Source organism: Engystomops pustulosus, chromosome 6 (genome assembly GCF_040894005.1).
Source record: "Engystomops pustulosus chromosome 6, aEngPut4.maternal, whole genome shotgun sequence".
Lineage (NCBI taxonomy): Eukaryota > Metazoa > Chordata > Amphibia > Anura > Leptodactylidae > Engystomops > Engystomops pustulosus.
In genome coordinates, this window is record NC_092416.1 from 143,376,208 (window position 1) to 143,448,296 (window position 72,089).

A 72,089-nucleotide genomic window follows, 5' to 3' on the forward strand; every position below is an offset into this window, starting at 1 on the left:
TTTACAGCTCACTTCAAAGATGATTTTCTGGATGATGGCACCACACTGGATCATGAAAGAAACAAAACCTAGATGGTGTTACGCTGCTTGACAATGTTCTGGAAGTGGTTTATTAGATCAATGGCTGATGACAGGTTCCCTTTAACACTGCAGTACCGCTCACATGGCTAAAAAGTTTCCTTCTATGATTCTAAATCCTTCTATGTAACTTAACAGGTTCCCTTTAATGAAGAAAAAGCAATATATGAGTGGGGCCACAGTGGAAACAGTATAGGCAATGAAGTGTTCTTGAGATTACTGTGTCCCCTTCTCGTTGCTGATAAGAAAGAGTCAAATGGTGGACCCTTGGTAGTTAAGAAAGCCCCTTTAATTAATTAGTTGTAATTTAAGAGGAATCAGATCTTTATGGATCCATGGATCATTTTTGGTGGCACATGTAGCCCTTGTAGAGCTATATTGCTAATCTGAAGGCACTTGCTCTACTGCCATGTGGTGCCTGTGTGAAGCTTTTTCTAAAATTAATGTTATAACATGCCAATATAGGCTTTTTAATTTCCCCTGGGGCAGATTCCTTAGACTATTCCTATATGGTAAAACTTTATGGACAAGAATAGAATTTGTTCCATGCCTCTTGGAGGAAAATGCATTGAAATCACAGATGTGGAGTAATATAAATCACAAATATGACTGGTCCTTTCTTTAGTAAAGGTCACATGAGACCTTAAGGATCAGCAGATGCCAGGCATCACCAGTCTAACTTCTTACTGTAAAATCATTTACAATCACATTGCATCATCTTCCAAGAAAAGATGCTCAATGGAGTCTTATAGGCAATGGACTATTAGCAGATGCTGATAGAACTGAATGACTGGGACCAGTTAAAGGATAAATTCAGGACAGTTCCTGGAAGTCAGAGACGTCTTATAACTATGACACATGAAGCTGCAAGTAACGTCACAGGATGATTTGTTGGGTAAAGTCACTCTATATCTGCCTGGACATTACTACAATATTTATGTGGTACTTTGAGTCAAAGTCAAGTTGCCTCCTCTGATGGTTCCTCCTGGAACATTTATTGCACTGGCACAACACCCTGCCCTCAATTTGGATCCAATCAGAATGAAGGGTGCGGTGAAGAATTAACATATGAAAGGCAGAGGAGGGTGCCATGGGTGGTGCTAAAGGAACGACAAGCGCTAGGGGCATGGGGAGTGGAAAGACAATGAGACTAGGAGAGATAGAAATATAGAAACAGACAGCCAAGCGGAGTGAGGCAGCAGAGACCAGGGAGATCGGGGTAACTGGATAACAGAGTGACAACCAAAAGGAAGAAATTGCAATAGTGCACCAGGAAAAAAGATTTTCATCCCTGCATTAAAAGAGACAGAGAATAGAAAGAGGAGTGCTCTGCAGCAGAGCATGGGATAGACAGACTGCAGCACTGAGAAGAGAGGAGATATAGAGTCTGCAGCAGAGAGGGGGGCAGAGCAGGGAAGGGAGGGAGAAAGAGAGATTGCAGTGGAGGAAGAAGAAAGAGTAGAAGAGGAGACTGCCAGGGATTAGAATACAGGGACTGCAGATTTCCCCAGCCACCGTGTAGACACCTCCAGACTATTCCAGGAGACTGCTGTCCATCAAGTTGGTGCTGCAATTTAGTGTCCCCGATCCATGCAACAAGAAGAACAGCAGAGACACCATACGAGTGTGGTCTGGATCTACTAAGCCACAAAAACCCCTGGGACTTGAATATCTGAGATTGGCGAAAGAGCCCAAGAGAATACAGGCAGCAGGTACATGTCTTGATCTGAGGGACAACTACAAGAGCAGAAGTGACAAGCAGACCCAATATGAGGAGAAGTCTATGACCAGCCAAGAGAGAAGACCGCTCCATACTGCATATCTCAGCAGGTGATATCTCCTACAACATCACTTCTACAACCATCTATAACACAGATCCAACTCAGGCTGAATCATTTCATCACAAAGTACTGTGGGAACCTCTCTTGACAACATGACAGAAATAACAGAAATCGACCCCCAGAATTCAGAGCCAAGGCCACCGGTGACCAGCACCAGCGGAGGGTGTGGACTGCCGGAGAGCAAGGTATCCTTGAAAAGATCCGTTCATTCACCAACCATTCAAAAGCACTCCTACATCCCATTCTACAACTTTCTTAGTGCTTGCTCATATAATAAAATGTATTGAGTGCTATTGTTTTCCACTGTGCCACAGAGGGAAGAATCAAACCCATATTGCAGTCAATCAATGTAAAGATGTTATTCTGAAATGGGCTCTCAGGAAGGATTACCAGGGCAGCTTCCATAAATCCCACTTATGCATTATTAGCACAAGTATTCATCTAATCTCTGATCTCAAATGTATCTGCCTTCTGGCTTGCTTGGAATCATTCTAATCTCACTCATACCATCACATAGTGATAGACCTGGATCACTTTAGTCTCTGTGTCTCATGGTTACTTTAACGTCTCCAGGAGAGCTACTTAGGCAGCTTCTTGACCTACTTTATCCGTTTGCCGACTACATGCATTTCACATCATCTCTGATGTAGTAAATTACAGTTTGTACAGTGGCTGCTTCTCGCATGAATATCTAATTATGTCTCGCATCGTAATCCAGTTATGTATGCCTCCATTGTGGGCAAAGTTGCCTTGTCTGTAATTTTCATCATGTACGTCTGTATCGGCAGCGTTCTGACACATCACTTACCACCTGATTGGAATATTGCGTTCATTACGGCCCCTCTGCCAAATGACGCAATGTTGCTGACTTAACCTTATGCGTACCATAATCATACCTGCCTGTCTTTGTTACTCTCAGTGTATTATTATCTGTCATCACCATCTGCATTTACTAAGCTTTTTAACATTGGAGACTTGACACTTCTAGTTACAAAAATCTGATGTAAATACTTTTGTGTAAAAACTACAAAAGTGCTTAAGGAATGATACCTTTATTGGCTAACCAGAAAAATTATATTTGGTGCAAGCTTTCAGGGAATGGATACAAATGAAGTACATCAACAATTTTCTCAACATACTTTTAGTTACAGGATTATTACACCATTATATATATATATTCAGCTTCTTTCCAATCACCCAATCCCGGAAGAATATTGTGCAAAAATATTTTAATGGAAAGTTAACCCTTTCCAACATCTGGAGCATGCCTTGCATGTTCATTAGTTTGGATTTAATCAGCCCCAATTGTGCCAAAATTTATCTTGGTATCCCTCCATCAATACAGACACCTGCGTTACCAGTCACCACAAGGATGACCCATGGATGCATTGCTTCTAAACCAAGCACACTTACATTCTAGCATGTACATCCTAACACAGGATCTGTTTTTTTTTACTTCTTATAGCTCAGTTTTTGTGAAAAATGTTTTTTTTAAATGTCTGTTTTCTGTTTTGTCAAAGGAGCTTCATTGCTCCTTTTGGCTTCATTGCTTGCTAATTATTCACACCTCCATTGGGTGTTTCTGCCCTTTCTCCTCTCTCTCAATGGAAACACCATGAAGGCGTGAATAATTTAATGACGGAGCCTGAAGGGGCTCCTGTGATGAAAACAAGAGCCCCTGAGGCTCATTTTCATAATTTAAAAAAATGTTTTTCTCAAAAACTAAGCTATTAGAAGCAAAAAGAAGAATGGATCATGTTCTAGGAGGCCCATGCCATCATGTAAGTGTGCTTGGTTTAGAAGCCCTGCATCCAAGTGGTAGATTTCCTTTAAGTCTTCTGTTCAAGATCTCATTGTTACAATAATTAGACCCAAAGCCAGATTATCTTTTTTTAACCCACAGTGTTTTTGAACATTTATATACAATTTAATGAATACAAGTTCTAAAAAAGCTGAAGAGTAAGTGCCTGAAGAGTAGGCAATATTTATGGACCACTTTCTCCAAGCAGTGACTGGAACAGTTTTCTAAATTGTAGTAATTTAATTTTGTTGATTGAAAGTATCCAAACCCTTAAGATTATGCACCTACAAGATCTGATTACAAGATTACTTAAATTTGACGTAACCCTCCGACCCAGAAAATCTCTACAATAGGTCATTCCTTTTGTTACAGGAGGGACATGGGGGTCATTTATAAGGGCTTCTATGCCAGAAAACTGCCTGAAACATCAGAAGACCTAAGCCTCTTGATGTATCTGGAAGTGCCAGTGGGGCGGTCCATCAGGGGGGTAACTACAGGGGTCGCAGTGTCCGGGGGCCACAGCATCTGGTGTATTGTGTGTGTATATGCTGTATATGTGTTTGATGTTTATATACTGTATGTGTGTATATGCTGTATGTTTGTATATGGTATTGTATGTATGTGTGTATTTTTTTTGTATGTGTGTGCTTATGTAATGTGTATATGTTCTGTATTTGTGTCTATATGTGAGGTCTATATGTTCTATATGTGTGTGCATATGTGATGTGTATGTGCTGTATGTTTGTGTATCTGATGCTTGGGTGTATTTGGTACTGTGTGTACTGTATGTATATGTGTTTATACTGTATGTATATATATATGGTGTGCATATACTGTGTGTGATTGTAACTCATGTGTGAGTATACAATTATATACACATACACAAAGGGTAAGGGGGCCCCATTCAGAAGTCTTCTAGAGGGCCCTCCCTCTTTTAGTTACGCCCCCTGGCTTCCATCATATGATAAATCTTCCCTATGGTGTTTATTACAATTAAAATATGGATATTTGCACTATTTCTGTTATTAAAAATTCCAAAAGATTTAATCAGCAAATAAATGTAGTAATACATTATTACAAAGAATAATATTATCAGTAATGCACCTTTGCAAGAACCAAATAATATTGCCATACCATAACCATCATTATTATCACATAATGACTGAATAATACCACCATACAGATACCGAATAAAATTCCAAATAAATATGACGTGTAAAAACATAAACAACGACCAATTCTGTACAGATCCTCTGAAGATGATACAACTATCTTTCAATTTGGCGCTCACAATAGTGTGTAGCCTTTATAACGCCCCTTTATACTATAAAAGGGTTTTAAAAGCTTAAAGTTTTGTAATGATTCTGCTCCATCATGTACGATAGGGGCGTAACTCCTAAACAAGGGGCTTCATATGAAAACTTAGAATGGAGGTCCTACTACAACATGACACTTTCAGCAGCACATTTCAAATGGCTAAAAAATTCACAATAATGTTGCAGTACATAGTACATGATATCTTAGACCAGGAATAATAAAACAAAGTTCCATAGTAAAATTTTGTATTGATAAGTTAAATTCTGCATGCCATGTTATAACTTTTTATGACGCGAGTTAAATTGGATTGGTACCCTACTAGTAAGGCCAATGATGCACAGATTTTTATATTGACTCCTCCCAACTGTGATATATTGCTTTAGTTTGCTATCCACATCTCCATACTGTGCCCATAAAATTATCACAGTCACGTATAGTATAGTGTACACTGGATAAGTATGTCCTTCATTTTGCTCCTAATTATTATATCCCCCAAACTTTTATTGTAGGTTTATTTGAAATTTGAAACGGCACCATTTTGGGGTACGTTTGTTGTTAAACTTTTCTTAGAGCTTAATTGAACAGAAATCAGTAAAAACATGGAAATATTTTCTTTTACAATAATGTATTGATATATGAATACAATGTATTGATATTTTTCCTTGGTTTTTATTACTTCTTTAAAGGGAATCAATCAATAACAAAAAAAAGTCTGCAAGTACTCACTTCCACTCCTCTTGACCTCCACCTTGATCCCGGCGCTGTCCATCGCTAGTCTTGACACGCTGGGATCACCTAGGAAATAAATTTATAATTAGCAGCCTGGAGCTCCGGGATGAGATGTCTGGCACTCTTGACTGCTAATTATGCACGCCCCTGCCACGCATTACGTCACCTTGCTCTCCCATGTTCCCAGCATGGGAGAGGGAGGTGGTGAGGGCGTGCTTAAATAGCAGCCTGGAGCGCTGGAGCATGCTCCATTCCGCTAATTAAAAGTTTATAGATGTTCAGGGTGAAGGTGAAAGGAGGTGAATATTTGCAGCCTTTTTTGTTTTTTTTATTGATTTCCTTTAAACAAAATCTTTTTTTTTTTACAGTTTTAATTAGTGCCACTTGAACATGTGATTATTTTTACTTTTGTACTGCAGTATTATACAGGGTGAGTCAAAAGTCTCAGGACCCCCTTTTATTTTAGAAACGAAAGGGAATATTACATAACTGAATACCCCACCAAGTAATGTGTGATTAGGGCAATATTTTAGCCTTTGTCCATGAAAATGGCTGCCATCTTAAAAAAAACAATAACATTCTCCAAACATTCTTATGTGGGTTCATATCGATCCAGAGCCTTCATCTCTGTCTTCATTACCATGGACAATGAATAAAATAGCTGTGCATCGCAGGGAACTTTCCCTGTTATTGTTGCAGTGTTCTGTGTTTTTTGGTATGCTACGTAAATAAATTTCCATCGGAAAAACTTGCCTTTGGTCCAACATGGTGGCTTTCAAGAAGGCAGCCAAAAAAAGTCTTAAAGGACATCTACCACCAGGATGAAAGACTGTATGTAAATGAGCCTGAGGGGCTCCAGGTTCCTTTAACACCTATGGAGCATACAGTCCTTTATCCTGGTGGTAGATGCCCTTTAAAAATAGACCAACTTATCTGTTGCTTGTTGGGGTTATTGAGATATACCATTTTCCCTTTACTTTTGGAAATAATGGTTTTCTGAGACTTTTGATTCACCCTGTACACTCAGTAATACTGGCAAACTATTGGACCCTGCCTCTGAACAACTAATCCTGGAACCCTAGGGTGTACGGAGCCTCAGAGTGATGAGTGATAGTTTGGGGGTTTATATTAGGGTTAATTCAAGTTATGTCCCCTATTTCCTACCATTCACTTTCAATAACGTTTCCCCACTCCCTTCCCATCCCCTCTGTGTGTACAATGCCACTGGCTGGATGTAAAGTAGGACAAAACAAATAACTGCAGGAATAGTCCCTTTTGATCGCCTCAACAACTGTATTAGATCATTTGTATGTGTGTTGACATTCTCTCCAGTGATACGATACATAGCCGGTGCTGTTTTATTGCCATCTTTAAGCAAACACCAATGACTAAGCTGAGCTGACGTCATCGTCTTTGTGTATAGATAACCGTAAATAGTCCAAAAGTGACTAATATCACTTAAATTATACATATCAAAAAGCACAGTGACACAATAAATTTGGCGTAATCAGAACAGTCAGAATACATTTGACCATGACTCTAGTCCATGCAGACAAGCTATTTTTACGCTGATGAATATGAGCATTTTAATGCTTTCACATAATTGTGTGTGGGAGGTGCAACAGAATTATCAGTGGAATTGTATCCTGCAATATACTTTTACTTAGCCCTCTAGCGAAATGTACCACTCAAATCTGTAATGATATGATATAGGATGAGAATAATGTTTCTCTGTAAACAGTGCTACACCTGTCAACAGGTTGGGGCAGATTTACTTATCCGGTCGCCATGCCGCGTTGCGTTGTCCGACGAGGATTCGGGTCTGCTGCGATTCACTAAGGTCGTGCGTCCAATTTCCTGCATGTGTCGCTTCTGTGCTGAGATCCGCCAGAGTTCACCTTCTTCTTCCTGGTGCATCTTGCAACACAATCCGTTTTTTTTTAATTCCGCAGTTTGTCCGAATCCATTGGGTTGTCCGACGGCACCCCCCCCGATTTCTGTCGCATGCAAGCCAGCGCCAATACACCACAATCCGATTGCGTGTGCCAAAAACCTGGAGCAATTTGGCGCAAAATGGAAATATTCGGGAAACCCGACGGAATCGCGGTCTGCGGTCCCTTAGTAAATGAGCCCCGTTGCATTTGACATTGCAGCTTAGCTACATTAACTTTGATTGGGTTGTCCCGAATTAAAAGTTTAACGCCCATTCGAAAGATGGGGGGCGTTAACATTCTACAAAGGTAGGGGTCTGACAGCCGGAACCTACGTTGATTATGAGATGAGGGTCCTGTTCTCCCATGGTGGAGTGTCAGGTTGAGCATGCGTCCTGCCACGCCATTTATTCTCTATTGGAGTGTTACAGAGAGCCATAAAGAGAGAAATATTTTAGAAGTGTGTGTTTTTCTACTGCTACTCCATCAACCGGTCTAAGGAGGTGGGGATATTATTTTTCCTTTAATCCATCAATGATTCTTGTGATAGTGGGGGTCTGACTGCTGAGGATAGGGTATGACATTTTAACTTGGCTCAACCCATCAATATAAATCCATCAGTGGATTGTGATCTGTGGGGGTCTGACTGCTTAGGCAAGGGGACAACTTTTGGGACAACACTTTAAAAGGCCACTCCATCAATAATACACAGGGGTGCAACAGCCATGTGTCCAGTTGAGCCTCTTGTCTCAGGCAGCACCATCTGCAGCAAGATGGGGCATCATCAGGGTACCAGTCACCTTCTACAAAGCAGAACTTGACTCTTAGAAATAGCGTTTCTTCAGCCCACATGTCTGCATGGGTGGGGGACACTGCATAAAGAACCCATCTACTAAAAAAATGTACACTATGTATAACTACTGAATGGGGTAGACTCGAGGGAGCGCCATTCTGTAGCTCGCCTCAGGCATCAGAAAGTTCAGGTTCACCCCTGATGGTACACCATTAATAGAACCATGACTCTAGTGACCGGCATGGGTTAGAATGCTAGCCATAGGGATATTATTTAGATTTGGGACAACCCCTTTCATTGTCTGTCTATTAAATTATTCTTATGATAGATGGGGGTCTGACTGATGAGGATAGGGGGATAACATTTATATTTAGGACAACCCCTTCAATGGACCTGAATGAAGCTCATCCTGGAAGAAGTTGTAATGTTTTTATAATCCTGCTGAAAGTATTTAATGGCTACGTTAGTTCTGTGAGGTCCCAGAGGTGTTTGGTAGAAGAATTGTGAATGTAGCTCTGGGCTTGAACTGTAGGAAGGCAAATATTGAAATGTAATGTTTTTTTTAAACTTATGTAGATTATATCTAAATATGATTACATGCGATCAGGCTTATAGGCATAGCAGCTGCTATAAAAGCCAGCAGCTAAGGCGTGCCATCTCCTCTCAGAGGTGAGTTGCACTTGGTGATACTGTAACTGTAGTTAATTTAAAGTTAGGAGTAGAACTTACAATGCAGAGGAGTGTGCAGAGCAATGGAAAGAAAGAAGGTATCATCGATCAAAGTAAACATAAGCCTCTCTCCCATAACTTGATCCCTTGGAGTCTGACCATTGGCGCCTCCACTGTTGAAGCCATGCCCAACCAGGAAGTTCTTCCCATTTTACCCTAGAGGTGGGAAATTTAACTTATGAGAAATGTTAAATGTCAGATTTGCTGAAGGATGTGTTGGCATAATTTAAGGCAATATATATCAAACACTACATGAAGTCTTGAGATGTCAGTCTATTTTCTACACCACCATCTACTGGAATTAGACTGCAGAAATTCACAGTCACATGTGAAATCTGACGTACATCATTTTGCCATTCAAACCCCTACCTTGGGAAGTGAGCAATGTAATAATGCAAAATTATTATGAAATACAACATGAAAAGTTGTAAAAAATGTCAAGGTTTTAATAATGAAAGAGAAGAGATAGTGGCTCTTGTTAGAGCAACGCAACCCATTTACTGTTATATAATAGCAGAGACACATAAATGGTGAATAGGTTTATCCAAGGAGAAGGAAGAACTTGCCTTCGATTGTTAGGGAGACTTATTGGAGTGGTGAAAAAAAGAATAGGAGGGAAATGTTTGGGAGAAGAGGAGGCAGATCAGCGGTGTTGCTTCACTGCTTAAAGAGGTATTCCCATGAAGACAAGTTTCTTAAATATACTCAGGATAACAAAGTAACACATTCTATAATTCATTGTTATTAACAAAAATACAGCATTTCACAGATATAATTCCAGCCTGTCTCTATCAGTCCTGGTGTACACAATTTAAGTTGCCTCGGGATCCGACCGTAAATCAGAAGTCTAGGGTCGGGCAGGGCAGATTGTTCTCCTGTCTGACACTGCAGTGCCTTCTGCCCCTCCCTCCCTTGTATTACAAGACAAGCTCACACAGAGAGACTTCCTGCCAGCAAACAACAGTGTGAGGAGACTAACTCTACAAGCTACAGGCAGATAAGAGCTTTATCCAGGGGAGGGGGCACAGCAGAGCTGACAGTGTATTTTATGGCTATGTCAGAGAATGCCATTGTGTGTTATATCCATCTCATATATCTCATCATCTCTCATCTCTTATCTGTCTCATCCCTCTTTCTATGTGTCCAATACTAGTGAATGTTCAGTAGCTAAATGAAAGTGTATCTAAACCTGGACCATAATAATCTAAGCACATTATCAGCACACAGCATCTCACAACACTAGAAGGATCATGAAGTGTCTGGTTAGAGAGTTCCCACCCACACTCTGGAATTATACACTGACCATCAATTAACATATATTTTTGGTAAAGTAAAAGATACATGTTATTTCCTTCCATCACATAAATTTGTAGGGAACATCTTCAACATGAAACATATTCTCTGTGGACTAGTTGCAGACTCCTGGCAGTTCTTCACCATAGATATGTATAAATTTGTGGGATAAATCACTGATGTCTACTGATGAAGAAAGGGACAGTTACACATTGCCTTTAGCTAATTTTTTTCAAAGAACCCAAGAGCTCAGTGGAGCAGAAATGTCTGACAAAGGAGGGTATAATATTGGAGATAACATCTGTGCCCTGTCATCTGCCAGCAGGAATGTGGATGACTAACTGTAATAGCAGTTACAGAAGCAGTGCAGGCCCCACTATCTGCCCAGTGGTAGTATCAGCGGGGCACTATTGTCTGCCTGGTGGATGACTCTCTAAAGATAGCCTTGTTTTGGTCTGGAGGGCTCCATCATCATCATCTGCTTTCCTGATCTTTCCTGCTCTGGCAGAACCATTCTTTTATTATAATCCTACACAATGCAATTTCAGTGATATAGTTATAAAAATTGTGTGAATCGGTCTGGGGCTGCTCCGGCTTACATCACCTGAGCGCCTCGGCTTACAACTTATTCGCTTCCCCATTACTATTTCAGTCCCGCATTGGTCCCTGGAAGAATTATGGGGGAGTGAATAAATTAAAAGCTGAGGCGCTCCAGTAACATAAGCCAGAGGCGCCACAGACTGATTAGCATAATTTTATAACTTTATTTTGCCACAAGGTTATAAAAAAGAAGTTCTGAGAAAAATGATTCATCAGGAGCTTGTAAGTAGGACTAGTCTAACATCAGTATACCTGATGGTAGATGTCCTTTAAAGGGGACCTGTCACCAGGAGACCCCACAGTGCATAGTACATACACTGCCAAAGAGTTTTTGTATAAAAAATAGGTTTTACAGAAAAAAGGATATATTATATAGCACCTCTCAATACCATGTAACCTGTGACTAGGCCATTCGTCCCCTGGGAGTGGCTATAGAGGAGCGGATCCCCTCCCCCTTGGGAAACCGCTCCTCTGTGTGTCCTTTGCACATATTTAAAAACGCCCCTGCTGTATCCCCCTGCTGACATCATCAAGCGATGTTCCGCCCGTTGTCATCAACTTGTACCATACTCCTAGCAAGTGTAGAGTAGCACATGGGTAGATGAATGCTTTGACCGTGTGGCCGGCTCCGCTTCATTTGCACATGTCTAAGCGCACATACTGCCAGCGAGAGTTGATGACAGTGGGCATAACAGCGCTTGATGACGTCTGCAGGGGGGCAACTGCATGGGTTGGTTTCCTGAGGGTGGGGGGGGGACCTGCTCCTCTATAGCCACTCCCAGGGGACGAATGGACTAGTCACCACTCACGTGGCATTGAAAGGTGCTATATAACATATCTTTTTTTCTGTAAAACCTATTTTTGTATACAAAAACTCTTTGGCAGTTTATATAGTATGTTCTATGGGGACTGGGGAGGTGCTAAAAATTGGCCTCCTGGTGACAGGTTCCCGTTAAGGTGTGTTATCATCCCAATTTTCTACTTGGAGCCACCGGCTGACATACTATAAGCACCAATGCAGCTATGGCAGTGCATGGAGAAATAGACTCCTCCCTTTTCACTCTGCTTATGCATTAGGGGACCTCCAGAAATACAAAGTCAGCCCCTATGTATACTCCGCCTTAGCTGCGGCTCCTTTTAAAAAGAATATATGACTACTTTGCAGCCCCCTCATGGTTATTTTATATAAAGCCCCCCTCACCCCTATGGATTAATTAGATACAGACCCTCTCACCCACATGGATTCCTTACATACAGCCTTATGTGGGCCCCCAGCAGCTCTGGCCCCGGCACTTGCTCAGTGCTGGCCCTGGTCCTGCTTGTCGGCCATGTTTCTTGAAACTCTGTCCCCTGTGCCCACGTGGCTAAGGTTACCCGGAGTAAAGGATTGTGCAGGTATAAATCCCTGTACTGCATAGCACTCAGCAGTATCTGTGTTATTGGTCATCATGCAGCAGGATTGGAGGCAGGGAGGATGATGGGGGGCCTCCTCCTTCTGCTCAATGGTGGGGGCTCTGGGGCTTGCAGCCTGGGTGCCCTCCCTTTAATTCAGCACTGAGTCCAGCCAATGAGACCACAAACAATCATGAGAACATGATTGTTGTTAAAGCCTGAGGCTGCATTTACACTGCATTTACATCCCATGAACATTATTATAATGATAATTTATATAGTGTTTACAGATCATGAAGAATGAGAGCCCTGCCCACAGCCTATAATCTATGAATATTGTATTTACATTGTGTTATCATTGTGTTTACGTTGTGCTTATGTAAATATTTAGTAAATTTTATGTTAACCCATATAATGTGTAAACAAACTATTAATGCATTGTAAATGCGATGTGTGAACGTAGTCTAACACTACTGTGCCCATACTTAGGTTTGCGGATGGCTTTGTCATGTGTACAAATATGGATCAGAAACAGAAACAGGCACATACATAAGTGTTTGTACTGTTTGTAGACTCCATAGACTTATAGAGGGAATATAAAGAGAACATATAGCACTGGTACATATGATTTACCATACATGCCATATGTGAAATATAAATATATGTGTTTATTCATCAAATTATTGATTATTATAGCATTGAATAGCATCAAATAGCTGCAATATTATCATGTGCAATAGTAAGCCCTTTCCATATGAAGAAGTCATGGGTGGTCTTCTATACAGGATCCCCTGTGCCGAGTAAAAGTGGAGAATTGCCATGTATCATTGGTGCCTAGTGGACCAGTTCTGTCTATGTACTGTATTACACTGACAGCCTTGTACTTGAATGGCTGTCATGTAACACTTGAGCCACATACTATCGGGAATGGAGTATAAAAAAATGGGTAAATGTCCACCAGATCTTTAATTTCTGCACAGAACACAAAAACCATAGCTCAGGGTTGTAAATGTGCAGCATGTGTGAACAGTTGTCAATTTCCTTTCCCCTCTCGGCAGAAAGAATGGCTTCCACCTCTAAGCAATTCAGGATCATACAGAATAACCTTGGTTGTGATGTCTAAGAATAAAATCTACACATTTCCCTTAGGTTACGTTTGTACAGTTACTGTTTGGTGAACTGACTCACTCACTTAGGATCTTCAGATGATATATCTATCAATGTGGATACCACTTGCAGTGCTGCCATTTTCCCACTTGGACTATGTCCGGGTTTAAGGCCTCTGCACACAATTTATATATTTTTGAAGATGCTGCTCTCATTTTTTGTTTTCTTCATCAATGTGAATATTTAGATATATAAATAGATATATATATAGAGAGAGATATATATGCATGGTATAACGCCAAGTCCTGGACGGTGGAATGTCTTGCAACATACATATCGGATCAAAAACTCAAATTATACATGTGTATCAAATTTTTTATGTAGAAACTACATTCAGCATAACCCAGGAACAACTACGTGGATGTAGTAGTTTTCTGTTCTCGTTGGGGGCTGGTATAACGTGAGTACCTGGCCTCTCACACATTGGAGAGCTTGATTAACTTAAAGCTTGACTGTCTTTTCAGAAGATTTTTTATATTGTATGGGTGGAGTGTTGTGATAATTTTTCTAATATACCTCAATAAGAAATTCCACTTCGTTTGTACAATGTTCCCCTTAGTAACAATGTTACTTCAGTGTTGTTATGGAAAATCTGTCTAGAGACTTTTCTCTCTCGTCTCTCTTCCTCACACAGCTGTGAGTGAGTGTTAACCCTCCTTGCTCTCTTGCTGGCTGTAGTACGCTATAAGCAATATATTCAAAGTTAAAGGGTTAATCCTCACCGCCAGATTAGATGTGAGCTGATGCATCCACCCTAGACACACACTGTACAGATCTCTATGGGAAAGAGTAGCTTTATTTTTTTTCCCACTAACTAAGCTGAATTCGTTAGTGTATTATAAAAATGTTCCCCACATTCCGCCACACACAGTATTAAAAATTATCTCAAATGACGGTAAAGTCTCCATCCCTCGGCAGATAGGGATTTTTCTTGTCGCCTACAAAGTTTTCAAATATCAAATTCTCTACATGTGATATTTGCGCAAAGTGCGCAAATTTGGTAACATTGGAAAATTTTGTGGAAAAATATGGAATACGTCTGTTTTCAGATTTTGGCTCTGATGAGTATGAAAATATGCCTTTTTTCAAGGTTTTTGCACACATTTCCATTTTTGCCAATTACAGTCAAATCAATGTAATTTTTCCTGGGGAAACCGAATCTGCAACACAAAATGGGGGTTCCCATTTAATATTTTAAAGTTGCCCCCTAAACCACCACCAGGGGAAGGGAGTAGCAGGCCAAGTTTGGTATCATTGGATAGATTTGAAAAATGTTTTTACACATATACTTTTAGTTTTTTGATCCAATGTGGCACATTTACTTACCCGATCCCGCAGAGTTCACAGTGCACTGTGCCGCGATTCACTAAGATCGCGCGCCCGATATCCTGCATGTGTCGCTTCCCCGCTCAGGCCTGCCGGAGTTCACCTTCTTATTCCTGCTACATGTAAGTGCATTGTCTTGCGACACAATTTGAAAGTTAAATCCTGTGCCCAGTCTGAATCAGTCGGATCGTCCCCCAATTTGTGTCGCATGGAAGCCAGCGCAGCTGTGCCAAAAAACGATCACGTGCGGCAAAATCCCAACACCCGACCAGACCTTATTTGTTACATCCTGTATACATATGTTTGTGTATTTTACTGCTGAACGTATATATATAAGTCCATGTTATCAATCAAATTGGACATTCTCCAGGGATCCCGTACATCAGAGGACACTGCAAAGGTTAAATTCTGCCCCCAGAATTCACATCAGTAATTTACTGATGATAGAGATTCAAAACTTTGTTTCTGCTGCAGGTTTTTATCGCAGCAGACAAGATTTATATAAATCCCATCCACTATGCGGCTAATTTATGTCACTGTGGGTTGGCTGCAGAGAATTCTGCTGTGGGTAACCTATCCACGGAATGATTAATGGGTTATTGGTGCGGGTGTGACAACCTCAGCACTGCTGAAGCAGGCACCGTCAGTAGGTCGGGTGCTGCACCTCCACCAATAAACTATTACAGACTGATCCAGTGGATGTGTCCTTAGAATTGTTCTCATGGAAAACCACTTCAAACTTGTCAATATTGTGAAATATAATTAAATATTTGGCATACTATGCTTCAATCCTATAAGTGTCCAGATGTATCCAAACAACATCATGCCCAATTATTACTTGTTCACCGATCAACTTATAATAATAATAATATTTATATAGTGCCATCAAATTCTGTAGCGTTTTACTAATCATAGGGGACATATACAAATATAATATTACATTACAGTCATATGGTGCAATAGGAGTCAAAGAATTTAAAGTTTGCTCTGCCCAGGGCCGGATTAAAGGAGGGGCTCCTGGGGCTCTAGCCCCGGGGCCCCCACCACTTTCACTTTTTAAGGGGCCTCCACCAGTTTCCAACAGTCAGTTGATCACTACATGCTGCTGCCAAAACAGTGCATCAGCAATCTCCCCCAGCGATGGCAGCTGTGCCTTCAGTGGCCGGCGGCTGCCTGAAGAGTGAGGAAGAGCATCATGGGATCACTGGAAGGGAAGGTGAGGGTAAGTATGAAGTTTATTATTTTGTGGCCATTTTCTACAGGGGACTGGCAGCTAAACAAAAACATTGTTTGAAGGGCCCCCACCAGTTTGTGCCCAGGGGCCCCCACCACCCTTAATCCGGCCCTGGCTCTGCCTATACATCCCTTATTTCCTATGTGATACTAGAATTGGGGCAATATTTGCCCTATGACTGTTATACTGATAGTCTATCAGGTATACAATTATTACTGGCAAAGGACGAGACCGATAGAAAAGGTCATTTAGGACTGCTCAATGTACAGCATTTTTTTCGGAGTAGTTTTTGTGGAAGCATGTTATATATGGTTGTTTTTCAACCCAAAACAAGCGGTTTATTAAAATGGAATTGGAAATCTAAAGAATGTATATTTTTTCATCCTGCCTGCTTAAGCTCAAAGGTTAACTGAAAAAATTCTGTAGATGAAACCAATCTCAGAGCGCCAAGGCAAAGGAAAGGTTAAGGTTAAGAAAAAAACTGCTTAAGAATGGCGTCATGTCACCTGTGATAAATGACTGCCTGCGTTTAAGAAGCTGTGCGTTTGCTGACAACGCAGTCCGCCACAGAGGGGGGAGGGAACGCTCCTGATGAGGTTGGTATAAATTTGAAGCCATGGAATGTTATCTTTTAGGAAGTACATAGCTGAAAAATACCATGGCAGTGCAGAGAAGTCTTGGCACCGTTCCGGAGGCTAAACAGAAGGGCAGAATTGGCAGGAGTGCTGTAGACATCAGGAGGATTCCCGAGTTGCTATGGGACAACAACTCCCAAGGGGGCACGCTGGAAATTGTAGTTAAACAGTTAATAAATATAGATTCGCCTGGGACTGAAATGTTGCTGAAATTTCTCAGCAAGTTCTGCAATGTTTTACTGCAAAAGCAGATCTTCTAAGGTCTCATTCAGACACTGCAGAAAACTTTTGCAGCAGAAACTGCAAATGACTTGATCTTCAGTGCAGAATTAAAATGTATACCATGTAAAACTACTTGCAGACCAATGCCTCCCTTTTTTCAAAGCTGATTTACATAATAATTAATTTATCTACATAGCGCACACAGATTACGCAGGGCTTGCCAAATCGGCTCACAATCTAATCAACCTACCAGTATGTTTTGGAGTGTGGGAGGAAACCGGAGAAACCCAAGCAAACATGGAGAGAAAATACAAACTTTTAGGAAATGTTAAGCCTGGGACTTGAACCCAGGTCCCCAGCAATGCAAGGCAGTAATGCTAACCACTAAGCCACCGTTCTGCATCACACTGGCATCCGTTTATTTATCGATTGTGTCCGTGAAAATTGGTTCTGACTAGGACATGCCCTACTTCTTAACAGATTAATAGTATATCGACACCAAACAAACAATAGGGGCACCGTCCCTTTAAACCGCTGGTAGACCTTCACAGCTTGGATTAGAGACAGACACATCAAGTTAATACTGTGCTGCTCAGCAGCAATGGAAATAGAAATCATCTCATGAGCATAAGCGTATACAGCATGAATAAAACTGCAGCACTCACCGATTAAAAGTCCATAATCTTTATTCCAAAGTCCTTCATAGAAATCGGTAGCCGATCAGGTAGAGCACCACGCACTGTGTCGTGGTGCTTTCCCGCTGCTCCTACTCACCTAATTAGCTGCCTTTTTCTATGAATGGCATTTGAAAAAATATTATAGACTTTTAATGGGTGAGTACTTCAGTTTTCTTCATATTTTCTTTCATATGCTTATGCTCATGAGACTAATGTTATAGTCTGTTAAAATAATGCTCCTGACCACTAATCCATTAAAAAGTATTTCATTTAGTGCGGCGTCCAGTGCATCTGGCCTTAGTTGGCTGTAAACACACCTACTCGGCTTGTGGAAACAGATCCGTGTTTAGGTCATGTCCCACAGATTGAGCAAGTATGAAGTATGATATATGATTCAAGAAGTGCAACAACAGTGCTGTTACAGTTGAGAGTCCTTGCATCATAGTGAAATATAATGTACGGAATCCCTTCTGCTGGCCAAACAGCTCCGCAGACACTGTAACAATTACAGTGCAGTGCCGACAACTATTACACAGTGCTGCTTTTCGGCTGCCAGACAGGGATTCCTTGCATCTTAGTTCACTATAATGCTAGGACTCGCATCCACTGTACTGTGCTCAGTCTATGGGATCGGACCTGCACATGGGTCAATTTTCACGAGCCGAGCATGTTCACGTTCCTTACAAACCAGAGGCAAAACCGACAATTTGATATAGTTTTTCTCAATGCAGAAACACTTAAGATTTTCTCCACACCTTTGAGAGGAACGTGAGGGAACACAAAAGCACAAGAGACTCAAGTGTAGATAAATGGCAAGGAGCTAAATAGAAGAGGTAAATTGCTCACCTTCGTAAGGAAGAAACAGGCATGTAGGTAGATTCTTTGTTGTCTAGAGGAGGAGCGACTGGTAGTGGGAATAAGGTTTCCGGAATTAAACGTCCATGTGTCATTTACATCAAGGAGTTTCATTTACTTGCAAGCAAAAGATATCCACTGCGGTTGCGCATACTCACGGTTATCAAATATTTATTTATTTTTTGTTTTTTCAATCAATGGGTACATACCATTTGATAACAGTGAGAATGCGCTACCGCAGTGGATATCTTTTACCTGCAAACGTAAGATTTCAGGCAACTTAAAAAAAATTCAGCAGTAAAAGATGTATTTCTGATGCCTTTTTTGGTTTTGTTGGAGTAATCCAATATTCAGGCAGAGAGTAATTTATTAAAACCATCAATTGGCCAATAACATAGACACAAGCAAAGGCTCGAGAACCTGCACGAAAAAGTGCAACGAAAACTGCTGAATTTTTTACCCTCAAATAACCATCCCCTTTGATGATGCCTTCAGTTTCTGTCTATTGGGATCAAAAGTTGTAACTGTAAAATCCTATTTGCTTTAGTGCTACTGTAATGCACATGCATTGCTGAAACCGTAAATCTGCAGACGTTCTGCATGTGTGAACGAGTGCCAACTACTTCTTAAGCCTGCTAGTAATAATTTCCTGTGCTGGACAGCTGTAATGTACTGCAAACAGCATAAAGCAGTAGGGTAGGAGGTGTTATAAATACTCTATAAAATGGAAAAAACCCCTTTGGTTGCGAGGCATGACTTACCTCAGCACCTGTGCAATTTTGAGTCAGAGCTGAGCAATACTCTGCAGGGACATGTCACAATAATTGCACGTTGCACATGAAGACCACTGCAAACATGCTAATTAGCACCCAGTGTGACATGTAATTACACAGGCAGAGCCCACGCTCTGTCATACCCACAAGCCCCCTATAGAGAAGGAAGGTAATAAGGCACTCGCAAGGAGAAATGTATGCACTTGTTCATACTTCACCCTTCACCCACTCTGTGCCACAAATGAATATTTATTTACATCTAATGTAAATTTTGCTGTAGGTCAGATGCCGCCTTCCCGTATATACACAGACAGTGTAATCAGAAATCTGTAGGTGACATTCCTTCATCTTCACTATTACATTCTATTGTACTCCCCCCCCCCTCCTAAAAACTGCAGCAATTACACAAAGTCTTAATATTCCATAAAACAACCAAGCACAGAGTTCACCAATACAGTAGTTAAAAAGGTTTATTAACATTGTCAGTTTTATATTCTATTTAGAAACAGCGCCACTCTGGTTTAAAGGTTGTATCTGGTATTGCTGTTTATTGCCATTAAGGTGAAATTTGCAATCCAAAACACACCCCATGGACACCGCATGGACCCTTCGGCCACGGTCACACGTACTGCTAGGCGTCCGTTCATAACGCGACACTAGCGCACAGGGGGGGGTCCTTGGCCCGAACACACATGCGTTTCCAGAGGAACGCATGTGCCAAGGACCTCCCCATGTGCGCTAGCGTCGCGTTATGAACGGACGCCTAGCGGTACGGGTGACCGCGGCCTTCTTCTAAGACTAGTTGCAGAAGAATATGTTCAGCCCATGGAAACAGACCCATATGCCGGTCCAATCCCACAGACTGAACACATTGCACAGGAAGGGAATCCTTGCATAATATGGAAATATGATAAAGTATGATGGTTGCCCATTCACCTTGTGGATCTGAAATTTTCATTCAGTTCAGCAATAGAAGGAGATTTAGAAGAAAACTACTATCTTTTGCCTGTCCGCAATCCTTCTCCACATCCATGAATAGATAATAGGTGCCTTTTCTCTATCCACTATAATCCTTCTATGTCCATTTAAAGGAAACCTAACACCACGGATCTACATATTACTGCTTCAAAGCCGTAGCTACTGCGCATGCGCAGAACTCAGACTTCGCGGACGAGGGCGCACAGTTTCTCGTAGCTGCGCGCCACAGATATCTGGTAGGAGGATCAAAGAGGCTACTGGGGTGTGGAGTAGCCGCACTGTGTAGCCTCAGCTCTAGCTACTCCACTCCCCAGTAGCCGCTTTAGAAAATTAGCATTTTAGGGCAATAAAAGTTATAAAATGATACAAGGGACATGAGGATTAGCCCTTAAAAGGGCTATCCTCAAGTACAATAGAGGCACCTACCACCTGATCTACCTTTATAGTTAGATATGTTGTGGTAGGTTTCCTTTAAAGAATGTTCAATATATATTTTTGTTTTCACAAGACCCAGTTGCTTAAATCTCCGACCCTGTATCCTGTGCCTGCGCTGTAGCACTATCCTTCCTCCATCCTAAGATAAATGACTGCTCAGCCTGAGGTCACACTTGGCATAAACCCAACATCCACAGAGCCAAAAACCATTGGCGGTTGGGTTGGAGTGGTCTTGATAAGGGGCTATTCTTTTTAACAATGGCTCCTGTTTAACGAACAGAATAGCTGCAACATAGGCAGACAGCGGGGTCTCATATCAGCAGACATGTCAAGCCATGAAGCTTCCTAATGAGTGAGCACTTAAGCCTCTAATTCTGTCTACTTTCTTTTTTTGTCTTGTGGAATTCAGCTCCTTTTGTAAAACACAGCAAGACTCATCCAAATTAAACTTGGCCCAAGAGGTGGTGGTCAGCAGTACAACCAGTTCTTTATGCATGATGACTGACGTGCCAAAAAACAAGAAATACAACAAATTTGTGCAACCACATACAATCAATAGATAGATACTCCAGTTTTGGACTTGGATGATATATAGTATGATATACAGTTATAATATAATATCCGATTGACATAGTTTGTGGCATTAAATTAAAGAACTTAAAATTACTCTAATATTTCTGCCTAAATGAATATATTTTACCCAAGATGCACCAATGTAATCATTATATAGACACATTTTGGTGTTGGTGTGCATGTGTATCCTTGTACAGTTAGCCATTGGAGTGGGCAGATATATATGTATAGCAATAATGCACATTTTATGAAGTCCAGTATGATCTAGCTCTAAGCAGACACCATTGTGTGGAGTCACATGTTTGAAATTGCTCCATTTAGCTCTGTCCTGATGATGACTATATGCAAGGGGGCTAATACACACTTTATATCTAAAAATGGAACAGAAGACCTCAGAGTAATGTAGCACTGGGCTCATCATCCTACAGAAATGAGTCTGATGTTGGGCACCTGGAATGGTAAAACCTGGTGACCCGAAATGCATTTCATTGGTAATTGCCGATTCGGTTCAAACCTGAGACAATGGAGAATGGTGGTGACCATGTCCAGTCAATACTATGACAAGTTAGTGAGAAAACAAAATCCTGCTGTCTGGTCAAAGACTCTGCCATATTAGGAGGCAGCAGTGTTATAAATGGCAGATAGTAGATAGGGATTTTGTTAAAGATCTACCTTGAACTCAAGAAGCTTCAAGTTGTGCCTGTGAATCTGATGACTACCTAAAAAAATCGGTAAATATAGTTTCTGCCGGTCTCAACCATAGACTCTCTACTTTCCTCAACTAATACATTTTGTTATTTGTCTTATGTACTGCTATTCTTCCATTGTCCAGTTTATTCTGTTGTTTCCCGACATGCAATGCTACTGTCATTGATATGTTCTTCGCAATGGTCATGCTGCCCTTACCCACTCTATACCCTGCCACCATTCTGCAGGGCCTGTCACATTTCATCTGAACATTAGCTTGTCCTGAGTGCTCTGTGACCCCCCCTGAGAGGCAAAAAAGCCAATGTGACATTGTCTCATAAAACCAGCCTTGACTATTCAGAGGGAAATTGTATTTGCTTGTGCTAATTATGTTCCCTTGTATTTCCCATCTCATAAGAATTCTTAATTTCTGTCTCAGCTCCAGAGATTTCGTCGCTCTATCTCTTTAAAGACTATCCTTCGAAGTAAGAGCGTTGAGAACTTTTTTCAGAAGCCTAACAGTGAAATGAAGATTCCGTCAGATGTTCTCCTCAGTCCACCGGTGCCACCACCGCCTCCTTCTCCTCCACCTCTGCCAACAGATCCTCCACCACAGGCTGACCAGTCCCCTCATCAACATCACAAGCCACTATCCCTTTTGCAGCCGGTCCGTACACACAGTTTTCACGACCATGTCTTTAAGAAGCAGTGTCCCTGTCATCTGTGCCACCAGATTATTGTTGGTAAGCTACTTCTTAAAATCTTATTGTCCGTACATCAATGATCTGAAAATCTGCTGCCATTTTAGAATAAGTAGTCTGTGATTTTTTTTCCTACTTAGACTCTGAATCACATTTCTGGGGTGGAAGGATATCCTCATCAGGAGAGATTATAATGTAGGCCTGGACCTAGATTTCCTTTTTGTGGAATATGATCTCCATACACATAGTCCTCACAATCACGTATATAATTGATGACATATTAGTCATTAGAGTCTTGAGCGCCAAGAATAGCTGCTTCACAACCCCAAAAAAAGAGATTATTCCGAATAATGTAATAAAAAAACAACTCCTACTTGAGAAGCCAATACTTCAAGAATCGCAGTATTCTTGATTGCTCAACACTTCACCACCACTTGTCTTCAAGGAAGATATTGCTTCTTGAAAAGGAATGCGAACTAAAAAAAACCAAAAAAATGGAATGCCTGTTAAAGGACATGTCTGACATATGCCAGGACCCATTGATATACAAGTGTCCTCTAGCCAAATTCCATTGTTCTACATTATGCTAAAGTTATTTGTGGCTACATCTTGATAACACATATAAACCATCTCATATGCTGATTTATCATTTATAAAGTTTTCCACATACAGTGAATTTGTCTAGATTTTTCATGGTTTTACAAGTTTTATTGGAGGTTCAGGGAAGTATAGTATGTATCCAGGGCCGGATTATAGGAAGGGCTCCAGGAGCACCTCCACCTACCTTAATCCAGCCATAGCACACTGTATTCAGCATTACCAATACTTCTATCTACATATTCTACTGATCCTGATCCATTGTTGGCTTTACACTCTGCATGAAAAACTTGCATATTTCAGAGCATAAATCTCCCAGCATTCCTTGCTGCTCTGATGTCTGTACAGCATTTTTTCTATCTTACAGTCTTTATAGATTTTACAAGACACAGTGCAAAGAAAAAGCGTTCTCAACTCACAGATTCTAACCGTACATAAACTAGTGTTCGTGGGCGAACACATCCAGAAAGAAATGTATGCAAGAGACGCAGCATGCGAAATACACGGGAGGTTAATCTGAATTTCATTAATGCACTCCTCCCCCTTTATTTGGCCTAATGTGCGTATTGAGTATAATGGAGATGATGAGTGACAACCAGACATCTCTAATGCATGTTAGCAAAGGAGAAAACAATGGAATCAGACCCAGGACAGCGTCTTACCCTCTACAGAAGTTCATTAATAGACTTCACATGTAACTATACATTCTCCTGTGATTCCACATATGGGAAATGTACTCAGTTTCACCAAATGGCACATCTGACGTGTTAGTGACAAGCTGTCACAGGGGATATGCTGTATATTCTAGATGTCGCCAGGCAGTGAGAAATGCCAGGAGCAAAAAGGGTCAGGACAAGAGGAGAAAAAACTAAATTATAGTCTTGGTTTAGATCATGTTTACTGAGGTGACAATGGCAGCTAGAAATAATTGGAGCTGCTTCTGACCTGCGGAGGTGCACCCAGTTAGCTGGGCAGTGAGGGCACATGTCTGGAGACTCCACACTATGCCATTGCCTCTGTAATTGAAGCCTGCCTTCAAAGTTTTCCAATTTACAAGCCTCTCCCAAAACAAAGCCTGAAGTAGCAACTTGTGAATTGCTTCATATTGAACAGCCCTTGAACAATGCATTCTGCTCCGAGATCTGAAGCCGCAGACATAGAGAGGCTTCACAGCAGATCTAGCAAAGTGGATGTCAGGGCTCTTGTCTCAGTCTAGTTGTGCTTTGCGAAGATATTCCAGCAGAGAAGTTTATTGGCACTAGTTTTTTTTCTCCATGTCTGGAGAGCCTTTGGTGTTTATGATTATAAGGAATATGATATGCTTGTGCAGAATAAAAAAATATATATATATACACACACACACACACACACACATACACGTGCTTCTCAATGAATTAGAATATCAGCAAAAACTTTCTTTAGTAATTCACTTAAACAAGTGAAATTCATCTATTATTATTAACATTTTTTTGTGTTAATGTTGGCAGTAAAATCTGAGTTACACTTACACTTGGTGATATAATAATTTCCTAAGAAGTGTGTGTGTATATATACATATATATATATATATATATATGTCCAATAAAAACATATAACATGGGAAGGTGCGTTGGAATACATGGCATCATCAGGACAGAAAAACCCACGTGTTTCACTCAAAAGAGCTTACCGTATTTTCCGGACTATAAGGCGCACTTAAAAGCCTTGGATTTCCTTGGAAATCCAAAGTGCGCCTTATAGTCCGGTGCGCCCTATATGAGGGCAGCGGACCCTACTTACATAGGTCCCCGCTACCGGAGACAGCAGATCTCCAGCGGGAACTGCAGACCACGCGGCACGAACAACTTCTGCCGCGTGGTCTGCAGTTCCTGCTGGAGATCTGCTGTCTCCGGTAGCGGGGACCTATGTAAGTAGGGTCCGCTGCCATCCTCCACCTCCCCCTCACCTTCCCCACTCACCTTCGCCGCGTCGCCGCGTCTCTTCTCGGCGTCGCGTCCCGTCGGGTCTCCGCTCCGCCCCCGGACCTCCGCCACGCCCCCAACCCTGCGCCTTATAGTCCGATGCGCCTTATATATGGAATTATTACATATATAAGGCGCATCGGACTGTTGCGCCTTATATTCAGGTGCGCCTAATGGCCCGGAAAATACGGTAATCATGGCATGGTAAATATACTGTATGTGAATTATAGGTCATGTAATTAATTTAGACATATACAGTATATGTATATCATATTTCGCAAATCATATATAGGGCCACCGCAAATTTATGTTGCCCGATGAGTGGTTTCCATGTACTTCTGATTTTAGTATCTATAAAAAGTTATGTATCTATGATTTAGATGGTTTTTGTTCATCTCTACCATGTATAGGAAACTCAAAGCAGGGGCTGCGCTGCAAGATGTGTAAGATTGGGGTCCATCTGTGGTGTTCTGAGGAAGTGTCCCATCAGCAGTGTCTAGGGAAGACAGTAAGTTGCTAGACTCTATCTTTACTTATATGCATATATTTTCTATTTGTAGAGAAATATCTATATAACAGGTGGGACAAAAGTCTTAGGATGCCCTCTTATTTCAGAAAAGAAAGGGAAAATGATATATGTCAATAGCCCAAAAAGTAATGGGTGCTGGTCTGGCTTTAAGGCTATGTATGCAATATGGCCACCATATTGGACAAGATTTTCCAATGGAATGTGGTCAAGTAGCACATTAAAGATCTTGTTGTTCAAAAGCTATCAACAAGAAAAGTTGCAACAATAACTGGGAACTTTCAAGAGGAGAATTTCTGTGTTGATAACTTTTTTTTATTTTTTTTTTTATTTTAATTTTATTAAATTTTCAAAGTGAAAATACAAGAGAATACAATTAACCACAGAAAAACTATTAACCAGAACAGTTAACCAGAACTATGACCTGATTTGTCTATAATTCTGCTTTTATTCAGAATAGTATCGGCTTGTTAACCACTTCCCTCATTCTCTCATAAATGTGTGATTCTGGAAAGAAATAATTTTTTCAAATTTGCAGGTTGTATTAACCAGACTCAATACCTCTTCTATTTTTGGGCATTGCGCCTCTTTCCAATGTCTCATAATAATAAGTTTGGTTGCCATTGCCAGGTGGATAGCTATGGTTCTTCTATCTGCTGGAAGTTGATCTATATCTATCATTAGCAATGCAGTAGCTGGGGATAGGGAGGCTTTGGTATGGGTAATGTTCATATATATTTTGGACGTCTCTTTCCAGAGTTCACTTAAAACTGGACATGACTGTGTTGATAACTTTTGAACCAAAAGAGATATTTCAAATCTGAATGTGGCAATTTGATATTCTACATGAACACCTTCCCATTGTAAAAACTTGCCCCTAATCTAATATGGCAGCTCTCAAATTCACAGCCGTATTTTGGACATAACCTAAAAGATAGGCCCTCTCACCCATTTACTCTCTATATTACTACTTTATTTGTTGCCTGTATCCACTTCCTTACATCTAGTGACAGTCACCATCTACTATTTATGTCCTTTGCTTTCTTCCTTATATTACATATGTTTTTTACAGTCAACATCTTTTAGACGGAATTTCAGTTCTCCGCTTCTTATCCATGAGCCTCTCTCCAGCCCAAAGGAGTCCCCAGTACCTGGTAAGCCATATTTGTATCTATAGCATTGCTGTTAAAATAATGGAAAACCTATACCAACAATTCCACCTGAAAATGATGCTGTGCCCTAATATTTCATGTTGGAATGTTGACTGGCATGTGGGAAGTGACTGGGTATTTGACTATAGAGTGCTGGTGAAATTGTGCTTGCTGAAGCAGAAAATTGCTGCCTGCCCATGAAAGGTTACTTTGGTTGAAACTTCCAGACAAATTGTAGAAAGTGCCAGAGGCTTTTCTATCTAGCGATGGATGCTGAGAGATTGATTGTGGAGGTCACTGAACATGTGTTTCTATATTCTGGGTTTTTGTGCTACCACTGGATGTATTTTTAACTGCGAATTCTGAATGATATTTTCAGAGGGGGACATACGTCTGGACATTATTACATTTTGTGCTTCTAGCCAGGTTCAAGAGTTCTGTCAACACCCTTAAGTATCATAAAGAAGTATACCGGATATGTGTTCTCCTGGTAGCCGCCAGACAATCCGGGAGAACATCAACTATTAATAAATCTCCCAAATACAGAGAACTCTAGGGGACAACTAGGTTTGAGAAAAAAAATTTGATGCTCTTTTTACATCAAAAAGTAGTGTTTTTTTATTTTTGCATAAGGTTCTTTTGAGCAACTGTTATGGGTTTTTATGCTGCACTCATTGCTTTTGAAAAATGAGTGGGATTTCGCATGGAGAGGGGAATGATTTTATTGCATATATTTATTGTAGACCCAGATCTTTATTTCCAGCTCACATTAGCCTAGACACTAAGCCTAGAAGTTAAAAGTTCCTGACAATTATTATGATTTGCTCATATAATAATCATATATTCATTAAGTAAATAGAACAATTAGTAGTGTTCATCAATTGTGAACCCAACAGATAACACCCCACTCTTAAAGACTAACATGTTTAACCCCATTCCTATAGACTAGTATCCACTATGCCCCACTGCAATAAACTATGACCCACCTGAGCTCCCGATCCTATACATTATAACCTCTGTCTCCAGCCCTATGTGCTATGACACGCGTATGCCCGCATTCCTATAAATTATAACTACCTTGAGCCCCCATTCATGTACATTCTCATACTCCTCTGCATTTAGTACTTAACCCCTTAAGGACGCAGGGTTTTTCGGCTGATTTCTCGCTCTCCAACTTCAAAAATCCATAACTTTTTCATTTTTACGTGTACAGACCTGTGTGAGGGCTTATTTTGTGCGTAACAAATTTTACTTTCCCGTGATGTTATTTATTTTAACATGCCGTGTACTGCGAAGCTGAAAAAAAATTCCAAATGTGGAAAAATTGAAAAAAAACCGCACGTGCGTCACGTTCTTGTGGGCTCAGTTTTTACGACTTTCACTCTTCGCTCCAAATAACATGCCTACTTTATTCTTTGGTTCGGTGCGATCGCGGTGATACCAAATTTATATAGGTTTTATTGTGTTTTAATACATTTTCAAAAATTAAACGAATGTGTACAAAAAAGAAAAAAAAATTTTTGCCATCTTCTGACGCTAATAACTTTTTCATACTTTGGCACACGGAGATGTGTGAGGGGTCATTTTTTGCGAAATGAGGCGACGTTTTCATTGCTACCATTTTGAGGTCTGTGCGACATTTTTATCATTTTTTATTTCATTTTTTATGTTATGTAAAAAGGTGTAAAAGTCGCATTTCGGACATTTGGGCGCCATTTCCCGCCTCGGAGGTCACCGCCGGCCGTAACCGTTTTTATATTTTGATAGCTCGGGCATTTTGGGACGCGGCGATACCTAATATGTCTGTGATTTTTACTGTTTGTTATGTTTTATATCCGTTCTAGGGAAAGGGGGGTGATTTGAACTTTTAATATTTTATTAATTTTTTTTATTTTTTAAACTTTTTTTTTCGTTTTTTTTCACTATTTTTTAGACCATCTAGGGTACATTAACCCTAGATGGTCAGATCGCTCCTACCATATACTGCAATACTACAGTATTGCAATATATGGCATTTTTGCAGGTCATACATTACAATGAGCCACTGGCTCATTGTAACGAACCTGCATAAACCATGTAGCCTCGTGTCAAAAGAAGACCCGAGGCTACCATGGTAACCGATCGCCGCCCCCCGATGACGTTCGGGGGCGCGGGCGCCGCCATCTTTTAAACGCCGCCGGCGACTTTGCCGGTGGCGTTTGGAGGGTTAATAGCCGCGATCGGTGCAAGCACCGACCGCGGTTGTTAGCGGTGGGGGTTTTGTGCAGAATGCAAAAACCCCCACCTCTGTATGAAGAGGACTCAGCCCGTGAGCCCTCTTCATACATCCCTTATACCTCTGCGCCGTAGAGCTACGGCGCAGAGCGTTAAGGGGTTAAAGGGGTATTTCCACAACAACAAGATTCTTAAATATATCAAAATAAAACATTGTCTTATTCACTGTTATTAATAAAAAAACAGAATTTCACAGATATAAGGCCAATCTGTCTCTATCACTCCTGGTGTATACAATTTTGGTTGCCCTGGGATCTGGCCGTACATCCTCTGACTATGGGCAGCAGGGCAGATTCTTCTCTTGACTAGCTTCTCCTGTCTGCACACTGCAGTACTCTCTGCCTCCAGTCCCTGCCCACTGCATTATTGGACCAGCTCAGACACAGACACTTCCTACCAGCAAGCAACCTGCAAAGACTTACTCTACAAACTACAGCTAAGATGAGATCTTTATAACAGGGGAAGGAGGTATAGCAGAGCTGACTGCGTGTGTATTATACCTGATATGTATCAAAGCTGAGAGTGTCATTGTATTTTATATCCATCTCATGGATCTCATCATCTCTGATCTGTCTTATCTCTCTTTTTCTATGTGTCAGATACTAGTTAATGTTCAGAAGCTAAATGAAGTGTAGCTTAACCCTGTACCCTAAAAATGTAAGCACATTGTCAGCGCACAGCATCTCATAGCATTAGAGGGATCATAAAATGTCTGCTTAGAGTGTCCCCGTCCATGCTCTGGAATTTTACACTGACCATGAGTAATAGGAGCTAAAAAAGCCATAAAAGTGAGTTCAATTGTAAAGTAAGGGGGTTAAAAATTATCTTTATTGTGTAACCATCGCTAGGGGATTAAAATTTGAGAATTTTCTTTTTATGAGAAAACCCCTTTAAGGCCATAAAAGTCTGCATTCCCACCCTATACACCAGTGACTGTGAGCCTTTTAATTGCCTCTGTGCCAAAACTAGAGCCAAAAATCCTATTTATCACAAAGTGTCGACAAAGCAATTTAATCAGCAAGAATGTGCCATAATTATAAAAAGCAGCGTGACTTGCCAAATAAGGTGCAACTCACGCCTTTTTATGACTAGAGTGGGAATTGCCAGTTCTAATAAATCTTAACAAAAGCTCTGTAAATCTTTCACTGGCTTGTCAGAATTTTTGGTACTTTTCCTCAATGACTGCCAATGGCTGCCACCACTGTAGGCGTCTCTTGTGTTACTATTCCGCTTATTTGTTATTTCCTATTCAGGGAGTAAAATCCCAATTGGTGGGGTTCTGACCTTTGAGACCCCTACTGATAATGAAAACTTGGGTCCTTTTACCCACCCAATGAAAGTGGCTGTCAGCTCTCTGCTTTCGGTGCATCCTGCCAGTAAACCATTTGGCTATGTTTTACAGCATTTAAAGAATAGATGGAGTAGTTGTGAATGCACATCAGCCGTTCCAATCATTTTGGGTTCAAATCCCGTAAATGGTACCTACAATGTTATCAGAAATGTGTGTAAAAAAATCACGTACCAAATTTTTTAACTTTTTGACAACATAAAACTGGTTTAATTGATCAGTGAATTCCTCCTTATGACTAGAGGGGCATTTATCTGGCCAAAAATTAATGGGGAGATCTTGCATCTTAGAATTTAGGGATCCATTCCATTAGTCCTTTGTTAATGACCTTTCTAAAAATGTACTATTCCTGCAAAACCTTAACTTGCAATTAATTATTTGGACTGCAGAATGCCTTTTTGAAGGCAGCGGCATTGACACCATCCCCGAGTCTTTTTATATCGATTTTCCGCAAGTGGTTTTTGGAAGCACAAAGTTGGATTGTTTCCATTGAAATACACAGTGCAGGCCGAGCAGTGACAGAACGTCTCTTCATTTTGTAGTCTGCCTTTGAATATACATAAGTATGAGGTTACTGTTTCTATTAGGAGTGCTTTTATCTGTCTACATTGCAAAATGTTATTGGTCCCGTTATGGCTTCATATAAAAGGATCCATTTAGTGAGAGGCTTTGAAGACGTTACAACCTCTCTTCCCAGGATGATGTCATTGGCGTTGTCTGCCCAGCACTTCAATTGTTATTCTCTTTGTGTATGGATTTCTCACTTCTTAATAAGGCTATTTTTCTCCCGGTAAGAATCCTGCTCATCAGTTTTCTATCTCTCTCCCATTCTGAATAGCTGCTCCGAGAGGTAGAGTCGATCCCGTGTACGAGACACTGCGCTATGGAACCTCGCTAGCACATTTAAATCGTTCGACGTGTAGCAGCGTGTCTGAGTCCCCCACCCGCAGCCTGGTAAGTGAACGGTAAAGCAAGAAGAGAACCTTCCTGGCAGGGAAGATTGATGCTTGCCGAAGTCGTATTCTAAATAATAACAGGTGTATCTGCCGCCGAGCACTGATCATAGATTTTGTCATTGTCACTCCACTATACATGGATGTATCTTGCAGAGTGAAAAGGAAGAGAGGACAGATGATCCAGAAGGCAGCATCCAAAGCAGCGAGGAGAGTCCAAGTCACCCAGGTGAGACAGAAAAGCGGGTTCATAAATAGGACACTTTCCCAGATGGTTCTGTTAAGTACAACCAGCAAACCTACATTATAGCTCTTATACAAATAAATATTTCTAACCATGATTATAAAACAGGGGGGCTGAGGGCATTTGAACCAGGTACTTGGTGTTAAAGGTGGCACCGATAAACCATAGAAAACAATTAAAGACCATTGAGAAATAAATAAGACCCCCTAGCTATACCTTTGCACCTATTATTATGTAAATTCTCTATTATAATGACCTTAGGAAATGTGAGTTATGGACCCCATCTTTCATCTGGCCAATGGTGGAAAGATAATCTGTTCTCAACTCCAGTCTTTTATTCCGTTATTTCTAGTGTTTCCGGTTGATGAGGCCACCAGTGAAGATACCCGAAGTGTGACGGTAAGTTATTAACATGTAGGATAGACAGGGGTGAATGTACCTATAAAGCAACTCAAACTGGAGAGAAATGGGTCACATAGTCATGGCCTTAGAATTCAATATAGTTCAGAGCTATGACGGAAGATGAAGCAATAGATTCTGCCATTTGCAGTGAGCCTACGAATTACGGGGCCCTAATGCATAACTTTGCTGCGCGTCCAAAATGCCAAATATACATCTAAGGATAGGGATTATGAAAATACTTGCAACTTTACAGCTAATTTCGATTTTTGTCTCTTTACACTCAGAGTACTGTGTCAAGTGGCAAAACACGGAAGGAAATCTCTCCTATGTACTGCTATGTGGCTCTATACAAGTTCATGCCTCAGGAGCTCAATGATCTACCACTGCAGTGAGTATTGTTTCTGTCCCCTTCAAGTATATAGTTTTTTTTCACTATAAATTACTATGCTTTGATAAGGTGCATAGGGGTGCAGATGAAGCACTCAGGGGCACAAAGGTTTCTTTGCCATATTCACATTTGCAACAGAGATTCTGTAATAGCAAAACAACAGACACTAGGACAAAACCCAGATGGATCCCATTGTAATTCACCAGGCATAAGGCACCAATAGTACCTGCCATACAATGGATCCAAAACTGTGTCTTCTCTCAGCCATCATTGATCACAACACACATGTGACTAGAACCTTAGCTCCTGCATCTCCAACCATGTCGGAGGGTTATATAAATGATAGATCAGGACCTTCAAGGATGTCTCTTCTTCTAAAGCCCTACCAGTGTGCAACAACCCCATTGGGACCAACAGTGTATGGGGGCAGCTGTTGACCAGGACTGGAGTGGCTGGTTTGACACTGGACAGGCCGTTGGTGTCATGGTAGTCTTGTCCTACTATAGCTCTCATCCACACCCATTCAGGGTGAAGCACCGGGGGGTGGGGGGGGGAGAAGGTGCGTGACAGTGAAGGTTTACTCTGGGACATGCCTGAAGTGTCTTAAAGATCCTTATAGATGGTAAGATGGAGGCCTGTGATGCTAGAGTTCCTTCATTAGGAGAACTCCAACAGCAGTAGGTAAAAGGCTGATGACAAACTCCTTCCTTTGAGAGCTAGCAAGGCTGTTAGTTGGCTGGCTGGGGAAGGATAATAGTCCTCTTGTAGCAGGAACAAAAGAGTACTTCAGCCTGCACCGGTGGTTGGCTTGGTTGGCAATAATCTCCAAGGAGCCAGGGTGGCTCTGTTGCATCAGCAACACAAAAGAGCAGCATGCAGTTCTATAGAAGCAAGAGAATAAGACCCCAGTGCCCCAGACAGGGCATATATTTATATATTTACTCTGTCTAGACAGTTCTGGGCTGCCAGCCAATGACAGTCTTCAAAATCTCAGGAAAGATACAAAAGGTGTTTATATAAGGTAAGTAAATGTCTAATTCGTAGGTTACAAACAGACCTCAGAGGGATTAAATATAGCAATATGGAAAAAAAGTAGTTGAGGGAAGCCCATTGGGGTGAAAATCCCCCCTAGGGTAAGAATTCCAGAGCTATGTTTAAGGAATAGTCCAGTATTAGTAAGTCAAGAATATAAAATATACAATTTTTATATGTATATTGTGGAGGCGTTTAACATTCAAGATCTCTGCTTGCAGTCATTTAATGGGAACCTTCCTTCTTTCATTCAGTGTTCACTTCTAAAGGATGAAGATCTGAATGTCCCTAGCCAATACCATCATTATGTCTTGATGACTAAAAGGAATTAACACACATTTTACAAGAAAATTGCATACGCTTTCATAATACATAATAAATGAAGTGTTCCCTGGACAACCAAAGAGGACCATTGTTGGCAAAATTGAGGATTAGCAATTTATTAAAATCTTTTAGTAAAATCTAGAGTAGGAACTTGTCAAATGTTTCATATTAAGCAAATCTTGTACAAAGCCTTTTCTTCAGGGTACAGAGGTCTGCAACAATAGAGATGCTTCGCATTAGACATACGAAACTGGTTTCAGGGCCTCTGAGAGACTCTCCAGCTTCAAATCCAATATTCTTCAGATGTTGGGTGTCAATGGTTTCGGGACTTGCTTTGTTTCTTAGCTTGACTTGTCAGATGAAAACACCAAGACCTCTGATGAGCCCGGGGGGGCACAGAACTCATGAGCAATGGAATAAGAATTTTGTATTCAGAATTGTATTATAGAACAGTCAATTCTGTGGGTTGTTTCTTTGACAATAGTTTCCAACCTAAGGCTACAGCTGCTCCGCAACTACAGAGTAGCCTATAAGAAACCAGTATTCCAGCATTAACCTTTTCTCTGCCCTAGACCACCAGGGATACGGTTATTAGATTGCAGCCATTAATTCCTCCACTGCGTTACACAAGATTAGGCTTTACTTTTCCTCTGCTTTTCACTTTTTTCTCAAGTCTAATCGCACTTCTCATCGTATTATTATATTCCATTATAATCTTCGGAGGTTTTTTGACCAGTGATATCCTCATTGGATTAAATAGAGTCTACCAGCAGTTTTTCTGCAGTCAGTGTTAGATGGCAACCTTTGAGATCCATGTAACCGTGCGGTCGGGCCAAGTGCCAGCCACAGGCCCTTACATTAGGTTTTAGAACTCAAGGCAAGAAACGCATGTGACCCCACTATAACTCAGTGGCTGTGTAGCAGTACATTGAAAAGATTTCTCGCAAGTGTGCCAAGTCCAGCTACAATCATGGAATGTAAATGCAGTTTTACACTCCAGTTGCTACTAGCAACACAAACAAAGGTATGGTTATACAGATCTCCAGGACTGCTACATTACACAGTCTGCAGCTTTGTATGGTCAAACCTGCTGGCAGGTCCTTTTAAATGAAGCAACCAGGCAATACACTGTGACACTCCACTTTCTGAGTCTTCCTTATTCAATAATCCCATCATACAATCGGGATGTCTGAATTGTAATACCATGTGGGAGATTCATTTTGCCTTCTCTACCAGTTTTCTGTCGGAAAAGGCCCCTGAATCTCCCTCTCCCCAGCAGTAAGACCTTCTCTGACCTGCATAACACTCTGGGCATGTCGGAGAAGTGCACGGGGAAGTGCTATTTTCTATAGACCATAGCAAAAAACTCTGCTGGTTCATATCTGGTCTATGAGTCTGAACAGGCAGAGTTTGTGCCCGCATGCACTAAGAGGCTACAAAGTGAATACGGGTGCAGGACTGCCAGCAGGGAGAATTTTCAGAATTGATTTAAAAGTGTCAATCTTAATGAACTCCCCCCCCCCCCCCATATACCTTCGGCTGCAGGACTCTCTTCCAAAATGGCATATAAGGCTCGCACAAATCACCGACTTATAATGTGCCCCTCCCATGGTACATCTATAGCATTTGGCATATCTTCAAATTCCCAAACCATAAACTCTTTGACTACTCAATGAAAGGAAATTATTAGGTGCTGTAAAGTAATATAAATTTTTTGTTGGATTGCCCTTTTTTGAAAAAACAGCACCCATATGTCTATATTACCTGCTCACAACCTTCAAAGTCTTATAAGGAATGTTGTATACTAAAAACCATAAAGATATATGAGCTGCACTAAGTCAATGATTTGATTTAATGCTTATTCTTTTTTTGTTATTTTGTCAAATGGGAAAATAAAGTTGAGTCGGCACAAACCTGAAGGAGTTACCAATTTCATTTCTCACTTATATTAACTAACCACAACCATGGACTCCTCACATACAAGGATCAATATCACTACTGCTGGAAAAGAAAGAATACTATAAAATTACAAAAAAATTATTAAAATTTATTCTTAGATCCAACCCCACTACATTCACTTCTAATACATGAAATTAAATCCATATATTGGTGATTCTTGACTTCTATCAGTTTTCCTGCAGATGTTTATATCTTCTATATGATTACATAATGGCTGCTACTTTAATGGATTTTAAGTAGGCAAAAAAGGGGTATGTGGCTAGTAACATAATAAATCAGTACTAACTGCTGTCGTCATGCTACTCTGGAAGCACCGGTGCCAATCCCCACCATAGTCCTCTGTGTGTCTCCTGACCTCCCAGGAAACACTGTAGGGAAGGCTGCTTAACCATTCGGTGTTTCTAGTATTGACCTTGTGAAGGATACCGCAGCGCTTCGGACCCCCCAAGGGTGCACAAGGTCACTTAGTTATCCATTTATAGACACTCCCAGAACGCACGGGTTCTGAGAGGCGCAGGAAGGGATTTAAAGTTGTCCACACAACTTCCGGATATGGCACAACAATAAATTACAGCCCTGAACTCAAGGAGCTGCCACCAGTTCTCCTTTAATATACGCCTGGTACATAACGGGATTATATAGGGTGAGGCCCCAACCTGGTAGCATGTATATAAGCGAGACTCGGACTTGGGGATTCGTGGATCGAGATAAAAGAGCAACACAGATTAGATTTTATATTTAATTGCTGTAAGGGCACACTAGAGAAAACAATATATACAGTAGAGATATAAACAGTTACACAGAGTACAAAATACAAGGTAGCACTACACGTAACCGCAGTTCAGTAAGTTCGTTACCTTTGTGTGTGGTGGGCCTAATGGAACCAGTTAGTCCACACCTTAAGATCCCTCTCTGCTCTTGATGCTACAATTGTTCCCAGACAAAAGACTCTGTGGCCTTAGAGGTGCCTGATTATATCAGGTGTGGACACACCCAACAGGAGGGGTCATGGGTCCCTCCTACCTGGTATTACAACCAAGGTAGGAGGGACTCAAGGGGAAGTCATAGGGTCATGGTTCTGGCATCATTGGATCTGGGTGAAACCCCGGATTGCATTGATATCAAACTTGACCCATTTGCTATGGTCCTATCCAGATATATTGATATCTCTGGACCCAAGTGTGCTAGAGCCCCGTAAATTGGACTATTGTGATCTCCTGAAATAAGATTCCAAAAATGTATTCGTTCTTCCGATGAGATGGACCATAACTCCATAATTGCCCCTATTCAACCTAGTGGTTTAAGAGTTTTTATGGCCTCTGTTTGAGAGGGGGAGATGCCTGGAGACGATTTGACTGCAGAGGTCTTTTGAAGCTGGGACACCTGCTGTGTTTGTATACAATCTAAGCCAATTAAGCTGAGGCTGGGGTAAAGTGGGATAAGAAAAGGCCCCCTCCTCCTGGTCACATTTATCACAGACCTACCTCAACCACAAAGCCTCTGCCGACCTTACCTGCATGCAGTAGCGGATGCAGTAGCCCAAGGCCACTCAAACTACTTTCCAAGTTTGAGAATTCCCTCGAAAGTTATAAAGGAGAAGTTTCTTTATTTCAACACTCCTTAGTATTGCATCTCTGCAATTAGTATTGCATCATATTGACACCACACAGAATTACTACTCTTATGCTGCTTATATGGGAACTTTACATAATTATTACTACCACACATGCCTATGTGGCCAGGCATAATTTAGTTTTGTTGCCAATGTGCATTAATACTCAAATGCTAGAAAAAACTTTTTTTGGCAGTGGGGGGACAATTTTTATACATCCCAGGGCCCATGGCATTTGTAATCCAATCCACCCTACATGTTAGAAGACAAAATCCCAATAATTTTTTGGCACCTAATTAGACCAACAAAGAGTAGTAGGTCTATCAACTTCTGAACCTCTTACTGAAAGTAGTTTGAGATTTCTGACGCTGACGTTATTCAAATACAGAAAAGCCGTATGCCACAATATTACATCACATAGCAAATCGGCGCTAAAATCAGGCACTAAAAACTTCTAGCCGCAAAAATAATGAATGCCTTTCTATGTGTATGTGGCTCTGATGGCAGATGTCAGCCATAAAACTGTCACACGTGTCTTTTAGCAGTTTATTCCGCTATCCATATTGAGAATACATGCATGCTCAGCCAAGCTGAACATGCATGTTAATGTGGTGTATGTCAGGAGGAATAGCTGTGGGAAGATTGAGGGCTCAGTATACTGCTGTCAGAAGTATATTATGGCCTCTATATCCATACATATCTATATCAAGATATATTGCTCTACTAAATTCATATATATTTAACAAGGAACCAACTAATTGCATCTGCATGTTTTTTAATATTATTTTTGGCCTTCTACCTCTTCCTTCTCTATTCTGTTGTCTTATCTCTTGCTTTATCGCCTCTCCCTCTCCATCGCTCCTTTTTTCAATTCTTCTCCTGTTCTCCCCCCCACAGGTCTGGTGACAGAGTTATGGTGATAGATGACTCAAACGAGGATTGGTGGAAGGTGAGAAATCTAGATTTTATGGTCTCAGCAGGTGGAGCGAGGAGAGAGATGCAGTAAACAAGTGAAAATAGAGTGGAGAGAGCCAGGTCTGAGATAGTCTCAGTACAGGTAGCGCCATACTGGATCACAGATTAGTGATAGGGAGGTGTGAAACAATTACATTGGATAGAAATGATAAATATGAGGAACAAGTGAATAGGAGATAGAGAAGATGTGTTTTTCTGTACATCATCTCTACTTATATGCAGGCATGTAATTAGTCATGAGTGACCTCTCCACCCACAATTCCACACTGTCAGCCTTGTTCGCCATAAGTTATTGTCAGCGCATCCAGGCCCTCCTCACTGTGTAGGCAGCGGACTGAGGTCACACTGTGATAAACACAGAGGGAGATCAATGAGACATGCAGAAGAGGAATATGGGAAATACAAAGGGAGAGAAATTAAAAATCATGGCAGTATAAATAACATAGAGCTTATTAGTGATGGGAATTACGGCTCTTCTTAGTGAGCTGGCTCATTAGGCTCCGCTCACTAAGAAGAGCCGTCTCTTTTGGGTCCTGAACGGCTCCCTATTAAATATATAATATTTAACCTGATTTTATCGGATTAAAGGGGGTGTGGTGAGCCGTTCAAGGGCGGGGTTTAGTGAGCCATCTTTGTGCCTCGTTCCCGAATGACCCATCACTAGAGCTCATATCATCCTAGTGATGGCCATACATGGAAACATGTTATGCTTCCTGGTATCCCCGGTTTCTTGTGTATAAGCCACTTTCATTATACGGAGGGAATAGATACATAATGAATGCATTTATTATAGAAGACTGTATTACAGCTCCATAACACTTTTAATGTTTATGCAGATACAAGGCTTTCCAGTGGATTCCCAACATGACAGAGGGCTAGGACATATCCGACTGTATGCACATATATTGATATACAGTATGTTCCACCAACCCACCCCCCCTGAAAGGGGGAGGAGTGAGCATACCCAGTAGCCACTCATTGGCTGCTGATGATGTTCAAGGTGTCTTCTAAGTGATGCTACAGTCCTTATATGTCATCTGCGACCTCCCAGAGTGTACACTCAGCAGAGGTCTGAGATGGACTTAATACAGTTGCATCCGCCCCCTATAGGCTGACCATATTCTGCACTCTCAAGCAGAAGCAGGATGGAAAAGCAAGTCTTGTTATGTTTTTCCATATGGTGTTTCCTGCTGGACACAATGTATACCGTGCAGATGGTAGGAATGTATGTTTATTGATACGTTCAGCGCATAGATCAGGAGCTCTCCTGGCATATACACTAAACCTATCCATAATACTTGATGTAAATGTAGCCTAATGCAGCATTTTTCCTCCATGTGTCATTGATATGGAATTCATATTTAATTTTTATTTTAGGGAAAATGTTGTGACAGGACTGGCTTCTTCCCTGCAAATTTTGTACAGCGGGTGCGGCTGGGAGAAACCGTGTGGAGAAGCACAAAAACATTCCAGGGAGTGAAAGAGCAAGGACAACTAAGTCTGAAAGAAGGTCAGGTAGGTTATTAAACTGCCCGCAGCAGTTGGCTTTGTGCGTTGTATAGTGGCTGGGAACCTCAGCGCCGCTGTGCTGTAGTATAACATGGTACTGCTGGAGAATCTATGGGGGGGCGTTAGGCAGGCTCCTAGCAACATTTTTCAGACTGTCTTTGGAGCTCTGCTGCTTGTTAGATTTATTAAAGTATTGTTGGCTACTTAATAAATATGACTTATGTTACAAGTCCGTGGGGTTTTTGCGACTTCTAATTAAAGTCACACAAAAGTCGCAAACTCTTCTGACACTCTTCCAAAGTTTTTCCTACACCTGATCGGGACTGGAGTTTATTTGTGACTTTTTCACCACGATTTGTGCCATAAATGTGACTTTTTCATACGTCCACATTTGGATTTTAAAGATATATCAGGTGTAGCAGTGAAATAAAGAGAAAATTCCGAGATAATTCTACTTCAAAGCTTATTTCTATCCTCACAAACCATGCCATAGGACATTGTTGATACATATAGGTAAAGGTTTGATGGCACACGGTCCCTACTATTCCATTGCCTAGAGATGCACAGAACTCTGGAGGGCATTTATTATTGGCTTTGCAACACTTTTTTGGGGGCTATTTTATTTTTGCCTGTTGCCCCTTGTGCTACAAATTTTTATATGTCGGCGCCACAATTTTGCTTCTTTTCTGAAACACACGCCTTTTTTTAATTTCTGAATTGGGGGCACTCTTTCTGCACTTCTAGTTTCCTGACACTTTTTTGGCACAAAATTAGAGCAGCAAAAAGCAAGTCTAGCAACTTCTAAACCCCTTCCTGAATGTGGGTTGACATTTCAGACTTTCATTTGATCTTCTTGCTGTGCGCCAAATACATTGAGGCAGTGCGCCACAATATAACATTACAGTACAAATCACTGTTAAAAAAGGGCACCAAAAAACAACAACTAGCGCCTATAATGAATGCCCCTTCTGTGTGGCACTATACACTATTGTGCTCTGCTATGGTTATTTTTCTGCCATAATTTGAAGCTGATACCTATTTACCCTAAAATAAGACATCCCCCAAAAATAAGACCAAGTGCAATTTTGCTCAGGATAAGAAATATAAGGCCTCCCCTGAAAATAAGACTTAGTGGCAGTCATTGCAGCAGCTCCCCCCACGTCATACATTAGTTTTAGGAAATCTTTTAGATGCTGCGGAAGGTTGCTGGGGAAGAATTGATGGAAGTAAATCACTGACTGTTGTGCTGGAAATGTGATATCAACAGCTACAAGGATAAAAAGTGGTCATTTATGGAAAGTGCTTTTACTAAACATGAGAGATCGGGCCAATGATTTTAATAGACATGGAGTCACAAGAAATACAGGATTAAATTCTGAATTTGGAGAGTTATAAGAATGTTAGTGAAGTTGTTTTTTTTGTTCAACGATAAATGTAAATTCTTGTTCATGGAAAAATAAGACATCCCCTTAAAAATAAGACCTAGTGCATCTATAGGGGCAATAATTAATATAAGACACTCTCTTAATTTTGGGAAAACAGGGTAGATACAGTATATATATATGCAAGCTTGTCTCATCCAACTTTAATCTTTGTATCTTAATATTTTATGTATTTTTTATCCTCAGATTTGTGTGGGAGTTGGAAAACCAGAGTCTGAAGGTTTTATTAAAGTATCAAGTGGGAAGAAGAGAGGTTTGGTGCCTCAAGACTGTCTAGTAGAGGTCTGAGGGACTTTACCTATCTTGGCATAGAGACTTATTGCACCTGAAGAAGGACTGAGCTACAAAACAAATTGTGAATATGTGCAAAAGCAATAAGGCATTCAGAGGACTGAGTGTCATAGTAACACGGGGCTGACCCTACTTCCACCTAGGAACCCTGACATTGAGATCTTATTGCAGTACCTATAAATGCTGCATCAAGCCTCTTCCGCTCTGTATATATAACTTCAAGTATTTAAATGCGTATTTTGCAATATGTCCACCAGGTATCTGTGACATCATTACTCAGGGTCATCTCTTCAGGGAAAGTCTCTTAATGACCTCATACTGGAGTAGAGATGTCATCAGCATCAGTCCTTGGAAGTCTGCTGCAGGAGACACGTCCTCCCGGCACAAAGCATTGGAGGAGTAGGGTAATTGTCACAGTCACCTTCAGTCACAGCTCTCTTTTCTGTAGAACTACGCAGGAGTAAATACATCAATATTTATATACCTCTTTAGCAGAAGTGTCACACAAGTGTGCGAGCGAGAGATCATAGAGTGCACATTCAGCAAGATTTTTGCAGGTTGCTTTTTTTTTTTAATGACATACCAGTGCATATTTAATGGAAGAAATATGAAATATTCATTTTCCATGTCTCTCACTAAACCTGTGATCTGATACCTTTGGAAATAAACAAACAAAGCTCAAATATATAAGGAGGAGAAAGCAGAGGCCTATGCATCCAAATTACTTACTTATGACGTAGAAAGCGCAAAATTATGGAGGCCTGGGTGCAGAACACAGAGACTATAGTATGGATGTATTAGCAATGGGCAAATAGTGTCCATAAAGAAATAGAAATAGTCTTGTATGGACTGATGAAATAATAGTTCAATTGTATATAAGCAGAGATTTATAGAGATTGCAACATTTTATTTGGGAGAGGGAATGGGAAAAACATAGAGCATGCGTTGTCAGGAAAGCTATGCATATAACTACGGTGCACTTATGAAGAGAGCAAAAATTTAGTGAATGAGAAAGACAGAATCCGAACAATAGAACAGTGTATGTGCCAGAGATAGAACTGTGCCCCCCAGCACTCCATTGCTCATCCTCTCATTATATCTGTATATAAAGATATATATATATATAACTGTGCGTATGTCCACCCCCACATCCATCCTCCAGGCTACCGGTATTCAATGTCCTATGCTCTGTCTGTACCAAATATCATAAGACCCTCTGGCAGCTCCAGCACTTCTGTCATTACCCTTTCAATGCTGATCAGGGGATCAAGTATCGGTGTAAATATATATATATAAATGAGTGTTACTGTATCTGTTGTTATTAAGGTGTAAGAGAAATGAAATCCCATCGGTGGCACAATGGCCCTATAGCAAAGTGGCTACTTTTCATCTTTCACCTTTATTTTGTATTTCTGCTGTCTCAGCTTTAAGATCCAATGAATAATTCATTTTCTTCCATGGCTGTATCAGTCACCTTCAAAGCTTCCTTCCATTCTCTTTCCATAAAGCTCTTCTTTGTATCCAGTTGTGTCTTTTAGCCATGCTCTTTTTGCTTATCTCAAAATTCTTGTTATTCTGTCGATTTATTTGCATTTTGAATAATTCTCTTTATTTTATTGCCTCCCGATCCCTAGTCGAGTGTCATGCCAGCGCTATTATCCAATCTTCTACCCAGTTTCTGATTTGGAACTTCTTCCTATTCTTTTCCCTGCTCTATATATATATATATATATATATATATATATATATATATATATATATATATATAAGATTCCTAAAGGGTTTGCCAAGATTACAAAAATAAGAATATCCCCCCCCCCCAAATGGTTTCACTCTTGTTTTGTCTGGTATAAAAGCCAAGCAAAATCGAAGGCAATGGGGAGCATTCATTATTTTTTTCCCTTGCTGGGCCTGTAGTGTGTTATTTCTGGTATGCCAAAAACAATACTACAATACCATAAACAACTTGCGGACAAGTATTAGACTTTTCATCGGCTTTATATACCGTATATATATATATATATATATATATATATATATATATACTGTCCTTCTCTTTTATTCTCCAGTCTCTCATATACTTTCCTTTCCTCAGAGTTTTTATTCAATCTAGCCTTAGGTTGGAGGACGGCTTTTGAAATACTAACTATTGACCCAACTCTTTATGCCCAAATGATAAAATGATGTGTTCAAACAATTACATATATGATAATGCATCAATCAATGTATTATATGATCATACAAGCCAGTCCTATACTGGGTTTCTAGGCTTCTTTGTGCCCTTGAGGGGCACTTGTTGCTACTGATCACAGAGGGTCTTCCGCTCACCTTCTGTTCCTCATAGTGCTAAATGACTAAGTAGCTTCCGCAACTTAGTCATTTTCCCTCTCTATTCATCTATATTAAAGGGTTTCCCACAAACAAAGTTAGGCCTTAGCTACTGGATATGGGGTATGTACCTCCGTCTGACCTCTCGTCGCTCCGTCAAGCTGACGGAAATTGCCGAGCACCGCGCTCACCGATCTCCATCAGCTCCATAGAGATGAATGGAGTAGAACGGTCATGCGCAGCCGTCTGCTCCATTACGCTGACAGAGCGACAAGGGGTCCAACGGAGGTACGTGGGACAGCATCGGACCCCTCATTTTTGTGGTCTGTGGGGATCTCAGCACTGAGACCCCCACTGATCAGCAAGTTAGGCCCTATCCCGGTGATAGGGCCTAACTTTTGTTCATGGGAAAACCCCTTTAAACCAAAGCCTCTTGTCCATGTCATGGCGCTTCCTTAATACTTGTTGCTAACTTTAACTTTTGTTCTGTTTTAACAAATCAAAAAACAGATTCACTTCTACAACCAATAACTCTGTTCTTCTGCTCCCTACCCTCCAACCTGTTTTAACTCCGTGTCTTCTCCATTTTCCATCCGCGCTCTGTATCCTGTCCTCATTTCTAGGCTCCTTTCCTTCCTATCTCCCTGAATTCTCTCCTCTCTCAGTCCGCTCTGTTGCCCACATTCATTCCGCTCCATTTCTTGGTCTTGTCCTTAGGGCTTGCACTGCTTTTTAATGCCATATTCTATCTTGCCCATGCATTGTGTAGCAGCGTGATAACCCTTAATTTTGCCTGCTCCTCCGCAACTGCACTATCACCGTTACCTATCACCTTTCTAAATATCAGGACCCAGTGACCCATCCTATGAAATATTGTTTACTACCATTGCAGACTGTATGGTCTTTAAAAGGTTTCCTTCGCTATACACCTTGTTACTATTGTATTTCATTAGCAGCAATAAAGGACCTGATAAGGCAATAGCGTTATCAAACGCTATAACAATAAAGTGTTATTAACTCTTTATTGGGAACATCAGTTTGTTGTGTTCTAAAGCAGCATATTTCTACATGGGACTGTCCATTATTGAAACACCATTGGATGTGCATCAGGTAGGTTGCATGCAGATATTTCTTTAGCTATTCTGGTTAAAGAGTGGGAATACAAAGCAATTTGCAAAACAACTAATTATATAAAATCAACCAACTAGCAGTACATAGCACACAATATTCATACAGTATAACTTTCCCCTAACATGAGCATATAGCAGACTCTCTAACCATCAGTATATATAGTCATCATTCGAGGGTTGTATATTCCTACATAAGAAATGCGGGGGTCCCTAGTTCAACCATTTATTACATGATTGGTCAATTTTATTGCAGGGCATTATGAAATACACTGATTCAGTAGGATAAATGTATTTGATAAGCTCTCAGATGGAGCTTCATGTAGACAGCAATGCTGAGAGAAAGGAGCCTGTATGGTGACGCCGTTATGTATGGGCCAATATCCATAATTAATGTAGGATATGATGCAACTTGCTATGTTAATATGACACCCCCTACTTGAGATCCGGCCTCTTGGTCCTGCACACATCAAACCTGGTAAGTTCTGGGATTGGCTGAAAACTGTCTTTGCACAAGAACAAAGTGTATCACATTAACCCAAACATTAACAGTGCATTGCAAAAGTATTCATATCCCCTTGAAATGATCCTCATTTAATGTTACAACAACAAACTTTTCATTTTTAATAAAGCCACAAACTTAAAGGACATCTACCACCAGATTGATTGATGGTAGACTTCTATTACTATTACAATCAACATAGTGGGGCGTGCATAAATTAAAAGCCGCTGGGACAAAGAGGCGGTCCTATGATGTAAGCCAGAGCGCCTTATTTGCATATTTTTAAAACATCTATTTCTTTAAAACGCGCTCTTACAGGTTGTAAGAAGACCAGTTACAGGCACAGAATGACAAAATGAGCAGGTCAGTAATAGGAGGCTACTATGAGTCGATCTGATGGTAGATATCCTTTAAATGTATTTGATTGATAGTTTATGTGACAGAGCAATGCAAAGTCTCAAGTATTTGTAAAGTGTAAAGAAAATGTACTGTACTCTGATACTCCGTAATAAAATCCAATTGTCCACTTGCCTTTAAAAGTCACAGCATTATTAAATAGAGCACATCTGTATGTGATTTGTTCTCAATATAACTATAGTTGTTTTATGAAGGCATTCGAGATTTGTCAAAGAACATTAGTGAAGAGACAGCTTCAATAAAATCAAAGAATACTGAAGGATAATATTAGGTTAGGTTTGGAAAATTGCCCAAGCTCTGAACATCTCGTGAAGAGCTCCTCGAACCATCATCTTCAAATGGTACTACCGGTTAACTTCAAAGACATGGCGGACCACCTAAACTGATAGCTCAGCAAGAAGAAGCAGCAAAGAGTCCCTGGGTCAGGTGGGAGAATGTCTTCCCATTATGCAGAGTGCCAAGAATAAAGCCATTTTTTAAAGTATTTTGTCCAATGTGAGGCACGGTTATGTCTGCGACACAATTCTGCAGCATGAACCGAAAAGCAGTGCAGTCTGCACCTTATTTATGAAGAACCTGCATCATAATTCATCAATTAGGTGCACCCTGCACACTTTACAGGCAAACTGCACATAGTTTTTGATAAATGTGGGCCATTCTGTGTAAGGAACTACCTGGTGCTTGCATTGAGCCCTCTATCCAGCATGGGAAAACGGTTCCACTGATGTGGCAATTTGCAAGGGTCACATGACTCTGCCAAGTCAACATGGCTCCACCTGTAATATACTTCTACTAATATATTCCAAACACCCTGGCATTACCCGTGTTTGAAGAGGCTGGTTTTATCACAAAAGGGGGAGGGCAGCAGAATGGGGAAAAAGAAGGGTGGGAGAAGGGGCATTGAGGGTTAGGGTCAATCAGGATGGAGAAGGGGAGAAGGGAGGGCGATGTGCTTAAAGGGTTGGCCACTCTCTAACATAAATTTCCCATCTGCTTTTACTGCCGTAATAATAATCCCTGAATGTGCACCAATTGATTCATCATCCCTGACACTTCCTTTATTGCTGTGTGCAGACTCTCTGTGCACTCTGTAGGATGTTTGTTTACATGTCTCTACACGGATAAATAGTTGGGACCTGCAGCAGGCGATTATGACTCATCCTGCTCTCCCACTCCCACCTCCCTGTGTGTATCAGTGAGACGGACTGATAGAAAAAAAACACACTGGTTGCTTCCATTACAGACAGACTGAAGGAGAGAGAAACAGAAAGTTGTGTATATATGAAGATGAGTGAGAACTGGGAAAGGCTCACATGAGGCAAAGGTACAGGTACATATACATGTCTAATGGAACAGATTTATTGAAAAGTGGCCAACCTCTTTAACGTTTTAATCAACTAAACCTTTAGCTTCATATATCCTTCATATATATCCAATATTCATAAGTCATCATATTAGTGTGCCAATCGTTTGATTAAGTGTACAGAGTAGTAAACTGGTCAAAGTTGATGGAGCTAAATACAGGGCAACCCTGGAGCAAAATCTGTTCAAAGCTGCAAGAGACTTCAGACTGAGGCGTAGGTTCATCTACATAAAGAACAACCCTAAATATGCAGCCCAAACATCAAAGGAATGGTTCAAATGAAAGCATATTAAAGTTTTGGACCAGTCAAAGTCCAGACCTAAATCTCATCGGGAATTGGTCAATTGACTTGTATATTGCTATTCACAAATGTTTTTCAACCAATTTAACTCCACTAGAACTACTGTATGCAACAAAGAAGAATGGAAAAACTTATAGCCTCTAGATGTGCAAAATATAGAAGATCAATAAAATACATTTTAGTTTCTGGCTGTAATGTTTAAAAATGACTAATACTTTAAAGGATAAGAATACTTTTGCAACACACTGGGGAAGATTCATTATGCCTTCTCTGCCAGTTTTCTCGTGGACAAGGTACTTAAATCTCCCCCTCCCCTCCAGTTTCTAGGCTTCTCTGATCGCACACAATATGTTGGAGAGCAGGTGGTGGGAGGGGGTGGTTAGGGGCATGAGGGTCCGACCTGCCAGTGGAGACTATAGCAAAATACTCTGACCTGGTATGAGGTACAAACTGGTGAAGTTTGCACCCAATTGTACTAGGAGGCTTGGAGACTCGTACTTAATACGGGTGCTGCAGAGTCGGCAGAGGGAATTTTAAGTCTATTCTTAATGAATTCCTGCCACTGTATATATATATATATATATATATATATATCAGGTAGCTAAATAACATGGAATCTCCAGCCTCAAAAATTTCAGGATAAAATCATAAAAGTTTATTAGGACACATTACAGACAATTTATGGCAGCCTCCCTCCTACACGTTTCAGACATATACTGTATGTACTTACTCACGGGACAGAGAACTACATTGGAGGCTGAAGATTGCATGTTATTTACCTACCTGTCGTATACACCTAATTTCCCGATCATTGTTCCTCTTTCTATATATCCTTCTACGAATGGTCATCATGAAGAATGGGTGAGCTGCGGTTTTCTCTTACAGGTTTTACTGTCTTTCCACTGTATCTATTCCTGTAGCAAATCCATTTACCAATTCCCTGGACATCTGAGCACATTGTTTTTCATTTCTCCCAGAGACTGGTATGTGCCAACCTACCTCTCTCTAACTTCTGAAAACATTACTACGGCGCAGAGGTTTTGTTTTACAGCAACATTTGTGCGGTGTATGTAGGCAACATAAAGAGACCATAGAAACAAAGTACAATACACATGACGTCACTGAGAATCAGGTACAGAGACAATGGGGCACATTTACTTACACGACCGACGGAGTTCCCAAAATATGAGTGTCCAACAATCATGTACTCCGGCACGATTCACAAAGATTGTGCGCCCGATTTCCTGCATGTGTCGCTTCCCTGCTCTGGTCCACCAGAGTTCACCTTCTTCTTCCTGGTGAATGTAAGTGCATTGGTTGCAACACAATTTTAATCTTAAATCCCACACTCAGTCCGAATCAGTCGGATTGTCCAACGGCCCACCCTCCAATTTCTGTCGCATGAAAGCCAGCTCATTCGCGATACAATCCAATCGCATGCAACACAATCCCCAGTTAAATACCAATCACAGCGGCGCAAATCCCAAATATTTCTAAAATCCGACAAAACTGCGACCCACGGACCCTTAGTAAATAAGCCCCAATGTTGCTATGTCTTGTATATTTTTCTGATGGGGGGGGGAGGGGGCTGAGTTTGCTATAATAGATCTGGATCATTGGAAATTATCTGATATGTTAGGGTAGCAAACTGTACTGTATGAGGATACACAGATGAAAGGGGGTGATGCTTTGAGGAGCATAGAAGCAAGTCTTACAAGAACCAGATATTACCTCTGGGAAAGTATCAGGAGATTAGGGCAGAGGATTAGGTAGGATGACCCTGTATGTGATTGTCAGTATTTCAATATATATTTGCTGTGCAATGAGAAACTAGTGAATAAATTACTAGAGCAGAAAGGACGTAGATGTTTGGGGTAAGAAGTAGATTAACCACAAAGTAGAGGACGTATTGACTGGAGAGCGGCCAGAGTTCTGGATAAGGATTTTCCCCCCTTTCCCTAGAACTGATATAAATAAACAGTAAAAATCATAAACACATTAGGTATCGCCATGTCCGAAAATGCCACATCTATCAAAATGGAATTCTAACTGCGTTACCCTGTAACGGAAATTCTGCCCAAAGTCTAAAATGCCACTTTTTTGCCATTTTGAAAATTATTACATCAAAAGGTCGTACAGTCCAGTGTGGGACGCACACTGAAATCCCTAAAATCCAAGCCCACAAGAAAACGACGTAAAAGCATTTTTTCACCATATTCACTGCATTTGGAATTTTTATTCCCGCTTCCCAGTACACGGCATGGAATATTCAATACCATTCCTTTAAATTTTTTAAAAATAAAAAAGTTATAGATTTTTATAGGTGGCGAGGGAAAAATGGAAATGAAAAAACAAAAAAGGGCCAGGTCGCTAAGGGGTCAAAGGGATACTGTGCCAGACCCCTCAGGTAGGGTATGAATAGTCACTTCAGATAAACCTATGTTCAGTTCAGGGAGCCTCAGAACCAGAGATATTGGCAGTTTAAGAAATACTGAATCATTAAAAAAAAAAAAAAAAACATATTTGGGGTCATTTACTAAGGGCCCGAATCACGATTTTCCAACGTGTTTTCCGAATATAACCGTTTTTCCCTGAATTGCCCTGGGTTTTGTGGCGCATCGGTGCCGGCATGCACGCGACGGAAATCGTGGGGTGTGGCCGTAATAAAAACGGATTCGAAAAAGCGCCATATTTTTTTTTAAAAATGTGACGCTTGACACGCCTTACCTGCACCCAGCCTAGCTTGGTGAACTCTGGCGGACCTCGGCGGACTTCAGCGCAGCAGCGACACCTAGTGGACATCGGGCGCACTACCTTAGTGAGTCGCCGGAAGACACGAATCAGCGTCGGAGAACCCGCCGCTGGATCGCGAATGGACCGGGTAAGTATATCTGCCCCATCATCTGCAGCTGGTACCAAAAGCCTTTATCTAGGTTCTATAGAACCGTAGGAGCATCTGATGTGACAATCTCCCCTGAACACTAAACTATACTCATCTCAGGAAAAACATGACTCCACTCGTTTTACATGATTTTGGAGAACATATTTTAATAGGTAAACCTCGGAAATTTTGCATAAAAGCGGAAATTCTAGAAAGGATATTTTATACCCTAAGTGAGGAATGTTGTAGTTTAATTGGATAAAATGATAAAATCTGATAACAGTGTTCTTTTAGGGCAACAGCATAAAAGTTGCAGAAGTCTAGGAAGGAGATGATGAGGACATTTGCAAGCATTTTTTATTGAGGTTAAAGGAGAATGAAATATTGTTTGAGGTGGGATGTGAGATATTTTATCCTGTGACATTGTGATCTATACACCTATGATCTATGGGTTAATAAAGTGAAACTCCCCATCTTGTAGAAGCGGAAATGATTGTGGGTGTGGTCACCAGTCCTTTTGGTGAATTAAAATGTCTTAACACAGTTAATTAATGAGGGTTTTACTAGGCAGTCATGACAAGGAAGATTCAGGGGAAATATTGGCTCGCAGAGTTATTGCTTATGATCACTAAGTAGGTTGCAGGAATAGATTTAGGACGAGCATATGCTGTCAGCTGCAATCCGTCGCATACACATTTTCCATCTTGGCTGATGCAGAAAACATTCCCAACAGTAATCCCCAATCACTTTTATAAGCCCCAATCAGCTAAAAAGGTGCTTTTAGTTGAATGAGATAAAAAAGAGGCCAGGCTAGACGGCTCCTCACCTCCCTCCGCTGGGCAGCAGGGCACACTCACAATCCCTTACCAGCCAACAAGCAGATCGCCTATAAATAATGAGTGGCTTCCTGGCTTTATGCACACCCAGTTAGCTCTGCGCATTACGCTCCATTAACCCCTCCCCTGCTGATGGGAAAAAATGACTCAACCGGGTAATTTTACAGGAAATCTGAAGCAAAAGAAATATGCATTTGTACACATAGCAATGAATTAACAGGATCAGAAGGATTTATATTTTACCTTTAAGCCTCATTTAGGTAAAATCGTCCAAATATACTTTATTAAGAAGTATATAAAAAGAGGTCTATGAGCTATAGTAAATGTACATAGTGCAGAATATTTCAGAGCTTACAGCTAAGGAGCCGTAAGTCTGCTACATGTTAACTTGAAGGGTCAGAATTTTGTTTTTCTTGATGCTCCAGCATCCATCTTTTCCATGACCATGAATAGTACTACAGATCAGAAACACAGAACTAGAGACACATTTACTTATAATACAAGCGATACAATTACCTGAGGCCTTGGAGACCAGGAGAGCTTAAACAGTGGGGGGTTACAGACAATTCTCCTGTAATGTAACCTGGGAGAGCGTCTCGCAGGACCGAATCGGATCACCTGTCCTCTGTAAAATGTATTAATCAGACCAGGGCCGGATTAAGGGTGGTGGGGGCCCCTGGGAGCAAACTAGTGGGGGCTCTTCCAACAATGTTTTTGGAGGTATATAGCCTGCCAGTCCCCTGTAGTATGTAGCCTGCCAGTCCCCTATAGAAAATGGCAATCTCGGCGTTCTCCCCCAGCGAAGGCAGCTGTATCTCACTGACACAGCTGACATCCTAGACCTCTATGTGCGTTGCGGGCGGCCACGGGCCACTGCGCATTGCACACAGAGACAGTCAGCGACTCAGCTGAGCTGAGTCGCTGACTGTCGGAAACTGGTGGGGGCCCCTTAAAAAGTGAAAGTGGTGGGGGCCCCAGGGCTCGAGCCCCAGGAGCCCCTCCTTTAATCCGGACCTGAATCAGACTGCCGATTATACGACAGAACAGGAGATGTGAATAACTGCATAACAAGAAAATAATGTCAGGAGAGAAAGCCAATACTGATAACCATTATAAATGGACCGGAAAAAGCAAACAAATCTCTGGTGAGAAAACCTTCTTTTAAGACTCAATAATTAGCGCCCCTTCCTTCATAAAAATACTTCTCTACAATTTTAAATAGTCTCAATAGCACAGATGACCACAGATACCATATGCCATTTATTAAAAGAGAAAGAAAGTAAGTGAACCCTTTGGCATTAGCTGGATTTCTGTATTGAATACGAATAAAGTATCTGATTATTTTGGTTGTTATTCAACTCACAATATGGAACAAAGTAGGCAAAGCATGGAGAGGTTCACTGCAATCTGACCGGATTTTAATAATTTACCCAGGGAGTAAACTGGCGTAGATTTCATATTCTTAATGCGTTGACACCATTGGATGTACCAAAATTATTGAGTCAACGTCTTAATCCTCAGCTGTGCTGGCATGTGACGGTCCAAATTTATTAAGTATTAGAAGTATTAATACATAAGGCGGAGAGGTGGTTTGAGAAAATCTGGGGGTCCTGGCTAGATTTACCAGGTCTACCGTCTGCATGTCAAAGAAGAAATCCATTTCCTACAATGTGAGGTACTAGATGCTCTTACATCATACTTATTGTAACTATACAGTGATTGTCAATGAACATAAGCATCATAAATGTAATGGCGCATATACAGTAGTCATCAATATATCCTTGCATAAAAATACTGTCTCTCTTGATTGATGTATATGATCTGCTATATTATTCACAATGTAAATGTCCATTTAAGCTGTACGACTCTCAGAGGGAGGGGGTTGGTTCTCTCTTTGGTTTTTGTAAAAATGGTGTGTTGTAAAAATGAAAAATGTTCAATAAAAAAGATCAGATTGAAAAAAAGCCATTTGGCAAAGATAAAAAATGTAAGTAAACCATAGGCTTAAAGGGAACCTGTCATGGCGATTTGGGATACTTAAACATCCACAGGTCATTATGGACCTGTGGTTTAGTGTCCTAAATCCCTAAATCACTTTAAGCATCCAGAAAATAAAAAAACTTTACATTCATTTTGTCTCTCGTTCCCTTGGAACCTTTACATACCGGAAAGTGAAGATAGCATTTTACACTCTGGCTTCACTGTGCAAGTGCCAGCAGCACTCAAGGTTCCTGAGAGCACAGAGGCCTCCATAATCCTAGAATGGCAAAAGTTTGCGAGTATCACAACTCTTCCTCGACCTGGAAATCCAGCCGAACTAAGTAATTGTTAGAGAAGAGCCTTGGTGAGAGAGGTAAAGAAGAACCCCAAGATCAGGTGGCTGAGCTCCAGAGGTGCAGTAGGAAGATGGGAGAAAGTTCCACAAAGTCACCTATCACTGCAGCCCTCCACCAGCTTTATGGCAGAGTTTGCCGACAGAAGCCTCTCTTCAGTGCAAAACATATGAAAGCCGCATACAGTTTGGAAAAGAAAAATACATGAAGGTCTCCCAGAGGTTATAAGAAATAAGATTCTCTGGTCTGATGAGAAGAAGATTGAACTTTTTGGTGTTAATTATAAGCAGTATGTGTGGAGAAAACCAGGCGCTGCTCATCACCTGCCAAATACAATCGCAACAGGGACACATGGTGGAGGCAGCGTCGTACTATGAGGCCAGGTACAGGACAACTGGTTGTAATTGAAGGAAAGATGAATGCGGCCAAGTACGGAGATATCCTGGATAAAAACCTCTTTTCCGGAGTGCTCTGGACCTCAAACTGCGCCACAGGTTCACCGTCCAACAAGACAATGACCCTAAGCCCTCACCTAAACCCAATTAAGCATCTTAAGCATCACAATTCCCTCTTTTATGTGAAGTCTCACATGCTGTTGACCTATAAAAAAAATCTCCTTTAAAGTCATATTCAGTGGTTGGAGGGGGGCTGTCACTTCCATATGTGCATAAACTTATAGACGCAAAAGCATAATTTCAAGCTTGGATTAGAAAACGCCAAAACCTGAAGAAGATCTGTGATATGAAGTGGCAAAGTCAGAGAACTGACCTTAGAGATGAAGATGCTGTGGCATGTCTACAAGGCACGCAGGAAATATTGATGAACTTAAATATATTTTTTGAGGTCGGAATGGTCTAAAATATTTCCTCAAAAGTGTTGGATTTTTATTTCAAGGTGCAGGTAATGTTTGGTGGTGGTTTTTTATTAAGGGGAATTAACAGGATAATAGGTCCCTTCATGAGGGGTCTTTCCTGTCTCTCTGTGATGTCATTTCTGTTTTTATTTTTATACTATTGACTTCCTTGGAGCACCCTAGTTATGCCCTCTTCTAATTGTTTAAAAGCAAAATTCTGGAGTAGAAGAACGAAAATGAGTGCACCAGCTGGTGTGGATGTACAGAATAAAGTGCAATAAAAAGATGTGCCCCCATATCACCCCTTACCCGTAATAGCTAACCATAGACACAACCATTATTTGAGCAGTTCTGAAGGGACAGATTTGCTCCACCTAGTGGCAACAACAGGAAAATAATTATCATTAAACAGTAAGGATGCATACAGCGAATCAGGGAATTTTGAGCTCATTAATTAAATAATAGACCTATTTATAAGTGATTTACCTTCATTCCTCAAAACAGCCCTCATATTAAAACATAATAAAAGTAAATGTATAAACACATAATCATAAGACAACCAACTCCAGAGAAATGGCCATTTCCAGTACCAGTATTGAGTATATGAGAGGAATAATTTAACCCTTAACCTTAAATCATTCAATCTTAAATCAATCTAAAAGGGATTGCTATAATGTTCAAACCTTATAAAAATGGGGTCAATTTATTGGATTAGTTTGATGTACCAACCACTTTGGACACAACCCTTTCAAACCCCGTCATGCTCCATTGCTTGCGTCAGTATTTGTATTCTCTTATTAAAAATGGATTGTGTTTTCCAATATGTTCCTTTCAATAGCATCAGAAATGTAACAGATTGAACGCCCGGACCAGCTAATACACCAGAGCTTCACGGTTTTTATATTTGTTCAACACTAGAGCACTGTCTGCTAGATAGATGTGAACATTATATATGTGTCTGCCATCAATATTAATCTCTATAAACCACCTCTCTGTCTTGCTGCACAGAGCTCCAGGATATAAGCCCTGCACTCTGCAAGTGCTGCAAAGCCCATAAATCCAAGGGGAGGTCAGAATGGAGACCAGAGAAAGGTTATATAGCACCTAAGTGCAGAGCCGTGTTCTGTGTCTAATACTAGACAATGCAGAGGAGCACAATTTAACCACCATTAGACTAGAGGAAAATTGGTATGGGGAGGGTTGGCATATCAAACCGAGCCCTAATATAAAGCTCACCCAAGGGACCACAAAGAGTGCCGAGCGAAGATGGAGATAAGGGGAACATGAAAAAGCATTTAGACCCAGAAGAGCTCATATTTCAGGATGACCTTCAGCTGTCTGTGAGACAGACCTGGGCATGCTGGGCAGCTGGCATAAAACAGGCAACGTGCCCAATTGGCTCAGTGTGTCGTCTTCCTTATGACAGTGGTGTTAAGGGTACACAGCTTCAGAGCAGAGCTGGGATTTGCATCTCGTTGCGTCTTTCTTCAGCAATCCTGACTACAGACAGTGGATATTGATTTTAGGTGCCGGCACAATGTAGGGAAGCTTACAAAGGAGGCCTGATTGATGTCAAGCAGAGACTGGCTGAGAGAACAGTTATAGGAAACCTAGCAATCCGCTTATTATGAAGGACGAGGTCTGCCTCTTATCATGTACAAACTGGCTACAAACGAGATGATAATTTCTATATACACCGTATGGGTGGTTCTATACAGGCATTTGCATAATGGAAAATTTTGTCGCTCTGCCCCCCACCTTCTCCACTTACATTAGTTTCCCATCTTATGTATGTGATGTGGTGTTGTAGCAATAAAAATTTAAAGCTATCACCGGGGTCAAGGCCCTGGGTTGTATAGAAACTGTGGTCTCTGCAGTGGTCTACAGTTTTTAAATGATCCGATGTTTAGTGCATTACTACAGTATTATAGCAAAACATTTTACATAGAAACTATGATATATCCACAGACATTAAAATAGTCTCGAAAGCCATGCAGCAGACCAAGCAGGATTTACGCATGGCAGGTTGACGGCACAAAACATATGACGTCTTTACCTCAACCTGCAGGTGGCTGGGGGCCTGGGTGGTACAGTGCTCTCACTCGACCCGGCAAAGGCCTTCAACAGCGTTGAGTGGGAGTCCCTGTGGGCAGTAATGGGAAAGGTGGGCATTGGCCCACACTTTATTAATGGGGTCCGGTTACTAGAGCACAATTAAGAATAAATAGGGGCCTCTTTGATTCCTTTACGTTGAGAAGGGAACACGTCAGTGGTGTCTGCTTTCACCCCTGCTGTTCACCTTAGTGGTTGAGCCCCAGGCTTGTCTCCTTTGTTCTTCCTCATTTATACAGGGATTCCCGGGCCCGGAGAGAGAAGAAAGAGTGTCCCTCTATGCAAGCGATCTATTGCTATACTTGGTGGGTGTGGACAGGTCTGTGGACGAAGCAGTGTGGCTTATCCAGGAATTTGGAAGATACTCCGGCTTCCGGGTAAACTGGAAGAAGTCAATCATACTACCTCTGGAGACAATGACGATAAATCCCCAACCCCAGCTAGTAAGATTACAGGTAGTACAGAGGTTTAAGTATTTGGGAGTACAAGTTACAGCGACTCCAAAAGACTATAAATCTGATAACAAATTCCATGTCATTGGTGGTAAGGGGTAACCTATTGAAAATAATTTTTATGCCACAGTTGTTATATGTCGTATATAACTCCCCAGTATGGATCCCCAAATTACACTTTCCCAAAATCTTTGGCCTGTTCCGCTCGTTAGTACGGGCCACATTTAAGGAACTCACAGGGTTTGGTCCATTAACTGAATATAGCCCCCTATGGTGCAATGCCACTATACCAGAAATGCTCCAGCTTAAGGGGAGCAAAAAGGGTTGGTCACAGTAGCTCAGGTCCTACATGATGGCCGGATGAAAACATTTGAGCAACTTAATGACAAGTTTGACCTGGGAGGTAGATTTTTTTTATCAATATCTGCAACAGACATGCGATGGCAGCCCAATTTGGGCAGCGAAATGTATCGATAGCCAGTAATAGCCAGTAGTCTTGTTGACATACATCTTGTTTGTTAGGATCAGTGGATCCTCTGGACCACCGCGGGAGATGTAACTAGCCAACACCCGGAACCGGAGCCCAGCGGCACCTGGTATTCACCAGAGCCCGCCGCAAAGCGGGTTGGACTTGCTGCGGCAGGATACCACTAGGTCGTTCCCAGTTGTGACTAGCCCACGGTGGCAGCCGAGGTCGAGGTACCTTAGCGGATGACAATCTCGTAGACAGGTCCAGGCACAGGGTCAGGGCAGGCAGCAGAGATGCAACGTCAGGTCCAAGTCCGGGGTCAGCAACAGGAGGTCCAGGCAGGTGGGAACGGGAACACAGGCACACGGAACACAGCAACATGGAGGAACTCAGGTAACACGGCAACACAGGACTCAGGAGCGGGAACACACAGGAATACACAGGAACACAGGAATACAGGAATACACAGGAACACAGGAATACGCAGGAATACAGGAATACACAGGAACGCAGGAATACTCGCTTGGAGGGTTTCTCTAAGGCTATGAGGCACAAAGATCCGGCAGGGGACATAGGAAGAGGCAGGATTCTTAAAGGTGAGGTGTTCAGCCAGTGCACCAATTAGCGGTGCGCTGGCCCTTTAAATTTTCGGCAGGAGCCGCGCGCGCGCCCTAGGAGGCGGGGACGCGTGCGCACGGCACATGGGGGATCGCGGGAGCACCCGTGACATTGTTCACATTGAAGTGAACAATTCTATTGGCTTGGACATCCAGAGGGCCTTGAACCAGGCGCGGAAAGAGATCCTCTCTCATTGGATACGAACATCACCTCCTACCGTGAGAGAGTATAAAATCCGTAGGAATAATTTTATTAAATTAGAATATGGAGTCTATCTGAAAAGAAAAACCACCAAGAAATTTGAGGCGACCTGGGGTCGTGGATGGCAACACCAGAGTTACCATCAGTGGTTAAACTGCTGTCACTGTTTGTCACTTGTTATATTGAGGGACTGTGCACCACAACAGACATATCTGCACTATACTAGAAAACCATTTGTCTCCTAACATAACCGTTGTATGGGAACCATTACAATTTACGTTTAAAAGAGATGCCCTTGCAAGACAAGTGGCGCCAGACCGGGGATGTATTTGGGGGTGGGAAGGGTAGGCAGGGCTGTTATCCTATTGCTCATACAGCTCCTGGCTGCATCCTGTGAGAATATGTCCATGGGTCAATTAAATCCTGGCTGTTCCCGGGGAAGCCAGGGAAGCCCTCCCTTTGGCTTTCTGGAGGCTGTATGTCCATGTTTTGTCCTTCTTTACAAAAATGAAAAATGCAAGGGTATCATAAAACTAAGTGTATAACATGGGGACAGCTAATTCTTATACCTTATAAATGTCTTCATTTAGTTTTAAATATTTTACAATTTGTAGAAATTTGAGATGTGCAGTATTTTTCTTTGTATGTAACCTCATTATACCTGTCACACAACAACATCAGAAGTTGCCTGTGCTGCATCTATCACATGCTGGCAGCCTATAAGAAGGATATAGAGCAGAAGAGCAGGGAGCTAAAATTTCCTATGCTCCGCTGCATATTAGTTGACTTTATCACACTGGGACACAACACTGGGACGCTCAGACTGCCTCTTCCCCTATACCCTATTTTAAATTCTGTTACTTGGTGATCCCCTACCTGTCCCTTTATATTCCTATATACCCTACCTATGCACCTGTCCTGAACCCCTACCCTATTTAACCCTTCATCCCATACCGATCTTAAATCTATCCCTCTATTCCCTAAATATAACTCTATCTTCTATCCCTCTTCCCAAAACCCCATTTATTTTCCAGTTCCCAATATTCTGTACCCTACATTTTCCTTTATACTATCTTTCATCTCATTCATCTGACCAATTTATGTCTCTGTCCCTACCATTCTCCTATCAATCCATCTACACCCTCCATCTCAGTATCCCCTATCCATTCCTTATTTGCCCTCTTCCTACTCTTACTTGTTCCTCTATCCCCAACCTATCACCTAGTTTTCACTTTATTCAATACCGATCCCCTGTTCATCTATCCTACTTATGTTTTTGTCCCCTATATATCCATTAACTCCCTTTCTATACCCAAACTATTATTCTATCCCCTATCCTTCACTCTATCACATACTTATTCCTCTATACCCTAGCCTCCCTCTATTCCCTTCCTATCCATTATCTACTCCTCTCTCCTCCTGTCTCTCTCTATTCCCACCTAACCCCTTTCTATTCATTACCAATTCCTTCTTTATCTTTGTATCACCTTACACTCCCCTTCCTACCCCTCCATATCTTATCCATCTCCTTTCTATGTCTATATCGCTTACTGGTTCCTAACTTATCTATCTATCCCTCTATCACCTTTACCTCTTCCCTATCTTTGCACTATTATTCTAACTCATACATATTCTTTTATTCCTAACTTTAATCCTATTAATCCCTAAAATCTCTAACTATACTTATTTCCCCTAATTTAATCTCTATTTCCAAACAATTCTTTAATAGCCTATCTTTCCTTCTATCCCCTACCGATTTATCTAAATGCTATCTTTGTCTCTATTCCCTATCTATCCCTTAATGCTCCTCTATCCCCTGTTTCCCTCAATACCGTATATATCCCTTTTTTCCCCTACTTATCCCTTTCCCTCAATCTATCCCTATTTCTCCTTCTTGTACTCTATTCCTCTATCCCTTACTTATCCCAGATCTTCCTTATATCGGATATCTATTCCTCTTTACCCAATCTTTCTCTCTATCTCCTCTCTATCCTTCTTCTCCCTTCCTCTTCCCAATCTATCCCTATAATTCCAATCTATATCCTATATATTGATTGTTTTGTATTATATTTCCTCTCTATTTCTCTATACCTTACCTCTCCCCTACCTATTCTCTATCCATCCTCTTTCTAACCTTATATTCCCACAAAGGCCAAGTACATATTACACACACCACATCCACATAACACACATGGTAACAATAGGGACTCATGACATAAGTGGTAGGGGGGGATTTATCAGGACTTGTACACCAGTTTTTGGCACTAAAATAATCTACACCAGCCGGGCTGCGCAGTCTTGCCACCAGATACATCAGAAGGCCGGAGCCTAAGGCAGGGGTTTCATCACACGCCGGTGATCCACCCCAGAGACTACATGATGGGTATAGGCACTCACACATAGACACATAGTAGAATGATACATATATGTATCTCAATCCAGGGATTTATTCTGATCACCATATTCAGAGTCAGGAATGTATTTTTTCCTCTTGAGGACAATTGTCTCATTCTTCACAGGGGTTTTCGCCTTCCTCTGAAACAACACAGCCTTAAGTAGGTTAAGTAAGATAGAGTAAAATGTTTTTAATTAAAATAAATAGAATGACATATATGCAGAAAAAAACTAAAAATCTTGTAGTTTAAAAAAATATGTACATATATGGTAAGATAAGTAAAGTAATATCTCTGCATAAAAAAAGCTCAAAAAATAACAAAATAATTGACAAATACATAAACAATAAATAAGAACAAAGTAAAATACAATTTCTTTCTATGTTCCCATTTCACATAGGATACATATCAGCCTTTGATCCTGGGATTTACTGGAATTTAATTTACCTCCTATGGGGATCAACATGGTCTATAAAAAGAGTTTGGAGGGCACATGGAAAACAGTTTGAGGGGTTTGTTCCATCCAGTCTGTCTCTGTGTGTCCAATGTGATTGATAGATCTCTTGTTATACATGAATAAGGGGAGACATCAAACATTGCCTCTAGCCAAACTGGGATAACTTTATTGTGAATGTCACTGCTGCTCAGTGCTGTTACACAGGTCATAAAAGATCCACAGTCCAAATGTACTGTATTCTCAGTAGCAACCACTCTTCTACAAACACCCAGTGTCGGACTGGCCCACCAGTGTACCAAAGGAGGACCAAGGACCACTTGACCAAGGACCTTTTGATCATCATGAACTCAGGTGACATTCAGGCTTCTGTCCTGATTGGACTCTGTTCTGGTGTTGGCAAAGTGATATACTCACATGTTATACTTGGAGCAAAGGCCTAGGCCTCTGCCCTCAGTGCACATTGATGTCCTGCACCTGCGCTGATGCTCAGTCCACTCAGGGCAGAGGCCAAATGCACATGATAAACAGTAGCGCCAAAAAGTCTCAGTGTAGCCCACAACTTATTGTCAACTAGGTGTTGCCAATATCCCTGTCTATGGTATGTGTCATACAGTTATGTCATAGTGTATTTTGAGTACAGCTCTGTAATAGAGAAAATGGTAACACCCAGTTGTCAATTAATTCATACACATATAAACACAGTCCAGTAGGTGCAGAAAAGGTGATGTAGAATAGTTTTTTCATAGAGAATACAAGTAATTACTAAAACAGGCACATTGGCGGTGATGTAAGATCTGTGTTACTTTTCTGTAACTACATCTGATGAGAGCTGCTTACTGCTATATAGTCTGCTGGCGATAATACTCTGCAAAGCCCCTATGTGGTCATCTGACCACTATATACTTACAGTTAGTCACAATTGGCATTTTTTAGCCCCCTCTACATTTTGTTTTAGGTCCAGCTCTTATTTTAACAGTTAAATGGATACACCAACCCCATTTTCCCTGCCTAGAGCTTCCATTGATGTCTCCCGTGTTGTTCCAACTAAGCCTGTTTCTGGCAATGTTTCATGCAGGTCACTGACCGCGACTCGGCCTCTTAGTTTGCGACCGCCCAAACGGCTACGGCCCGCCTCTCCCGGCCGCGTGGCCTGCATCTTCCTGCCGCCCGGCCTGACCTCACCCGTCCGCAGCATGCTTCACTCGTCTATCCGTCTATCTGCGGCCACTCATTGCCCAATAATTATGTACCTATTATATCTTTAGATGGGTGTATGTATATATTTATGCATATATATGTTTATATGCACCTCTGTATACATGTACATTCTGTATGGTGAGTGTGTATATGCATATTGTATGAGTGTATATAAATGTGTATATACTGTATATGCATGCTATATGAGTGTATATGCTGCATATATACTGTATATAAGTGTACGGGTGTGCTGTATGAGTGTGTGTATATATATATATATATATATATATTTATATATATATATATGTGTGTGTGTATGATAAATGGTGTGTATATAGTGTATGTACACACACACAGTATGGGGCACATTTATCATTATTTATTATAGACCTATACAAGCTGTGATTTTTTTTGTTTTCTTTCTATTATTTATTTTTTTCAACAAGACTTAATTACACAAAAGAAAAAAACGCACAATAAAAAGCAAACAAAAACTTACATAGCAATCACAGATTACAAAAAACAATACAATAACAAAAACAAAACAGAAAAATAAAGATATAAAAATGCCTGATCCCAACTGATTTACAATTTACCGAATTCCTAAGGTGCAGTAATTGCCAGCAGCATTACTGCAATATCAAAACTTATTTGGTTATTAAGCAACTTCTTATCTCTGTCAAGTGAGCCCATTTACAAGCTGTGATTTATGCACCGGTATATGATAAATGTGCCACTATGGGGGTTCCGGCCCCTTGATGTATTGGGCAGGCTGCTGCGCAGCGTTTATCCTATATGTCGGCACGCTGTATGTATTATATACTATATGGCGGCATGCTGTATATATTTTATACTATATGGTGGCCCTCCGTATGTATTAAATACTATATGACGGCACGCTGTATGTATTAAATACTATATGGCGGCACGCTGTATGTATTACATACTATATGGCGGCACGCTGTATGTATTTTATACTATAGGGCGGCCCTCCGTATGTATTAAATACTATATGACGGCACGCTGTATGTATTAAATACTATATGACGGCTCGCTGTATGTATTATATACTATATGACGGCAGGCTGTATGTATTATATACATATGGCGGCACGCTGTGTGTATTATATACATATAGCGGCACGCTGTATGTTTTATATATTACATGGAGGACACCGGATGTATTTTATAATATATGGCGGCACGATGTATTTATTTTATATTATATGGCGGATTGTTGTATGTATTTTGTGCTTTGTGGTAGCTTGCTTTGTTTATTGTATAGTGCATGGAGGCATTGCTTTATTTTCACATCAAACTAATATGATTGGGTCTGTTCCTGGCACTCCTTGATATATTACATATATAAAATGTGGGGGGGGGGCTTCTTTCTATAGCTTGCCTCAGGCAGCAGAAAGGCTAGGTTCACCCCTGCACCCAGACATCTTTTGTATCGTCCCCTCCATTCTGGTTCCTTAACTGTGTCAACCTGCTGCTACCGTCAACACTGTGCCCCCAAGTACTGTAAGAGTGCTTTACAGAGAGACCCTAAAGTACCAGTAATACAAATTGTGTGGTGTAGTGTATCATGCTTTAAATATGCACCATGTTGGCTGCCACTGTGGTCTTACACACTATCCTGGTCCTGAAACGGCTCTTGTGTACATGTGTATTGAGAGCATAAACTTATTTATAATGATTTCATGACCCTTATCTGTATAAAATTTGATGGGGGTTTTGGTAACCATGGGCCCAGGTTACAGCCCAAACCCCCTATGGTATATTATAATCCACTACTGCTGGTCCCTAAGCCTGAAACAAGATCAGCATATAAAATCAAGGACAGAGGGTATTTGCCATTAAAAAGCTCCTGATAAATCCCTCCTGCCCCAAGGTGATATGAATGTTATGTCCTGTAGTTGGGCTATTACTAAATTAACTTTGTGTTCATGCAAGTGGTTTGATCACCTCACTGGTCCTAGAAACTCTGGTGTCTTCCTACTGACCCACACCCAATCTGGAACATAAATAACCCTTCATCCCCTGGCTGAACTGCATGGCCACCCTAATACCCTATGTCAGTGATGGCGAACCTTTTAGAGACTGAGTGCCCAAACTACAACCCAAACCCACTTATTTATCACAAAGTGCCAACATGGAAATTTGATGAACTTATTGTTCTTTGCTCTGTTGTGGCTTTCAATTGTATCAGCATCCTTAGGACACCAATATACGATACAGTAGGTAGGAGGACAAATTTAAGGTCCCCTGAACAGGAAGAATTTTTGTGCCTGGAGAAGGAGCTACAATGCTAATTCAGATCTGTTCACACTTTCCCACTCCTACTGTAGTCCCAGGCAGTGCTGTTGCTTTAAAATAGCATTGAGCGTGACAAGTCCTGAGCTGCCTGGGAGTGCAAATGGATACCTTGAGTTCTCTTTGGTGATGGCCTGGGTGCCAAAGAGAGGGCTCTGAGTGCCAGCCCTGGCACCAGTGCCATAGATTCGCCACCACTGCCCTATGTTATTCTGTCATATGATTGTGATGTGATGTGATTGTTGTTTGCCACCAGTGATACAACAATACCACCAAGTGGCGGAAATCAGCACTGTTCTTCATAGATACATGTGTACCACCTTGTACTCTGTAAGAGTTAAATTACTTTTATTGACCTTTGTTTCCCGAGAATTGTAACCATAGACCAGGGCTATAAATTTAAAGGGAGGCAACCATTTATGCTATACTGTTTTCAGTGTTTTTATCCTGAGAAAGGCTGTTAATTTTGGTTCCCATAAAACTGCGCCATGGCTGAAAAAAACTATTTATAAAAATATTCAAATTAGTCTTTGGTGCTCCAGCGTGTCTCCATTTAGCCGCTTGGCTAATAGCTATGCACGCCTCTTGTGTGCATACGTCCCTCCATAATTCCAGCTTTAAAACGTAGTATGCAAATGGTTGATTTTTTTTAAGCCCTGTCTGCAGTTCTGGGTCTCACTACCCTTTAGGAGACAGGTTAGAGATCCTGCTGTAGGACTTTACCTGTTATTCAGAGGCTCATCCCCGATACCCTGAGATTCCGACTGAATTTTGTAACCAGGCTGTTATCCAGTTGCTGCTGTTTACAAACTCTTTCTTTGCTTCTCCTTGCTGGCCAAGACAGCGGTGGAGTAGGCGCTGGACATAGCCCTATTGTGACACAATCTTCAGGCCACAGCCAAGCCAGCCACACTGTAAGGTGAGCAATAAGAAGGATAAGACATTTAAGTTACTAAAACACGATGATAGGGATGAGGCTTTACAGGATTAAAAAGAAAAATAAATCTTGTAAAAAAAAAAACACACAAACAGATAAAGGCGGCAAAAAATAGAAACTGAAAGACAAATTGTAAAACTAAAAATGGAGAGTGTGTGCCCTCTGAGGAATAACTTGGGGGTCATGGTGGAGGGGGACGAGGAAAGAGATAATCTATTGAATGTCTCCTTCTCTCCCTGTCTTTACCCAGGAAAGTACCATGGGAAATGACATGTTTAATAACGCATATCCTCCAGTAAATGTAAGCTGTGTAATGCAGAAAGAGGTACAGCAATTCCCAAAACCGGACTAAAAGATAAATCACCGGACCCAGTTGGCATACACCCCCAGTTACTGCATGAATTATGTACTGTGATAGACGCACCATTATTTCTAATATTTGTAGATCCCTTGAGAACTGTCACAGGACTGGCGCATAGCAAATGTGGTGCCAATATTTTAAAAAGGGTCAAAAACCTCATATCCCGGTTGTACAGAGTCACTATCCACTCACATCAAATGAACACCTACACTGGCAAGGGCGCGGTGGTAAAGGGACCCAGGCGGACGAGGAGTGGGATCTTGCCCTCTCTTCACCTAAGCTGGACTCCCCCAACCTAGGGGACAGAATGACCCAGGTATATATACTCCACCAAGAATATCTAACTACTAGTAGGGTTATTAAATTTCGCCCTAGGTTCCCGGACCTCTGCCCTAAATGCTCTGAGACCTCAGAAACCTTCTTCCATCTATTATGGTCCTGCCCTGTGGTTAGAGGGTTCCAGGAAAAGGTTCATAAATTTATGTTTCACAAAATGGTAGTGGCTGTCCCCTATTCCCATCTCCTTTTGGTAGACCCCGAATTGTTCCAATACACTGCAGAACGAGCTTTCATTACCGAGACACTGTACTATGCCAGGAAGACAGTAGCCAGATTTTGGATGGCTGCACTTCCCCTCTCTGATTGGATCAAGGCAGTGAATAACACCCTCCACTCTAAAAGTGGTTATTTATCCTTAGAAAGAAGGATAGGAGGTTACATGGCATCTGGGACAAATGGCTTGACTCTCCCTTCACTGCGATCCCTAAATTCCATCCTAGACACGCACCCTGACATACAAGTCTCCCTCGCCCTAATCTAGCCACACCATTAGAGGCAGTCCTGGGGTGAGAATATAGTGCAGGTGAACCCATTGTTGTACAGCACACTCTGCACATGTATGACTAAACATGGTGGATGTTTCCACATTTTATTTTTTTTTACTATGGAAACAATTTGTCTAAATTAGCAGACCAAGTATGTTCCCGTTTGTGGGGTGCTGCAAGGCCACCATTTTTCCGCTGTACTCATTGGGGGTCATTTACTAAGGGCCCGAATCGCGTTATCCTAAAATTTCCGACGATTTTCCGGGATTTTGGTGCACGCAACGGAAATCCGGGGGCGGGGCCGTACGAGAATCTGACAGATTCAGAAAAACCGCCGCAATAAAAAAAAAAATAAATAAAAAAGGGTCGCTTGACACGCACTTACCTGCACCCACGATAGTATAAACTTCAGCGCAGCAGCATCACCTGGTGGACGTCGGAGGAACTACCTTAGTGAATCCCGGCAGAATCCGAATCCTCCGCAGAGAACGCGCCGCTGGATCGCAAATGGACAGGGTTAGTAAATCTGCCCCATTGTATCACCAAATGCCCTTTGATAGTTTTTTTTTTTTTTTTTAAGTCAACAAAAAAGTCAAAATGCGATGCTGGAAACACATCAGCATGGGTTTGAGAGATCGGTCCTTTCAGACTAATCGGATCAGCTTCCACAAGGGAGGCAAGTTCTAGATTGGACCAGTGCCTCACAAAAGGTTGGTACAAAAAAAATATAAAATCTATTTTGGTAAGCAAATTGCTTAGTAGTAGAACACAGAGGGTTGTCATTAATGGCACATTCTGGTGGAGAGCCACAGGGGTCAGTATTGGGACCACTTTACACTGTAAACCCTCTAAAAAATCCTTAATAAAAAATGTTAGAGTTTCAATATTTGCAGATAATACTAAGCTCTGTAAAGTAACAGAGGAGGATTGCAATGAGGCGTAACAGGATCATACTTGGGGATATTGGTGGATAGTAAACAATTTTAGTGACCAGAGCCAGTTGGCCCCTGCTAAAGCAAATAAAATTATGGGATGTATCAAGAGGAATAGATTCTCATAAGGACATAGTTTTGCCCTTCTACAAATCACTGGTCAGGACACATGGAATATGTAGTCTGGGGCACTGGTGTAAAAAAAAAATTCTATATATATATATAACCAGAATACAAAATGTTAGTTCCCCCCCTCCCCCCCCAAATCTGAGGGGAGACCTTTTTATAATGTACAAAATACTTAAACAAGATCTCTCAATGATCCTTTTATACCTAGGCCTGTGACCAGGACAAAGGGGCATCCTCCCTGACTATAGGAGAAGTTGTTCTACCATAGACAGGGATTCTTTACTGCAAAAGCAGTGAGACTGAGGAACGCTCTGCCGCAGCCCGCAGGAGGTTGTTATGACTGATAACAGTTCATTCAAGTTAACACTGGATAAGACGCAATACAATGTATATCTTGGACTGATGTCTTTCTAACCATGATACTAGTCTGCTTGCCAGGCGGCTCAAGTTGCTAAAGTCTCCAATAGGAGAGCTCTGCCTTCCCTACCATGATTCAGTCCCCTGAGTTAGTAAAGACGACAACACCACCTACTGGTTATTTGATAGATCACACTGGTGTTCAATAGAGGCAATTTATTGTATTTACAATGGACAGTATAACAACTTAAAAATTACATAGCATTATTTGCTAAAATTGGGAAAATCAAATACTTTGCCCAAAAACTTTTAAACAAAAACCTATATAAATTTATATACAACAAAAAGACACTTCCATGAGAGCACTGTCCAACATTCATATCAACATTTCCTGGGCTACATCTTTCATATTCGGTCATCTATAAGTTACAAGAGTTTATTGTAAATAGACTTTTGGTATGAGTGTAGGTTCTCATACTTTCTCCTTTGCTGATCAGGCTGCTTTCTCGGACCTGGCACGGGTGGGAGGCAGATGGAAGAGGCTGCTTAGGTTCACCTCTGGTTCAGAAGGACCACGGAGCTTTCGTTCATTGAATAGGCTTGAAAGGTTACTCTCCAGACGGGTCTTGCTACGAAATCCAAGTTTCAGGTTAAAGAGGCGGCTTAGATTTTGTTCTACAGAAGGCAATGAACGCTGGGCTCTTCTTATACGTCTCTTTGAGGGTTTAAGATTGAATTTAAGCTGTGATAGATTAGAAAAAGTTTATAAGACGTTTTATACCGGACCAGGATTGAGTTATTTTACATATTAGGAGTTTACACTAAGTAGTATCATGTACAGAGGTGAAAAGTGAAACTGCTGGGTGGCTGCAGGTGGAGGGTCATGTGATCTCCATCTGTCCCATGTGCAATCGTCCTACTAAAACCTACATCTTATATTCATGAATACTATCCCTATGTTCTTTCAGGGTGATTGTTCATGGAACGTTAGATCATATGACCCTCCATCTGCTGCCATTTTATGGGCAGGAATATCCGGCTGATGTAAACTACAGGAGGCTTTAATTTACAGAAAGCATTGCAGAACATTTATTAGATTTAAATTGGCAATTTAGCCCAATATCCTGCCCCTCACCCATTACAGAAAACATGAGGCAATATGGCCAACCCCTTTAAGGGATATGTAAAGAGCAATAGCATATATTGGCACTTATTTAAGGTAATCAAAAGAGTCACAGCAAAACTGTTAGTTGCTCACAGCAACCAGAGATCAACTTTTTTCCCCAAAGCAGTTTATAAAATTAAGGTTGAGCTCTTGCCATAAGCAATTAAATCAACTTTGCCCCCTTTTGATAAGAGGCCCAGTGAGAGCCAAAATACACTATTGCTCTATACTGAAGCCATTTGTATCGGATCCATTAAACTTCCCTTATTTTTGTTTTAGTCACTGAACAGCGGAGGGATGAATGCAGGTGTGAACTGGGCCTTTGTTTAAATGGGTTGTCCACTTTAAATTGCAGCAAATTCATAGTTTGTGAAATGAAAGTTATACAGAAATTGGAAATTTCTATCAATTCCTCACCATTTTCTAGATCACTGCTTGCAGTCATTCATTAGGAAGCTTCATTGATTCCTTCCTGTTTATATATACCCTGGTCAGGTAATGTCACACGGCTCTGATACTAACAATCCATGCACCTGTGTAACAGCTTGTGATAACAAGCCGTGCACCTGTGTGACATCACATGACCAGGGACCAGGAATGAAGCTTCCTATAAAATGACAGCAAGCATGTGAGGAATTGGTAAAGAAAGCAAATGGTTTCTTCAATGAAAAGATTATAACTTTACAATTATTTGCCGAAATGTGTTTGTATATCTTGAGGGAGGCTCACTGGACAAGGAGAAGTAAAGCATCCACTTGCATATCCTTGCATTATCACATGGCAGATGCCAGGGATATCCTGCCAAACTGCATTATTCCTATCCATACCTTGAGCTTTTTCTTTTCAGGATCATGCACAACAAGATGACGGAGCAGGCTTTCCTAGAGGATTGGAGGCAAAAATTTGAAGTTTTTAGTCTTGCATTTTTTTTTTACCATTCCCAAGATCATTGGCAGCTACATACCCTCATTGCAAAAGTGTGGTTGCAGCCTGCATGGTAGCAGTGGTAGGGCTGCAGACAAAGGTGGATCTTGCGCACATGATGAGTAAGGTTGAAGACTGTTGTAAAGGTTTGCTTGCAGTCTTCACGGGGGCAGGTGTAGACTTTAGGTTTAAAGTCATGGGCTAGTTTGTGTCTTTGTAGGGCACCCTTGTTCTTAACCGGCTTATTACACTTGGCACATTTTAAGTTCACTAGAGGAATTCAGATATGAATATGTTAGATAATACAAAGGGAAACCCATCACAAGTCCTTTTTACACCCCCCTTTATCATATCTGGTTTTGGTGACAAAAATTGGTTGGCAGTGGCGTAACTTGAAGCTGATGGGCCCCAGTGCAAAGTCTGTCCCAGGCCCCTGACTATAACGTATGGTTTATAGTACTATATGGGAAAGTGAGACCCTATGGGCCCCCTAAGCCTCTTGGGCCTGGTTGCGACTGCACCCCCTCAAGTTACGCCCCTGTTGGTTGGCAAACAAATGGCAAAAAGTAAAATTTTCTGCCAATTTTCACTAACCGTTAGTTGGTTCAGATGCAGATTAGGAATCACACCAGCTATCTTATAAAAGCTGCATCTCTAGCCAAAAATCTGTTTTTTCTCCTGCAATATTTAGACCCCCATATTGTGTGTGCACCCTAAACTTACATGGATGAGACATGCGATGTTTCTGCAGGGCAGACCAAGTTGGAGAAGTGGTTTGACATCCTTGGAAAGGGCATCTGTATCCTAAGGATTAGCAGTTACATTTTACTTCCTGCTGTGCAAGGTCCAATACCAAATTGATTAAAAATTACTTACCGGCATGGCGCCTAATGTGGCCTGCAACACTGGCTTTAGAGTTGGATTTCCATTCACACCCAGGCTGGTCACAACTATGATAGACAGAAGATTTAACTTAAGGGGCAGTGATATGGTCTTTGTTCTGGTCTTAATTTTTTAACACATTTAGGGTACAGTTATATGTTCCATTGGTTTTGACATGCAATCGGAATGTGCTGATCGCACATGCTTTTCCTCTGAATTGCATGAGACTGGTAACCAGCACCATGGGGGAGATCTATCATTGCTTCTATGCCAATTTGTCATAGAAGCGCTGATATTTAAAATTCTTGTGCACTGTAGCAGCTGGCAGAGAGGGCGGGCACTCCTGCTTCATGCCTGCATTTAAAATCCTGCAAACGAAAGTGACCTGGCATAGTTGCGCCAAAAAGGGTACATCAAGAGGCCCAAGAACAGGTCCCTACCCATTTGACTGCATTGCGTTTCAAAACATTACCGACAGAATGTGTGACCACACCCCTAATGGACTTGCCCCAGCGACATTGTCAGAGACCATTATGTATCCCTTGGCCATCTAATACTCACCGATACAGGGCCTCACCACCATGTTCTGCAAGGTGCTGCTTAAAGGCCTTTTTCTTTCTGAAGGTCTTTGAACATCCCTTCACTGAGCACTAGGGTTAGAAAGTTA

General features: G+C 41.2%; 2 protein-coding genes across 2 annotated transcripts in view; one reads left to right on the plus strand and one right to left on the minus strand.

The window, feature by feature from the left end:
• The first annotated feature begins 1,192 nt into the window (after positions 1-1,192).
• Positions 1,193-45,105, plus strand: STAC2 (SH3 and cysteine rich domain 2). The gene is made up of 11 exons (XM_072111523.1): positions 1,193-2,104; positions 22,506-22,809; positions 25,736-25,833; positions 26,924-27,005; positions 31,463-31,578; positions 31,734-31,806; positions 32,174-32,220; positions 32,508-32,611; positions 38,436-38,487; positions 39,891-40,028; positions 41,651-45,105. The coding sequence occupies exons 1-11, from the start codon at positions 2,012-2,014 to the stop codon at positions 41,750-41,752; spliced, it is 1,209 nt and encodes a 402-aa protein (XP_071967624.1). The 5' UTR covers positions 1,193-2,011; the 3' UTR covers positions 41,753-45,105.
• A 23,547-nt stretch (positions 45,106-68,652) lies between these two features.
• LOC140064531 (P43 5S RNA-binding protein-like) overlaps positions 68,653-72,089 on the minus strand; it is a 4,669-nt gene continuing 1,232 nt past the window's right edge. Inside the window, exons 4-9 of the mRNA XM_072111524.1 lie at positions 71,984-72,072; positions 71,417-71,490; positions 71,264-71,344; positions 70,581-70,810; positions 70,444-70,497; positions 68,653-69,193 (exon numbers count right to left, since the gene is read on the minus strand). Of these exons, the coding sequence (XP_071967625.1) occupies positions 68,945-69,193; positions 70,444-70,497; positions 70,581-70,810; positions 71,264-71,344; positions 71,417-71,490; positions 71,984-72,072 (777 nt within the window). The 3' untranslated portion in view covers positions 68,653-68,944. The remainder of the gene's footprint in view (positions 69,194-70,443; positions 70,498-70,580; positions 70,811-71,263; positions 71,345-71,416; positions 71,491-71,983; positions 72,073-72,089) is intronic.

What these genes read in the sequence shown, in the direction of transcription:
- STAC2 (XM_072111523.1), top strand. Translation starts at nt 2,012, where the DNA reads ATGACAGAAATAACAGAAATCGACCCCCAGAATTCAGAGCCAAGGCCA. An exon ending in GTGCCACCAGATTATTGTTG is followed by an intron (nt 22,810 to 25,735) that starts GTAAGCTACTTC and finishes TACCATGTATAG; the next exon opens with GAAACTCAAAGCAGGGGCTG. An exon ending in CAAACGAGGATTGGTGGAAG is followed by an intron (nt 38,488 to 39,890) that starts GTGAGAAATCTA and finishes TTTTTATTTTAG; the next exon opens with GGAAAATGTTGTGACAGGAC.